Source organism: Oreochromis niloticus, linkage group LG7 (assembly GCF_001858045.2).
Source record: "Oreochromis niloticus isolate F11D_XX linkage group LG7, O_niloticus_UMD_NMBU, whole genome shotgun sequence".
Taxonomy (NCBI): Eukaryota; Metazoa; Chordata; class Actinopteri; order Cichliformes; family Cichlidae; genus Oreochromis; species Oreochromis niloticus.
In genome coordinates, this window is record NC_031972.2 from 23,234,078 (window position 1) to 23,294,992 (window position 60,915).

The 60,915-nt window shown below is 40.4% G+C and overlaps 2 protein-coding genes and 1 long non-coding RNA gene across 8 annotated transcripts; 2 read left to right on the top strand and 1 right to left on the bottom strand.

Annotated features, from left to right (window-relative positions):
* Nucleotides 1–8,671: 8,671 nt before the first annotated feature.
* LOC100699287 (sodium/glucose cotransporter 1) lies at nucleotides 8,672–48,629 on the top strand. Of its 2 annotated transcripts, XR_002062748.1 has the most exons (16): nucleotides 8,672–8,880; nucleotides 11,497–11,568; nucleotides 13,789–13,893; nucleotides 14,067–14,126; nucleotides 14,237–14,341; nucleotides 14,437–14,542; nucleotides 15,006–15,086; nucleotides 15,179–15,387; nucleotides 22,627–22,762; nucleotides 24,624–24,731; nucleotides 24,814–24,964; nucleotides 25,041–25,209; nucleotides 26,000–26,215; nucleotides 27,167–27,272; nucleotides 27,382–28,870; nucleotides 48,015–48,629. XR_002062748.1 is itself a non-coding variant. In XM_019361134.2 (15 exons), exons 1-15 carry the CDS (start codon nucleotides 8,734–8,736, stop codon nucleotides 27,588–27,590), a joined length of 1,980 nt encoding a protein of 659 aa, XP_019216679.1. In that variant the 5' UTR covers nucleotides 8,672–8,733; the 3' UTR covers nucleotides 27,591–28,952. The 2 variants fall into 2 exon arrangements, 1 of the variants encoding a protein (XP_019216679.1); XM_019361134.2 differs by lacking the exon at nucleotides 48,015–48,629 and having other exon boundaries at nucleotides 27,382–28,952.
* Nucleotides 29,104–58,435, top strand: LOC100699559 (sodium/glucose cotransporter 1). 4 transcript variants are annotated; one of them, XM_019361130.2, is made up of 15 exons: nucleotides 29,104–29,145; nucleotides 49,841–49,912; nucleotides 50,187–50,291; nucleotides 50,464–50,523; nucleotides 50,667–50,771; nucleotides 50,862–50,967; nucleotides 51,400–51,480; nucleotides 51,559–51,767; nucleotides 53,349–53,484; nucleotides 53,625–53,732; nucleotides 53,822–53,972; nucleotides 54,056–54,224; nucleotides 54,889–55,104; nucleotides 56,418–56,523; nucleotides 56,620–56,831. In XM_019361130.2, exons 2-15 carry the CDS (start codon nucleotides 49,844–49,846, stop codon nucleotides 56,829–56,831), a joined length of 1,833 nt encoding a protein of 610 aa, XP_019216675.1. In that variant the 5' UTR covers nucleotides 29,104–29,145; nucleotides 49,841–49,843. The 4 variants fall into 4 exon arrangements, with proteins under 4 accessions (XP_019216675.1, XP_019216678.1, XP_019216677.1 ...); XM_019361133.2 differs by lacking the exons at nucleotides 29,104–29,145; nucleotides 49,841–49,912; nucleotides 50,187–50,291; ... (10 more) ...; nucleotides 56,418–56,523; nucleotides 56,620–56,831 and adding exons at nucleotides 37,173–37,375; nucleotides 37,735–37,806; nucleotides 39,973–40,077; ... (10 more) ...; nucleotides 46,256–46,361; nucleotides 46,471–48,015; XM_019361132.2 differs by lacking the exons at nucleotides 29,104–29,145; nucleotides 49,841–49,912; nucleotides 50,187–50,291; ... (9 more) ...; nucleotides 54,889–55,104; nucleotides 56,418–56,523 and adding exons at nucleotides 37,175–37,375; nucleotides 37,735–37,806; nucleotides 39,973–40,077; ... (9 more) ...; nucleotides 45,668–45,883; nucleotides 46,256–46,361 and having other exon boundaries at nucleotides 56,620–58,435.
* Nucleotides 29,156–33,160, bottom strand: LOC109202810 (uncharacterized). Of its 2 annotated transcripts, none has more exons than XR_002062750.2 (4): nucleotides 33,145–33,160; nucleotides 32,404–32,465; nucleotides 29,782–29,895; nucleotides 29,156–29,698 (listed from the first exon to the last, which is right to left on the bottom strand). It is a non-coding gene; the product is annotated as an uncharacterized LOC109202810 (long non-coding RNA). The 2 variants fall into 2 exon arrangements; XR_002062749.2 differs by lacking the exon at nucleotides 33,145–33,160 and adding an exon at nucleotides 32,686–32,739.
* Nucleotides 58,436–60,915: the final 2,480 nt, after the last annotated feature.

Consider the following 60,915-nt stretch of genomic DNA (forward strand, 5'->3'; position numbering starts at 1 on the left):
TATAACATTGCATTTACATTCGGTGTAAATATTATTAATATCTAAAGTATTATATGCGTGGTATGATGAAAGCAGTTGGTGATTGTTCAAATTACAGAAAAAAAAAAACCAACTGGCTTGTTAAGCTCAGTTTTATGTAAGGCCAACGGCTAGCCTCAAATTTGTTTTTTAGTTCTTTAAATTATATTTTTGGGCTAGCAATCATGCCATTATCTTTGCTCTCATTTGCATGAATAATCAGAGGTTAAAATGGGCTGCAAAGATCCAGAATGGCACTCCAGGAGGTTCAGTTCATGAACATCTAATAGGAAGGTTAACGCATATCACTCTTCAATTAGTTTCGTTTTTGCATGCTGCAGTCTGGTGTTGCTTCTCATGATGACAAAGAAATGTTTGTTTAACATAACAGGAAATTGTCATGCTCTGTGCTGACCACTGGGTTGTGCAGTGTTCCATCTGTACCATGTAATTTTTGCTGGTAGTCTTTAAGTTACCACAGGTGCCTGTTTCCTGTCATTCTGTATTTCTAGTGGTTGTACAAATGTATCTAACACAGTGCCCCTTCGACCATGATACATGTCGGCTCGCAGGCTTGTGCCATTCAAATAGTGTGTTATAGAAGTCGGTGGTGCCGTCGTGACGTTGTATGTGAAAGGGCCTCATCTTGTTGAATTCAGTTGGGCAAATCCAAAAATAGCTGCGAAGATTAGACCAGGTCAGCTGATCATAGCCTGTATGTAAAGAAAAATATAACAAGTAATTATGTGACCAGTTTCTAATTAAATATTTTCCTCACACTGCACTGGTACACCCGATCTTAGGTTGGGTTCCCCCACCTCCCAATTCCCACTTTAACTACTGACCCCTTTTTAACTTAAAAAAAAAAAATTATCAGATCATAAATATGAGTAAAAATCATTGAGCAATGTATGTGTTTTAACAAAAATGAAACATTTTTAGTTTGACAAATTTCCTTAATATAGTCATTCTAAAATTGTGGGGTGAACCCAATAAAATATGGAATAATATTAATCTTGAGTTTGCTTGTTTGTTTTTTCAGGGAAAATAAACAAATTATAGTTTGGTGCTATTTTGCAGATATTTATTCCACTAAAATTCAGCTTTGATCCTTTGTTGTTGTTAATGATTGATAAAAAAAAAAAAAAACTGTGGCGTGTGGGGGAGAACCTTTTCCAGTTTCTCAAGTTTGAGAAGCAATGCTCTAATGGTTTCTCCTTTGCTCGCTCCTGGTGGAGCTGGCAGTAAAAGAATACTATAACCTTGGACATAGATCTCACCCTAATGATGACAGATAAAGCGCTAGGTAGAAATTTACTGGTTGGAAGGAGTCCAGAAGCACTCAAACAAGTAAGTGTGGGAGGTATGTTAGTGCAAGAAATCCTGTGCAGGCTACACCGTGTGCCTTCAGAGGTGGCAAGCAGAAGGGTCCAAAAAGAGTAAAGTATTTGCCACAGCATGACTTTTAGGTACAACTAATACAGTTGTTGCCCCATCCAAGCTTTTTGGGCCAATTCAAAGCTTCAACTTAAACTGTTTATATATTTGGTTGGTTATCGTTCAGTTCCTTAGGAATTAGTTAATTTCTGTTATAATTAGAGAGGATTAAAATTAGCACATTTAAAGTTTCTGAAGATGCCAACAACCACTGCTAATTTGCCTGTGTATATAAAAAGAAAAGCTACATTAAATCCTCACAGGTTCTTTAAGGAAATGTGTCTTGTAGCTCTGCTGAGTAAACATTTGCTTTTTATATGGCTATATTTATTGCTTTAAAAACAATAAAACCTCAGCTGAACAAATGGCAACTACAATAATGACTTTATTGTGCTGATGTCATGAAAGATTTTGCTGAGTTTGATTAATCATGCAACCGTGTAATGCAGGAGGCCACACCTACATCGCTATCAATTACAACACCATTTGAAAAAGTTTCAAGCATCAAAGGTGAGAACAGAGCCTTGAACACTAATCTATGGTTTGTCGATCCGACGGCAGCTCCTCGTCTGTGTGAGCTTAGAGCCATCTGGTTTAGAAAGTTGTTACTGTAGAGACACCTATTGGCTGCTAACAGTACTAGCTTCTTTATTTAACTCACTATAGTTGTTTTTATGCAGCTTTACAATATACATTCTTCCATTTACTTTCTGATAGAGAATGAACTAATTTCATTTTTTTTAAAAAAAGGAAAATAATATTTTAAAAAAGTAAAAGCTGTGATTTATTGATGATGAGGTATTTGGGGGTTAAGGCCCAGCACAGCAGAATGGAATCCCAGCAGTAATAAGGATCAGGGCAGGACCCCCTAGAGTCTAGACACTGGTGATGGAGATGAAGATGAAGGCTTGAACTGGGTTGCACAAAGGCGACTGCAAGGAAGAATGACAGATGAGCAGTGAGATTTAAAGTATGGAGTGAAGGCTGATTGGCCTGAAGAAGGCCAGCTGAAAGCTGATTGGTCTATACCTGTGTTGTCACATTCAGCTTGAGTGTGGGAAAGGGGAAAGCTTAGATTAGCCAGAAGCATAAGCTTCATGTAGAACTGAGGTTAATTTAATCACCTCTAAACACTGACTTGATACTTACCTTGGTATGGCATATATGTAGGCATGTACAAATATCTAGGACTGCTTTTTTGCATTTGCTTAATATAAAATTAAAAACATCCTATATTAGAGTGATGCTAAAAGCTCTCCTCACCCCGAGCTAGTCCAGGCAGATGGCTGCCCCTTCCCGAGCCTGGTTCTGCCACAGGCTTCTTCCCGTTAAAAGCGTTTTTCTTTACCACTGTCATCAAATGCTTGCTTAGAGGGGTTGGCCATTTGCCAACAAATGATTGTTGGAGTTTTCTCTGTATTATTGTAAGGTCTTTACTTTATAATATAAATCTCAAATTTAATGGACTTGAATTGCTTCAGGCTCTTGTTGTGGTCGTAATTCTGTGAAGGATCTTTCTGCCCATCTACATTAAAGCTGGAGTAAACAGAACACCAACGCTGCACATTGACCTGAAAGGTCCTCAAATCTATTAATTTCCACTACCCAAATGACATTAATGACTACTGTGTTTGTCTACACTTTGAGTAACAAGAAAAATCTCATGCTTTGCGGATGTATTTAAATCGTGCCTGAGTACTTGAAGAAGAGGATTGGAGGACAGTGCATTTACGTTCATCTCTCTTTTCTGTCCCTCCAAAAGCAGCAGAAAATATTTATATTATACCTGTTTTGGTTGGTCCTAAATGAAATCCTACCCCTTTTTTTTTTTCCTCACAATTTGGGCAGATATTTTCTCTGGTGCAACTTTTATCCAACAGGCCCTTGGGCTGCACTATATACTGTCAGAGGTTCATCCACAGGAAAAATTTCCTTCCTTTTTTATGGAACTTGCAGATATTTTCCTAGAAAACTACAGTGTCATAGTACAATAACAAGTGTTATCATACTTGATAAGACTTTTTGCCCAGTCATGCTACGATAATACTTGTTAATGTACCATGACTGGGCATAAAGTCTTCTTAAGGCCATGTGTCTACACATGGAGATTTAGACACACACACACACACACACACACACACACACGTGCTGAGTTGTTGTAGTTAATTGCCCATGGACTATGATAACCATGAACTGGCCTTCTGTTGCTTTTCAGTAACAACACCTCCACATTTACAGAATGACTAGTTACATAATTACTATATATGTGTTTGCAATGAATAACATTATATATTTTATCCGAGGTTTATAGATTAAATACAGGATGTGTGTTAGTTACACATACTGGTAAAAGCTTTTGGGACCATTTATCCAAAAGTATTTAATCAAATACAACACTGTATAACATTTATATGTTTGTTATGTATCTATTAATATATGCATTCATTAGCTATTCAGGAACTGTATCTATCTAATTCCTGCTTGTCCTTTTTATTCTTTTTATTTTCAGGTGGCCTTTTAGGGCCTCATAATTGGGAATGTATTGACTTGAGCAGGAAGATTACTGAGTTTATTTATGGGACAGGTAGCTGTCCTGCCCCAAGTAATATAAAGTGAGTACACCCCCAAATTTGTGTAAATATTTTGTTTTATCATTTCACGGGACAACATTGAAGATATGAAACTTTGATACAATGTAAAGTAGTCAGTGTCAGGGGCTGGGTCTGTGACCCAGCGTTTTCAGCTTGTTTTAATTTCATAAGTTATTTCTGGAGATAATAATCCTATTAACTCAAAACTATTTGTTTGCTTAGTTTAGCATGTTTCACCTAGGTTGTCTGTGTGTTTCATTTAGTCAAGCCTGTGTTGTCTTCTCTATGTGTATGTTTCCTGTTTTATTTTGAAAGTCTTGTGTTTCTTTGTTCAATGTGTTTAATTTTACCCTTCCCCTGTAATGTCGTTATTTACATTTGTGTCAGCTGTTTCCCCATGAGTTTCCACTTCCCCTGATCACCTCCTGTGTGTATTTAAGTCCTCTTACTTCTTTTGTTCGGTGTCAGGTTGTCTGTTTTCCCACCTTCCACTTCAGGTTTTCATCATTCTGCTCAGGTCGTGTTCATGTTCCTCACATTTTCTCCCACGCTCCTGGGTGGAATCATGTTCCTGTCTGATTTTCGTTGTTACCTCAGTCTCGTCACAGTTTTCACGATTATTTAGTTTTCCCATTTTAGGTTTTTAAGTTTAGTTGTCGCTCCTGTTTCACCTTTGCTTGAGTTTGTGTTCATGTTTACCAGCCATAATAAACGGCTCGCTTTTGTTTAAAACTTCAGTTCCTCTCTCTAATGTTTGCTTTTGGGTCAGTTTCACAAACTCACCGGTGTGTCCCGCTGTGACAGTCGGTGAGCAGCTTGTACAACAGTGTAAATTTGCTGTCCCCTCTAAATAACTCAACACACAGCCATTACTGCCTAAACCACTGTCAACAAAGTGAGTACACCCCTAAGTGAAAATGTCCAAATTGTGCCCAATTAGCCATCCCCCCCCCCGGTCTCATGTGACAAGTTAGTTTTACAAGGTCCCAGGTGTTAATCGGGAACAGGTGTGTTGAATTTGGTGTTATTGCTCTCACACGCTCTCATACTGGTCTCTGGAAGTCTAACGTGGCACATCATGGCAAAGGATCTGAAAAAAAAGAATTGTTACTCTACATAAAGATGGCCTAGGCTATAAGAAGATTGCCAACACCCTGAAACTGAGCTGCAGCACGGTGGTCCAGACCGTACAGCAGTTTAACAGGACAGGTTCCACTCAGAACAAACCTCGCCATGATCGACCAAAGAAGTTGAGTGCACGTGCTCAGTGTTGTATCCAGAAGTTGTCTTTTGAAAATAGATGTATGAAAGCTGCCAGCATTCCTGTAGAGGTTGAAGGTGTGGAGGGTTAGCCTGTCAGTGCTCAGACCGTACGCCACACACTGCATCACATGGCTGTCCTCCAAGAAAGAAGCCTCTTCTAAAGATAATGCACAAGAAAGCCTGCAAACAGTTTGCTGAAGACAAGCAGACTAAGGATTACCTGTGGTCTGATGAGACCAAGACAAACTTATTTGGTTCAGATGGTGTCAAATAACCAGGTGAGGAGTAGGGATGGGTACCGGTATCCGGTGCCATTATGGCACCAGTTCTGACATAAACGGTAATAACCAGACCGAAAAGCAGTGCACATTTCGGTGCTTTATTTCGGTGCTTTTTTTTCCTGAGATGTCATACACTTTGGATTCTAGCCAATCATTTTACCTTTCCAAGGATAGTAGGCGGGCCCAGCTACATACGTTCTTTTAGAGCAGAGCTACAGATTAAAAATGCCCAAGGCTAAGTGGTCAAAAGTTTGGCTGTACTTCACAGCAAAACATGCAAACAAGTCCTTTAAGCTGATACTGTGCAAAGGAGGTAACACCTCGAATCTGAGGAAACACCTGGCGACGCATAACGTTTTCTTAAAAGCCGAGAAATGCACAGCATTTGATAGCTTGCTGCGAGACCTCACACCGTGCACATCTACTGCGGGTGTGGTGCCTGTTATCGCACCCGGAGTTAGCAACATCCCCCAAAAACCCGAAGAGGAGAGTCCTGGCCCCTAGCCCTGCCAGTGTAGCAGACATGATGACGGATGATGATGGCAGCAGCAGCCGTTTTCCTCTGCGTGAGTAGCTTCATGTTGTTCGTGTGTAATTAACGTTGAGTACGCTAACCACATTATTACATTAATGCATGTAAGGTGAACTAGCAAACACCGTCGTAGTTACAAGCGGCTGTCTTCTTGTTTGATGGCAGATACTCCCTTCACCCTGGTCAAAAAGGCTAAGATGACCAAAGAAAAAGTGGAAAACAGCTGAACATGAGAGGTTTTTGGACAAAGTTTGTGTTCTCCATTCTTTAAGCACCAGTTCAAGCACTGTTTAAGCACCTGCACCGTTTCAAAAGTACCGGTTTGGCACCGGTACCGGATAAAACCTAAATGATACCCATCCCTAGTGAGCAGTACAAAGACAAGTGTGTCTTGCCTACAGTCAAGTATGGTGGTGGGATGTCATTGTTTCGGGCTGCATGAGTGCTGCTGCAACTGAGGAGCTACAGTTAATTGAGGGAACCATAAAGCAGAGCATGATCCCCCCTCTTCAGAAACTGGGCCACAGGACAGTATTCCAACATGAAAACAACCCTACACACACCTCCATAAAGACCAGTGCCTTGCTAAATAAACTGAGGGTAAAGGTACTTAACTGGCCAAGCATATCTCCAGACTTAAACCCTTTTCAGCATCTGTGGGGCATCCACAAATGGAAGGTGGAGGAGTGCAAGGTCTCTAACATCCACCAGCTCCCTGATGTCATCATGGAGGAGTGGAAGAGGATTGTAGCGGCAACCTGTGAAGCTCTAGTGAACTCCATGCCCAACAGAGTTAAGGCAGTGTTGGAAAATAATGGTTGCCACACAAAATATTGACACTTTGGGCACAGTTTGGACATTTCCACTTAGGGGTGTACTCTCTTTTGTTGCCAACGATTTAGACATTAATGGTTGTATGTTGAGGTGACAAATAAAGTATGCTGAAAAGAAGAAACCATGGTCAGGTCTGTTGTCTGCGTCTTTTACAGTGATGAATTAGAATGGAAGAGATGGAAGGTAATGTTTTCAGACATAATTTAATTGAAATTTTTGCTGAATAAGATTGTGTTTAAATGCTTTATCATTGCTTGTGTGTAAAAAGAATGATATAACTTTAAATGAAGCTTTATATTTATACACAGGGAATTGCTGGTCGGGCTCCCATGAACCCCTAGCTGACACAACAGGATGCTGGGCGAACTCACCAGAGCCTTCGACGACGTGGAAGGTACAGTCTCTGCAGAGTGTGTAGACTCTGAATAAATTGGCTTGGGTGCAGAACAGGCCATAGGGGAGGCCTCAGTCTTTGCAGGTGCCAAGAAGGGGCCACACGAGTCTTTATTAGTCCCGGAGGGAACAATCTCCTTTCTCTGAGGGCCTAAGTCACAGTTCGTGACGTGGGGTTGGTATCAACAACACTCCCAGTATCAGCAATAGCTGGACATAAAATGTAAGTTGTTGCTGGCTCGGAAACTTTAACCTTTAACTTGAACCCAGATTTGGCCATGCTACATGCAGTCCTGTTCCCATTGTTAAACACCTCTGGACACATAGCTACACTTCTTTTGGTTCTCGAGAGAGCTGGTGGCGAGAAGCTGTCATTACTCACCCCCGCTGTTTGATCCAGCAGCGCAGTGCAGAGGCCAGAAACATGGCTGAGGAAGCATAGTGCAAACAAATCCCACAGAGAAACACTCAGCCATGAGGGAGATCACAACGCAGGACAGAGGGAGACGCAGACATAAATGACCACAAGGGCAAATGAGGGAACAAACCATTGGAGGGAACACAACTGAACATGATCTAACTAATCAGACAGGTGGAAACACTGTCACAATAAAACAGGAAACACTGAGACGTCGACTGACACGAGCTTGACAACAGGACATGCAACAGACATGAAAACTTAAAACAGACTGGGGAGACTAGATGGAAAAAAAGGAGAGAAACACTGGAACAGGTAAGGGAGACAAAACAGAGACACCTCTAAGACTGCAAGGGAGAAAGAAACAGAGAGGGCGAGAAAACACAAGACAGCAAGAGGGACGAGAGAGGGCTGATGGGCTGGGGAAACATGGATAAACATGCCAGACAGGGGAGACATGGAATGAACACAAGGAGGGGGAACATGGCAACAGAAAAGGAAAACAAGACACAAGGACACACATAAACAAAAAACACACAGAAGACAAAGACACAAGGGCAACCTAAATAGACAAGAAACTAAAACACAGAATAAACTCAATAAACTCAACATTACTTAATAAACCTGAATGAAGACCAACCAACCAGAATACAAAATTGACACCAAAACACAAGAACTCAAAAACACTGGGTCAAATAACCCAGAACCATGACAGTTACACATTTTAACACATTTTTCAGGTCAACATTCTTGAATCAGTAACATTCATATGTCCACCTTCAGTCACCTGGACTATGTGTTAATCTCCACTCTTTGTTTTCCCTTCTTTTACATCTACACTATCTACGCCTCCTGCTTTCATCTCCCTCTCACATGCACACCAAAGGTTATAAAGGTAATCGCTTTCTGCAAACGCTTCAAACAGAGCCGACTCAAGCAACACTGCTGCTGTCTGTCTCAGCTAAAATGTCTCAAGATTATTCTTATTTTGGATTCTCTTATATAAACAGAAATGCAGAAAATGATGCAAGAAACACCACGGCTCTTAATAATGCTGCAGATATCTCTGTTATTGTGGTGTACTTCCTGGTCGTCTTGGCAGTTGGAGTTTGGGTAAGTTTTGCAATCACTTTTTAAAACCAATCTCTCTGCAATTCCTCAATAATTTTATAAACTGTTTACAGCTAAGAAGATTTAGTATAGTTTGTATGTTAATGTGTACCATTGTGTCTTACAACCCTGATTCCAAACATGTTAGGACATTGTGTAAAATGTAAATGAAAGCCAAATGCAATGTTTAGAAAATCTCATAAATTGGTATTTTATTTCTAGTAGAACATTAAAAAATATCAAATTAACCTGAAGAAATGTAACATTGTAAAAAAAAAAAAATGTATATCCTAATTATGAATTGATGGAGGGATTTTGTCCCTTTTTTGTCTAATAATATAGGATTCTAGCTGCTCAACAATACTGAGTGTTCCTCATATTTTTGCCTAAATGTTTTGAGTTGGTGAAAGGTCTGGATTAAGGCCAGGCAGTTCAGTCTTTTCTACTATGAAAATATTGTGTTGTGATAGGTGCAATGAACATTGTCTTGCTGGAATATACAATGCTGTCACCAGTGTTGGGACTAACGCGTTATTAAGTAACGCGTTACAGTAACTACGTTATTATTGTGGTAACGAGCACGGTAACTAGTTATTATGCCAAAACCAGGAACGCGTTACTCGTTACTGGGATTTAGATAGGCTCGTTACTCGTTACTTCGTGTGGTGGATATCGCGGAGCTTCCACAGATTCAATAACATTAGCAAGTGGTGGAGGCCAGCAGGTGGATGAAGGAAAAGGGAGGCAAGAGGAGAGACCCGAAGCGGCCGCCGGTCCGCGTGTCAGGTGAACTGAACTTCAGGTAAGAAGTTATGACCTGCAGTCTATCGGAGTCAGATATAAACCAAGTTTAGGTGGAGTTTATTTTCGGTATGCTGACATTTTCGTACTGCGTGCTAGCTAGCATGACGGAGTTTCTATACAGCTGGGTGGGTGCTATGTTACTGATGTTGAACTTTATTTTGTTCATACGGTTAATTATTAGAGTTGCCAACCGTCCCCTAAAAAACAGAATCGTCTGGTATTCAGAGAAAATATTACGCGTTTCGTACTGAGGTGAAAAGGAACACAGTTTGTCCCGGACTTCAGCTACAATGAAAAAGACACAAAGCTGAAGCTGCACAGCTGCCTCTTCTTCTCTCATTCTCTCCTCTCCCGTTTCTACTTCAATCACGAAACTGATCAATGATCAGCTGATCGGCTTTTCTCTCTTGTTTATTTATCGCCCACTTTGCGCCAGAAAGAGGAAACCAGCGGATGTCACGCTAAACAACAGCATCACGTTTAAGCTTGATCAGCTGTTGTTAGAATTTATTTAATATTAATTTCTAGTATCAGCTGATGTTTGTTGGAGCCACAGCTGTAAAGCTGCTGGTCATGATATCGGTTTGGTTATCTGGTGAGAGGGAAATATGCAGATGAAACCAGGAGATGTCCTTACTGAATCATCAGAGCTGAACAGGTGATGGAGAAACAGGTTTACCTTTTAGGTGACATGGATGAGTTGAAGGGAAGTTATGAACTGTTTCTGAGAGACAAATAACACCAGGATCCTTTTCTACGTAGCTGACAGCTGGTAACTGTGCAGGGGCGGGTCTAGCAAAGTGTTGCCAGGGGTCCATGTAGGGCATTAACAGGGAAAGGGGGGCACAAAGAAATACTTTTCTTTCTTATTCTCATTTAAAATGTCTCGCTTTTAAAAAAAATAATTATCCGAGTCTTACAACAAACAATTGATAGATTGATACATATATACCATCAGAACAGTGTACATCACTGTCACAACAGTGTTTATTTTCATTCAAAGGCTTTATGATTTTTCCTATAATGGCGGGCCGGTCTCTAGTCAAAATGCCCGGGACGATTTTTTTGTCCCAGTCCAGCTCTGTGTGCAGCTCATCTGCAGTCTGGTGTTACCTACATCTTCCTATTCAGAAGGCAGAATTTCCAAGTTCTGAGTACAATCGAAAGCACCACGACTGCAGTTTTTATGTTGGATGTAAAAAGCAGGCTAGAATCATGGCAGCGGTCAACGACGGTCCAGGCGTGGGATTTCTCTCGTGGAAATGTGCACATTATTTTTTCCTTTTTATTGGTAGGTGGCACAGTGCAGTTGTGGCAAGTAAGCAAGCTAGAAGACTGGGAACCTTGCTGGGTATCCAGTTACGGAAGCAACACATTAACAAGAGAATTCTGAGTAAAACCAAAGTTACTTTCCCTAGTAACTAGTTACTTTGAAAGTAACGAGTAACTTGAAGTAACTGAGTTACTTTTTTAGAGAAGTAACTAGTAATGTAACTAAGTTACTAATTTAGAGTAACTTACCCAACACTGGCTGTCACTGAATAAGATGTCATCTGGATGAGAGCATATGTTGCTCTAGAATCTGCACATACAACACCTTGCAGCATTGAAGGTTCCTTTACAGATGTGTAAGATGCAACTGCATAGGCAGTAAGACACCGTCATACCATCAGAGATGCAATCTTTCGAGTGCTGTTAACAAGCCATGTTTTTCTTCTCCTCTTTTGTCTGGATGTCTTTTTTCCTTCAACGTAGTCTGTTACTGTTTTGCACGTATTTAAGGATTTTCTAAAATGTGCCTTTGTCCTGTTACAGTCTATGGTCCACACTAACAGATCCACTGTAGGTGGCTTCTTCCTTGCAGGGAGGAGTATGGTGTGGTGGCCGGTGAGTATCTTTATATTTAGAATTAGATGCTTTTCAGTAATCTTCCTGCATTTAGAGCCATTAACAATTTTTATTGCTTCGTTCAAATGGGTGGAATACAATATGATGTAAGGTATCATAAAAGAAGCATTTTATGGCACGGTGGTGGTTATCATGGTCACGTCATAGCAAGAGCGTCCCCCAGGTTCAAATCCTAGCTGTGCCATTCTGTGTGAGTTTGCATGTTCTCCCTCTGCCTCCAGGTATCCAGCTTCCACCTGCAGTCTAAAGACATGCATTTTAGGTTAGCTGATCGTTTTACATGGACCATGGATGTGAGATAGATAATGTGCTGTATGAATGTGTGGTCAAATTATGACTACTAGTCTAAAGCATGTTGAATGCACAGGGTTTTTCCCAGGTGCGTGGTTTCATCTCATAAACCTAAAATGCATGTTAGGTTCATTAGTGATCGTGTTCTTATAGCTGGAATGTGTTAATAGGATTTTGTTTTGTATGATTTGGCACCCTGTTGTGGACACAGTTGGTACTTGGGAAGCTTGTTGTGCCCAGCCAGTAGTGATGGGAAGTTCGGCTCTTTCAGAGCCCTGGCTCTTGTGGCACGACTCCCAAAGAAGAGCTGGCTCTTTTGGCTCCCAAATGGCTCTTCATTTATTATCATCTGTAGCCTCACATTTTAGCCTTACTTGGTAAATATGAATGCTTTGTGTGTTGACAAACCCTTTTGCGTTTAGTGTTTTTATGAGAAACCTTACAATTGCCTGCTTTTGTGTATTTGTTCTGTTAAAAAAAAGCAGGCATTCTTCCTTTTATTTAATATTTTAATCAAACTTTTAATTTTAATTTAACACAAAAACAAAACACTGCAAACAAATCCACAGAACAGAAACAGAACCAAACGCAGTAGCCAAACAGTATGTCCTCAGTGCAGGTTGACATTCAGAAAAATCAAATGCCTCAGCTTGGATGGACTGATTCGGTTTCTCCTCTTAGTTATAAACTGCTTCTTCTTTAAACTGCAGCCAGATGCTGCTTTGTTTATGGGTGTCAGTCATATTTATGTGTTTTTGCGACGGACTCGTACTCTAATCCTCACCGCCGTCTACCATCTCACTCACTGACTGAGTGATATGTGGAGCAATCTTGAAATATCAATACTTCCATTACCAGCGTTTCATGTTGCAGGATCAATTCCCATATGAAAATATCAATATCTAATTTGATTACACTTTTCTCATTTTTAATTTTTTAAAATTTTTAATTGTAAATATGACATAGAGACAAAAGTAAACTTGGCAATTAGCAGGACAGTTGGCATTACCCTTTTAATAGGAAATACAATCGCCTTCTGTCTCTCATTCATGTGCGTGATAAGGCTCTGCAAGAGTGTGAGCCAATGAGAAACCCAAAACATTACACCACAAAACACTCAATCTTGACTTTGTTCACAGATCATAACTGCGTTTACGTTCAGCATATAAATTATGCTGTGTGCGATGTGTGTGGGAAGACAGTTAAATACTGTAGCAACACAACAAACCTTGTTAAAAAAAAAATAGTGGGGAGCTGGCTCTCACTCGATGGCTAGTTCGATACAAGTGCCCAGTAGAGGTGAAACCTTTGCCCATGAAGCCTGTTTTGAAGCCTGAGGAAGAGTGCTGGTATCTTCCATTGTTTGGAATATACCATCTGCAAAAGCCTGGACAAATAAATGTTGTTTTTGACTCAAGCGCCAAACACAAGGGGCTGTCATTGAATGATGTCCTTTTAAGTGGGCTAAACTTGAACAACACTTTGGTTAACGTGCTACTGTTTCGATAATAGCCCATAGCAATAACTGCAGATGTTGAACAGATGTTCTACTGCTTTACTGTAAGGGAAGATCACCAAAATTACTTACATTTGTGCATGACAGTGCATGTGTTTGGTAATAGCCCCTCGCCAGCTGTGGCGATGGATGGGCTAAGAAAAGTCTAGCTTTGAACAGAGATTAAGACTAGTAAAGTCCCATATAAATATGATTTATGAGGTTATATGAGGTTAACAAATCATCATTATTACTTCTGAGTAATCAAATGTGTAAATCATTTAGCATTTACGCAATATACTGAGTATGTGGGCTAGCATAAAAAGCATAACCAAGTGGAGTCTTGAATGAATTCTTAAGTCTCCTTAATTTACAAATGGACCTACTGACAGATTTAACTGTGCTCTCCACAGATCGGAGCATCGCTGTTTGCCAGCAATATTGGCAGTGTCCATTTCGTAGGAATTGCAGGTACTGGCGCAGCGTCAGGAATAGCCATTGGTGGATTTGAATGGAATGTGAGTAACTGTTCCTGAGCCACTCATCCATTATCAGTTGTTATATAGAAGAATTTCTCGACTCTGATTCTGTATCAGTTCATGTCAGCTTATAGTTTATTGATTTTTATCAGCGCTCCATCGTGCAGAGGAAAGAAGGATGAAAGTATTTCTTGCATATTTGTGTGTTTCAGTCTCTTTTTGTGATTGTTATGCTGGGATGGATCTTTGTGCCCATCTACATTAGAGCTGGGGTAAACAAATGGATTTTTGGCTTATAAAGCCCTCATATATTTATTTATTTACCCTTTCTAAATAACCAATGATTAATGAGTAAAATCTCATGTTTTGTGGATGTATTTAGATTATCACCATGCCTGAGTACTTGAAGAAGAGGTTTGGAGGACAGCGCATTCGCATTTATCTCTCTCTTCTTTCCCTTCTCTTGTATGTCTTCACCAAAATTTCAGTAAGTTCCTGAAAGAAAAGCAGAAACTATTACTATTGTAACTGTTTTGGATGGTACTAAATGAAATCCTACATTTTTTTTTCCTCCCCATTCAGGCCGATATTTTGTCTGGTGCAATTTTCATCCAGCAGGCACTTGGGTTGAATATCTACCTCGCTGTTATTGCACTTCTAGCGATTACGGCACTGTACACTGTCACAGGTTTGTACACAGAGAAAAAATCATTTCGTATTTTACTGAACTTACAAACAGACATTTTCCTCATAAACTAACCCAAAAAGTATTGTCTACAAAAAATTATACTATGACTGGGGGTAAAGTCTTCTCAAGGCGGAGATGTAGACACACACACACACACACACACACACACACACACACACACACACACAGAGACACACGCAATCGCTCTCTTTCTTCATTGTTGGTTTATCTTTGCTGAGTTGCTGTGGTTGATTGCCATGGACTATGATAAGCCTGAATTGGCCTTCTGTTGCTGTTTTGTAACAACACATCCACAATTACAAGTTTTATAAGAATGAGTAGTTACATAATGATGTGATGAGTTTATTGAAGAGGTATTTTTTATGTATATTAGTGCTGATAAAATCTCAAGTGATTAAGTGACGATTTTCACAGACTGATAACATCATATATTTTATCCCAGGTGGACTGGCAGCAGTGATCTACACAGACACTTTACAAACCTTTATCATGCTTATTGGATCATTCATTCTGATGGGCTTTGGTAATATGAAATATTTTACATACAAATCATTTGTTGGAAAGTTACAAAAATAAATAAAAATGCTGATCTAACTTGCACATGATTTTTCTCAGCTTTTAATGAAGTGAACGGATATGAAAACTTTGAGAAACTCTACATGCAAGCTGTCCCCTCAATCAAGGGTAACTTCAGTGCAAACTGCTATGAGCCCCGGCCAGACTCCTTCCATCTCTTCAGGGATCCACTTACAGCAGACATCCCATGGCCTGGTCTCGTGTTTGGACTCACTATTCAGGCTATCTGGTACTTTTGCACTGATCAGGTGAGTTAAGCAAATAAGCATTGGGCAGCTCAATTGCAGTTTTTAGAAACCAGTTTGTAGTCAAAAACCGAGACACATTCAACTGATTGCCTCGGTGTGTTCATATTGTAACGGACTGGGTTACAAGTTAGTTGACTTTTGTGTTATCAGTGTTTTGTGCTCAGAATTGCCAGTTACTTATGGCATAGTTGGACCACACCCACAGCATGGTGATTTACTGAGTGTCCTTGAATGTGCAGTAGTCTAGAGGCCAGTTGGCCTGTCAATCAGATCAGCTACCAATGAAAGAGAGTCTGGAGGAGAGCATGTGTGTGGTTGGCTGAGAGTGTTCGGGGGGCGGGGATTAGAGAATGGTGTGTGTGTGTGTGTGTGTGTGTGTGTGTGTGTGGCGGAAGAAAGGAGGAGAGAGGGGGATTGTTTTTGTTGCTGGAGAGCGCGCTTTTTTCCTGTTGTTTTGGCGTTGGCTACGGACCTCCGTAGCCCGTGTTACTATTCTGAATAAACACCAGTAACCGGAACGCCGATCATCTGTGTCTTCTGTCGGAGGGACTCTACACTGGTGTCAGAAGTGAAAGTGAAGCTTCGCCTCCGGAGTTATCTGCGCTCATGCTGCCCCAACTCACGGCATCGGCTGTGGACGCTGGAGATTTTTGCGGGACTTTGCGGAATGCTTCCGATGGATTACTCCAAGATCAAGCGTGAACCTACAGCAGAAGGTTCACGCAGCTGCCCGCTCAGAAAGGGCATGGCTGCAGCGCAGCCGACTCCTCCCCAGACCTGACTGGTAGTCCGGCCGCCCCCAAGGACCCACTTACACTGACCTCAACTGCACCCCATGCTGCTTCATGCCCTCCCCTTCTCCCTAAGGAACCGCCGGACAAGGGTGGGAGAGTTTCAGCTGTGAGGAGGGTGTGGGAGTAGAACTGCGATGGACTGACTGCTACCGAGCAGGGCCTGCTCAGGCAGCTGCTGCTGGACTTCAAGGACTGCTTCTCCTTCTCAGAGGATGATATGGGCCGCACTGACCTCATTCAACATGGCATCGATACTGGAGATGCACAGCCCATTCGGATGAGGCCTAGACGCCTCCCCCTGGCCAGACAGGCTGCAGCGGAGAGGGCTCTGCGAGAGATGCAGCGTGCTGGACTCATTGAACCATCCACCAGCCCCTGGGCCTCCCCGGTTGTTATGGTTCCAAAGAAGGTGAAGGATGAATGGCGGTTCTGCGTAGATTTCTGGCCTTTGAATAAGGTGACAAAGAAGGACCCATATCCTTTACCACGTATAGATGAGACCCTTGACACTGTGGCGGGATCCTCATGGTTCTCCTCCCTAGACCTACGCAGTGGGTACTGGCAGGTACCCCTCGCACCAGATGCCAGACCAAAGACTGCATTTATTACCAGCGGAGGCTTGTGGCAATTTAAAGTTCTTCCTTTCGGCCTCTGCAATGCCCCTGCCACATTTGAGAGACTCATGGATAAGGTGCTCACTGGAATTCCCCACGGAGAATGCGTGGTGTACCTGGACGACATCTTGGGCCATGGTGCTTCTTTCCATGCTGCCCTTGGGGCCCTCAGACGGGTCCTGGAAAGGGGATTGGCAGCAGGGTTAAAACTCAACCCAAGGAAATGCTGCTTAATGCGACGTGAGGTTGCATTCCTGGGCCACTGACTGGGGGCCCGGGGGGTTGGCACCATGGATGATAAGATCCAAGCTGTGAAGGACTGGCCCACCCCAAGATCTGTGCAGGAGTTAAAGAGCTTCCTGGGCTTGGCGTCGTACTACAGACGGTTTGTAAGGGGTTTCTCCTGCATAGTCGCGCCACTGTTCCACCTGCTCCAAAAGGGTGTGACCTTCCAGTGGACAGCAGGCTGCCAGGTAGCTTTCACCTCACTGCAGGAAGCCCTAGTTGGGGCCCCAGTGCTCTCTCCGCCTGACCCCACTCTGCCCTTTGTCCTTGACACAGATGCCAGCAGTGTCGGATCTGGTGCAGTGCTAGCCCAGGTGACACCCAGCGGGGAGAAAGTGGTGGCATACCATAGTCGGGCCTTCAACAAAGCTGAACGCCGCTATTGTGTCACAAGGCGGGAGCTGCTCGCAGTGGTATGTGCCATACGCCACTTTAAGTACTACCTTGGGGGCCTCCACTTTACGGTCAGAACGGACCATGCTGCCTTGCAGTGGCTCATGTCTTTTAAGGAGCCAGAGGGGCAGCTAGCATGCTGGATTGAGGAGCTGCAGGCTTATGATTTCGAGGTTGTGCACAGACCTGGGGCCCAGCACAGGAACGCAGATGCGCTTTCCCGCAGACCCTGTGCCCAGGACGGATGCCACTACTGTGAGAGGAAGGAAGCTCAAGAGGAGGACCAATTGGTGTCCGATGTAAAGTGTGCTGTGACGGGGGTGGAGGAACGGCCATCCTGTCAGAGGCTGGTTGCTGTGGATGCAACGGAGTGGAGACATCAACAGGAGGAGGATGCTGACATCAAGCCAGTGCTTGGGTGGATTGAGGAACAGCGACAACCCCAATGGGAGGAAATTGCCATGTTGTCACGGGCCACAAAGGGACTCTGGTCCACGTTTAATGCCTTGCGGCGGCACGATGGAGTGCTGCAAAGAGGCTGGAAGGAACCGGCTACGGGCGAGATGAGGTGGCAGTTGGTTGTCCCGCGGGCCCTGCAGGAGATGGTGCTTCGCGCAGTGCATGGGGCCCCAGGGTCTGGCCACTTTGGTGTCACCAAAACACTCCGCCGCCTCCGGCAGGGGTTCTTTTGGGCTTGACATAGACGGGACGTAGAGGACTTTTGCCGCCGCTGTGACAGCTGTACAGCACGGAAGGGACCCACAGCCAAATCCCATGCCCAACTGCAACAGTTTCCAGCAGGGTACCCTATGGAGAGGGTCGGAATGGACATCCTGGGTCCTTTTCCCTGCACAGAAAGGGGAAACCACTATATCCTCACAGCTATGGATTATTTCACAAAGTGGCCAGAGGCATACAGTTTACCTGACCAAGAGGCCGAGACAATTGTGGATGATCTGGTGGAGGGGATGTTCAGCAGATTTGGGGTGCCTGAAGTAATCCACACGGACCAGGGCAGGAACTTTGAGTCTCGTGTGTTCGCGGCCATGTGCGAGAAACTAGGCTCCCATAAGACCCGTACAACACCCCTCCACCCACAGAGTGATGGACTCGTTGAGAGATTTAACCGTACACTGGCAGAGCAACTGGCGCTAGTGACGGCTAAACACCAACGTGACTGGGACAGTCATGTTCTCCTGGTCCTCATGGCATATCGTTCGGTGGTCCAAGACTCCACTTCGTGCTCCCCTGCCCTCTTGATGTTGGCCAGGGCGATCAGGACTCCAGCAGAGATGATGAAGGGCCGATCCCCCGATGCTGATGGGGACCAACCAGGTCCTGACTATGCGAGGAAGCTCCAGGATCGCATGGAGTCTGCTCATGACTTTGCTAGGAGGAAACTGATAAGTGTGGGGGCGCGGCAGAAGAGGAACTACGACGTCCATTATAGAGGCCAACATTTTAACGTGGGGGAACTGGTCTGGGTGTACAACCCCCAGAGAAAAAAGGGCAGATGCCCTAAGCTGAGCAGTGACTGGTTCGGACCCTGTAAGGTTCTGGAACGTCTGGGGGAAGTGGTGTATAGGGTACAACTGCCCCCAAGGGGACGGAGGGCCGCCCTGCACCGGGACAGACTGGCCCCCTATCGGGGTGCGGCCACTGCACTGACACAGCAGGGTGGGCCGCAGACAGACCTGGACTCCACCCCTGCAGACACTGCCACCACCATTGTGACAGCCCCTACTGTGAGCCCTGTGAGCCCTAGGCCCACAGCCACTTCGGACGTGGCCCCCCCCCACCGCCATCAGTGCGCCTTCGCCCAAGGAGGCACCATAGACCACCAGGCCATCTGAGAGACTTTATCCGCCATCGTGGGCGAGGGACTTTGAGAGGTCGGGGTAGTGTAACGGACTGGGTTACAAGTTAGTTGACTTTTGTGTTATCAGTGTTTTGTGTTCAGAATTGCCAGTTACTTATGGCATAGTTGGACCACACCCGCAGCATGGTGATTTACTGAGTGTCCTTGAATGTGCAGTAGTCTAGAGGCCGGTTGGCCTGTCAATCAGATCAGCTACCAATGAAAGAGAGTCTGGAGGAGAGCATGTGTGTGGTTGGCTGAGAGTGTTCAGGGGGCGGGGGTTAGAGAATGGTGTGTATGTGTGTGTGGTGGAAGAAAGGAGGAGAGAGGGGGATTGTTTTTGTTGCTGGAGAGCGCGCTTTTTTCCTGTTGTTTTGGCGTTGGCTACGGCTCTCAGTAGCCCGTGTTACTATTCTGAATAAACACCAGTAACCGGAACGCCGATCGTCTGTGTCTTCTGTCGGAGGGACGCTACAATATATTCATGCTAGACTGAATTTAAATAAGGAAAGATCATTTGGAAGAAATTCAGCTAAGTTATCTAGCTTAGAGGAAGTGGTGAAAATGCAGATGGAATCTTGGATCGAGCTATTAGTAAACTGGGTGAAGCAGAGAGGAGGAAGAACTGGGTTGCATGAATAGGAATTTCAAAGGCAGAATGACAGACAAGCACTGAGATTTAAAAGTATGCAGAGAGGAGAGTAAGTAGCAAGGAGAGGGCAGGGAAAAATGATTGGACTAGAGCAAGGATGTCAGAAGTGGAAGTGAAAGTGATGTAAAGAATAGACCGAATGCCCGGGAAAGAAGGTAGATGAGTGATTACAGATCTTCCTTACTAATCTTATGTGTAAAGTCATTTCAATAACAAAAGATTATTTGAAAGAACTGAACATAATTTACAAAGATACAGAATTCAGTTAAGTTATTTGGCAATTAGGCTATTGATCAATAGTCTTTGACTAGTGGGCTTTGATCAGTGGTTGTTGATCAATGGTCATGACAATTTGCATATTAATGATCAAGGAACTGACCTCACAGCCCATTTTTCATTCAGTGGGCTAGTTTCTGTCATTGTGCAAATGTACTGTGTATAAGGTTGGGGAAACATGCAGAGAGCTGAGACTGAAGAAGTCACTTGGATGAGTAATGAAACCCTTCTCTCACTAAAAAAGCTACGTCCAAATGAACAGAAACAACCTTTTGGTGGCAAAAGCTCTAGTGTGGTCGCAAAACAAAAACCTAGAAACTTGGCTTGATACAAAGTACACTACAAGGCTGAGAATCCTGCGTGGCAGCCTGAAGAACATTACAGAACATTTCATAAGAAGTGACTGGTTGTGTGGTGTTTGCGGAGCGCACTAGAGTGAGAGAGAGAGAAAAGGTCCAAGGTCCAAGTGGGTGGCAGAGGAGTGACCTGAGTTTTCTAGGCCCCTGTGTGGGATGGTGATGGCAGGAGGGCAGGCAGGTAGTGCTGTTGGTGGTACTCCCTGGAGTGTGGCTGAGAATCCTGAGAGGTTTTGTGTCCAGAATCCAAAAAGGTGAACCTTAGTGGTGGTGTCATGGTGTAGCGGGCTGGCAGAGCTAGGAGAGAAGATGACAAGGTAAGCATACAAGGAACTTTAAGCTTGAGTTAGAGTTACAGAGTGTTACCAACTTAGTGTGTTGATGAACTGGCGGTGAGGTGACAGTGAAGCTGGCCATTAATACCCTTCTTTAAATCGAGGAGGCAGGGAACCACACAGACCACACCCAGCTGCTCACATAGACCATGACAGGGAGTGAGTTTCCACGCCAGATCCTGGGATTTCAACCCTCATGCTCTTCCTCTCCAATTCTTGAACAATTTCCTCTCATTGGTTACCTCCTAATTCCAGAGTAGGCATTTCCTCCTTCATTCAGGACATCAACAGTTTCCAATCCAGTCTTTTTATCACAATAAATCCACATCAAACAGATTAAAATGGATCCTCCCTCCAGTGTCATTTGATTATTTTAAAAGCAACCTTCCAGGCTAAAACTATTTTCCTTTAAAACTTCTCTCACCGGAGTCTCCTATTTCAACTGGCTTCCCTGCTGCAACTGTGCCCTACAGATGTCGAGTGGAAAGCCAGTCTTGCATTTGTTATTAATGTTTATGAATGAATGAACGTAATAGAAAACTACAAGGCTATGATCCCAGTGAACATTTTGATGGGAGGAAATATGCAGTAGGTTTTCAGCCAAATCTAGACCAGCATTCTTACTCAGATGCCATCAGTGAAGGAAACCATAGCATCAAGCGATCACCTCCACTGGTAATCTTCCTTGTTAGGAGCCCTTGAGTTTTAAAGGTGATCTGAAGACTTAAAATCAGTTGCAGTGCAGATAATGCATCCAGTGATGTTCAGCTTGAACTCCCTGAACTGCATTCTGATTCATTTACAGATTTCATCTCACAAGCTGATGAGGTAGGCCCTCGTTGATGCAAGTTCCCAGCAGAAACATGCTTACTGTATGATTCAGGGGGAAAGGTCTTGTACCTGGTGAGCAGCTGTGGGCCTTCAACCCGGAGAGAAAGATAAGCCATTCTCTTAAACTGATGAGCCAGTGAGTTGGACTCTTCAATGTGCATGTCACTGTCAGATGTGGTTTACAGGGTGTGGCTGGTCAAATAGAATAGGGTGTTTGTGCTCCATCGTGATTGTCTTGCACTCAGGGCCCCAGCACCAACCCTAGACTCTCAACCCAACTTGAGAGACCACTGAGAAATCTTCTAATCTGACTCAACGACGGTGTCACCTCCCCCAACATGTCAAAGATTTTGACACGGACATGTGAGCTGTTGGGAACAGCTAACCTCCTAGGTGAGGGCTGTGTGGAGTGTGGGAGTGTCTAAATGTAATTTCCCATCATGCCTCTGGAACACTGTGTTTCATATTGAATTTAAGAAAGTTATGTTTACTGTTATTGTTATGTAGCTGTTATAGTTTGTTCCATGCTGCAGGTCTGTTTAGATTTATACATGTTCTTTATGATGGAAAAGAGATGTAAATGTTATAAGTTATGCACAGTGATAGTAACCTCCTGGAAGCACAGTGTTAGTATGCAGAATAAAAGAGCACAGCCTTTGGAGTTGTAGGGTTTACAGCAGTATTTGAAGATTCAGTGCCTCCTTGTGAGTTCCTTGCTTTCTGATTTCTCAGCTCGCTGCAATATTGTACAATTACAATACTTCACATTGCATCTGGGTATATGAGTAAATGTATTTTGTTGCTTACCACCACTGCATTGTTCTACCATTATTTCCTAATTGTAGGTGATTGTGCAGCGCTGCCTCTCTGCCAAGAGTCTCTCTGACGTGAAAGGAGGTTGTATCCTATGTGGTTACCTGAAGATACTGCCCATGTTCCTCATGGTTTTCCCCGGGATGATTAGCAGGATCCTGTACCCAGGTGAGTTTGGTGTGTGGTTCTAAGAGCCTGTTACATGTAACTTATGTAGCAAGCTTACTGGCAATGTTCCCTCTAAGCTGCGCACGTGCGCAATTGCGCACTGCTGGCACGGTCTCTGCGCACAGAAAATCTGCGTTGCGCACAAAAAAAAATCGAACCTGAATTGAAATTAAAATTAAAACTTTAACAATTCTGTTTTGCAGTGTTAGTCAGTAAGTGACTGGCTGCTCCCGTATGTGATTAGAACGATGCCACCTTATCCTATAGTCCAGCCAATAATGCGATTCACATTCGTATATACGCAGTCAATCAACGTTGTTGACAGGTTATGACAGCGTCCTTATGTGCCGACACCGGTGTTTTAGCTAGCAAAGCGGCGTGGCTGATGTGCAGTGAAGCCACATTAATGACAACGTGTACAACCATTGGAGATGTGAGCAGGACAGACGGAACAATTGACGGAAAAAGTGTGGACTTTATACCAGTTTTTAAATTGTGTTGTTAGGCCACGTAAAACCAGAGTTATGATAAAAATATCTGCAATGTTTGGTTTTCTTCCTGAATACTATCGTTGTTTATATTTACTGCAGGAAGAAACGGTAAAAACGGCGTTTTATAAGGAAAACGCTCGAAACAAAACCAAAAAACCCCCAGCCTTTCCTATTGGTCGAAAAAACTACCGTGTCGACCAATCAAAAAATGATATGGCAACATGGCATCTAGTTGTTAAGACTCGGGGGGAAGTTTTAGGAGTGACGGCGGTGTTCTGAGATGTGAGAGATTTGCAACGTTTAGCGCAAATCTTGTGTAGTTAGTGTGTAGTGTAGTCTATGAGGGGCCGTACAAGCCAAAATTCATATGTATGTGAGAGTGAAAATATATGTGTGTGAGAGTGAAAATATATGTGTGTGAGAGTGAAAATATATGTGTGTGAGAGTGAAAATATATGTATGTGAGAGTGAAAATATATGTGTGTGAAAGAAGAATGTATGTGTGTGAGAGTGAAAGAATGAATTTTGGCTTGTACGGCCCCTCATAGTAGTCAATAGTTTTGTTGTGTGTGTCAGAACAATGAGGCGAGTACTGAATGTTACAGGTGTTACAGCAGTGATACATCTCCTGTTGTCAGGCCTGCAGGTATCAGGCTGTTGTTCTCCTTTATCTCATAGTGGACAGAAATTATTTTTTGGAGTGGCACAAATAATTTGTGTGGCATCAGATTTGATGCAGAACAGCTGATTGTTCTGTAAATAGTTTGAAATGTTTATTTAAAAACGCCTTGGCTGCATTAAAAAAAATAAATAGCTACAAAAAACTTTGTTGTTTGCCAAACTGAGTTACTTTTTTGAAGTAGTAACTATATAATTAATTGCCCAGCATTGGTCATTATATACTGTATTTGGCAGACAGAGAGTTGCAGGACTCTCCCAGACCACAGACTCAGACTCATAATACAAGTCAGAGCTTTATGAAAAAAAAGAAAGAAAGAAAGAAATTTGTGTTTTCAAAATTGGAGTTAAAGTTATTTTTACTTCCAATAGTGTTAACATACTACACAGGTCATGAACAAGATTTTTTAAATTTTCATTGTAAGTGGGCTGAAGCAGTTAATTAAAAGTAGTCTAACATAAATGTAAATGTTGTAATTTGATTATTTTAATAAACCATGTAACTTGGATGGATTCGATGCCGGCGTGACCACAGTGCACACGTCTGATGTCGCTCACAGTGGTCCAAGGGATCGCTCAGGGAGTTTGTGTGTTCGCTCAGACACATGAAAAATTAGAGGGAACATTGCTTACTGGTATATTTAAAGTTGTGATAAACAGACATACTGTGGATTTTCTTGCCTTTAATCTAGATGTGGTAGCATGTGTGGATCCAGACGAATGTGAAAAACACTGTGGGACCAGGGTGGGCTGCAGCAACATCGCGTATCCAAAACTGGTCGTGGAACTCATGCCTAAAGGTTGGTGACCTTTGTTTTATTAACTGTTAATAATTGCAGATTTTTTTATATTTCTACTTTTTAATCTGTTACTCTATTTCAGGCTTGCGAGGTCTTATGCTGTCTGTGATGCTGGCCTCTTTGATGAGCTCCCTTACCTCTATCTTCAACAGTGCCAGTACTCTCTTCACCATGGACATCTACACTAAGATCCGCCGCTCTGCTAGTGAGAAGGAACTCATGATTGCTGGAAGGTAAAAACACATTTTTGCCATTGATTGCAATGACAAAAATTATTGCATTGCATGACTGATTGCATTTTTTATACAGAGTGTTTATCTTGGCCCTGATTGGTGTGAGCATAGCATGGATTCCTATGGTGCAGGGATCCCAAAGTGGTCAACTCTTTGTCTACACTGAATCCATCACCAGTTACCTTGCCCCACCTGTTGCAGCTGTCTTCTTGCTTGCCATTTTTTTCAAACGTGTCAATGAGACTGTGAGTTGCCTCCTTCAGTGTTTGGTTGCCTTTTTCATGAAATAAGAAAGAAATCTGTTCTTCAGTGTGGTTTTGTGCACTGACAGAATCCTTCACATACCTCTGGGATTTAGTCAGGAAAATGTTATCAAGAGCAAAGCTTTTGTCATTTGACATTTTGAGAAAAAAATGGTTTTTTTGCTGAGTGTTAGGGATAAATGATTAAACCAATCTGTAAGTCGGTAGAGAAAAATAAGCCAAGTAGTTCATAGCTCAGCTTAGTAGATGGACTGGAAATAAAATAGAGCTGTCAGAGTGCTTCTTGGCAAAGGTAGTTATTTCCACCCACAACCACTGAAAAAGTTCAATTATTAATACGTTGTTTAATCATTCCAGACATCCCAGTAGGTCCTGGCCAAAAAATAGTATTACACTTGGGCAAAAGTGGTAAATATTGCTTCATGAACTGTCCAACTACTTTTTGTAGACACTATTTTTATATTTTGGATGCGTACATATTAAACACAGGATGCATGTTAGCTAATAAGAGTTACAAATGCTGGTATGTTAATATACTGTAAGAATCATGATTCCAGCTTCATGTTTAATATGCAGCCAAATGTAGCGCAGATTCAATCTCACTTTTAGCAAGAAGCATTTATCCAAAACTATTTCTTCAAATACAATATACATGTTGCTATCTATCACTATATTACTATATTGTATTTTTTTGCCTTTTTTAAAACCTTTAAATTTTTTAAAAGTATTTCAATATAAAGTCATATTTGTCCTTTTTTCTTTCTTTCCACAGGGTGCATTTTATGGCCTCTTGATAGGGCTGTGTATGGGCTTGAGCAGGATGATTACGGAGTTTATTTATGGGACAGGTAGCTGTGCTGTCCCCAGTAACTGTCCCACTATCATATGTGGAGTTCACTACCTTTACTTTGGGCTCATTCTGTTTGTCATCTCCGGCATCGTCATGGTGGCAGTGTCTCTCATGACCAAACCTATTGACGACAAACATGTAAGTTTTTAATTTACCAAAGGTGAGCATTCACTGAAAGACACCAAACTACCAATGCACCTGTAAATTGTTGTATAGAGTATGAGATTTCATGGTCATTGATCACACATCAGTGACACAGAGAATCTTTTACAGAGTGAAACTTTTTGTCACTCCTGTCATGATGATGAGGAACACACTGCTTGGTGCGAACTCCCTACCCAGTGCTTATATTAATCAGCTTCAATTAATATAAGCAATTTAGTATTCTAGACAAGTGTTGTTTGCAGCATTTCTCAGGTCCAATTAGAATAGTGAGGAAAAACTGTCAGCATTTTTGAAAATACCTCATCATTGCAAACAAGGAGGGGCTCAGAGCTGATCCCTGATTTAATCCCACCCCACCTTGCATCCATCTGTTACTTCTACCGCACGCCACACTGTAGTTTCACTACATACTTCTCTGCCACTCATGACTTCCTCATGCAGTACAACAGTTCCTCTCTTGACACCCTACCATATACTTTCTCCACATCTACAACACCTCCTGAGCTCTCATGATCCTGTCTGACACTCTTCACTTTTACAACAGTATACACATACTATTAGTTTGAATCCATCTCCAGCTGTCCTGGCCTTGCTTCTGTTCTATCTGCTCTTTTGCACACACAATACATCTGCCTTCTTTCTCGCCATTATATCAGCCAGCTCTCTCCCTTTACCAGCCGTAGTCCCTACATTTACAGTTGCCTCTACACTCCTGCTTTTTTCTTCTGTCTTGCTGCCTCCTAACACACCTTCCCTCTGTCCTCATCTTCCAGCTTCCACCAGACTGATCTAGTATGGAAATTTAACCTGCTTTAACCTTGACATTTGCCTTGTTAAACTGTGTTTAATCAGTTATTAATAAACAAAATAAAATGATACATTTTCTGATAACATTTTTCACCACATTTTGTGCTGTGTGACTAGCTGTATCGACTGTGCTGGAGCCTGAGGAACTGTACAGAGGAGAGGGTCGATCTTGAGATGGATGATTGGACTGATAACCAAGACTCCAACAGTGTGGACTCAGACGGTAATGAGCTGACATACGCAGCAGAGTAAAATATAACACAGTAAATATGCATTCATACATATAAACAAATACATGCAAACTTTCGTTTCTCTTGTTTCTGCTTTTGCAGATGATGAGCCTGGCTTCTTGAAGAAAGCGGTGATGTGCTTCTGCGGCCTGGAAACCAAAAAAGCTCCCAAACTGACTAAAGAAGAGGAGGAAGAGCTGCAGAAGAAGCTGACAGACACCTCAGAGGTGCCTCTGTGGAGGAACGTAGTCAATGCCAACGCCGTCATCCTTCTGTGTGTAGCTGTGTTCTGTCATGCCTATTTTGCCTAAGAGTCAGCTGATTCCAACTGCTCTCCGACTCTCTAATTTATACAAATTAATACAAATTTAATTTTTAGCCCTAAAACCCTGTTTAAACCTTATATTTTTAGAGCACTGTGTTTTTCTTTATCGCTTCCTGGTATTTAAAAGTTTAAGTGAACCAGTAGACAGTACTGTAATATATTAATACGTATTAGACTTAAAAAATGTTGAAGAAGTGCATAAATATGTACACATTTGTATGCTATTTATTGTTCTAAAATGTCTGAAGATCATTTGAGCTAAGTATGAATTTTCTTCTATATCTTAATGGTAAGTTTGAAATATTTTGTGAATGAAGCTGCAGGTTAGCCTTCACTTGTAAAGAACAATCCAGCACTGTGATCTGTGATCACCTTTGGGCTCTTGTTTGTGTAGGTATTCTGAACCATTATTACATTTAGCTTTCATTACAGTGGTCACCAGGACATAAAACCCTTGTGTATAAAATCACTATTCAGATCAGACAAAAATACTACAAACGTTTATCCTCAAATAATGTATCATGACGTTTCTTCTACCACCATCTTTTCTGTTGCAGAACTCTCTCAGAGTTACACTCTGGTGCCATATCTTTTTCTTATATTGTCTCTGGCAATATAAAAAGGATCATGTAAAACCAATAAAACCTTAACTGAGCCAAAAGTAACTACAATAATTTATTTTACAATAACTTTATTATGCCAACATCACAAAAAAAGGTTGCTGAGTTTGGTGAGTCATGAGATCAAATGTAGGGTGTTGCTTTTTGGGAACCACACCTACAGGATATGTTTACTGGTCTCTACACAACCAAACTTACTGCAAGCTAAGAGAAGAGAATGACAGCTATCAACCACACCATCACGTTAAGAAGGATCCATCAACCATCACCATTTTATTTTAACACAATCTGTTCTTCACCTGTCAGAGCTCAGTGACATCTGGCTCATAAAGCTGTTACTGTAGGGACACCTACTGGCTGCTGATAGTAGTTGCGTCTTTAGTCACCTCATAATATTTTTTGCTTATGCTGCATCTATTTATTCCTGCTCTGTCCACTCTGATGCTGTAATATTGTGAATTTCACAACTGCTGGAATAACACAGACTATCTTATCCAAATGATATTAACATGCAAAGGTTCACAACATCAACTGTATCCATCCATTAACTTTAAAATACATACATAAAAATCATACATATCACCCTCTTCTGATGTCTTTCCTTTGTTGTTTTGGTGTTGTTGTTTGGTTTGGCTGAATATTGCAGGTAACATTTTTAATTCTGACATTGACATAACCCACTGCAATACAAATACTACCTGTTAGTTTTTTGTGTAACCTTGTAGGTTTATAATTAACAATATTATTTGCTAAACAGTTACATATATGTCCATCCCAGCCAAAATGTCACATCATTATTCATATTATGGATTTTCCTACATAAATAGAAATGCAGAAGACAACACCGTGGTCCTTAATAATGCAGCAGCCATTTCCGTTATCGTGGTGTACTTTCTGGTTGTCCTGGGGGTCGGAGTATTGGTAAGTTTTACAATCCTTCACCTGATCATTCTTTAAATCTCCTGTCTCTGTAGCTCTCTAACAGTTTTATAGCTTTAAGTTGTTTTGAGTTATGAAATTTTCTGTCAATAGTAATAATAAATTGCCAAAGAAAAAAAATAGCATTTCTTTTTATGTTAATTTAAAAGGGCAACTTACTTTACATAGCAAAGGTGTCATTTTTTACTAATCATCATTTTGCACAATTGTAGATTCTTTCTCAAGGATCTGGCACACAATAGCTTTACACAGCAGATTGCAGACACACGTCTCACATTTCAGATTTCACATGTGAACAAGAGTTTTATTTACAATGGTGTTGTGATAATATTTACAGGTGCAAAAGCCAGGAATGAGGCTAGGGTGAATGACCATGAACTATGAAGTCTCAGACAAAGTGAATTCAGTGCTATGAATGTGAACGGGAAAAATACTGAGCTAGAGCTATGAGATTACTGCGAAATTTGAACATGAACTGTGATAGGCAAAGCTCAGCAAGGGGAACAGGGGTACAGGAGCCGATGGTGGAGAGGCACTGAAACAGAGGGAGAGCTGAGTCAGAGTTGGTTTGGGAAATGACTTAGACAGATCCACAGTTGAAGCATGAAACAGCCTTACTTGTTCTCAGGTGGAGTTTAACAGGCGGGGGAGGCGAGGAGACGAGGCCTGGGTGAGTCCAGAGGAGTAATGATCCGAGATTCCAAACAGGCAGGGGGGGAAAAGCAGATGAGACTGGAGAAGACAAACTGAGAGTTTTACCAACTGTAGACACGTGAGGAGAGACCAGCGTCCAGGTGAGTGAGGTGATTGCGAGGGTGACAGAGTTTTCCAAGGAGCCATACACTAACGTAGGTTAGCAGACAATCTGGCAAAGGCTGTTTGTGAACGCTGGTCTTAAATACAGCCGGCTTGGTTAGTCTTAGGTGGTGATCCTGGAGTGATGAAGACTCCGCCCAGAGGAGGAGAGCAGTGGAGGAGTGAAAAATTACTGTGACTCACCCAGACCATGACAACCTTAGGCAGTATCATTATAAAAGTGTAGCGTACATTTTCATTGATATGCAGATGACAACCAGCTTTATCTATCCATGAAGCCAGATGGCACAGGGCAAGGCATAACATGCATAAGCACCATTTGAGTAAGAAACTGCGGAAAGCGTCTGTTTAGCAAGAGAATGAGTCTGAGACAAGGCTGGAGGGCCACCGGAGGCTCTCCGAGGTCAGATTAGAGCTAAGATAGAGAAGGGGGATATTTGTTAGGCTCGGAGCTGATATATAATAGGAGAGAGACAGAGATTGCGAAGTTAAGCCTGAAAGGGCAGAGGGCAAAAAGGAGAGCCTGCATTAAGACTTAAGGTCACTGGAGGGCATTCAGCAGAAGAAAGGTGAGGGAAGATAAGAAGGACAAGACTTGCGGGGACAGGAGAGAAGCCTGCATTAAGGCTCAGGGCCACTGATGGCCAACAGAACAGTGGGTCTGTGAAAGGCTGAAAGTTGCAGATATAGAAAAGGATATGTCATTTAAAATACTGAGGACGTATGACAACCCTTCCAAGACCATATTTAATGGCAGAAGGTAATACAGGTTGCACTGGAGAGTGAGGAAGAATAATCTTTTTTTGTTTCTTCTTCTAAAGATGGTGAGAAGGATCCAAACTTCTTGAAGAAAGCAGTGATGTGCTTCTGCGGCACATCAACTGACTAAAGAAGAGGAGGAAGAGCTGAAGAAGAAGCTGACAGACACCTCAGAGGTGCCTCTGTGGAGGAACGTAGTCAATACCAACGCCATCACCCTTCTGTGTCAGCTAATTCAAACAGCTCTCCACTCTTGCACTTATAAATCTCTGTACGCCGTATCATTACTACTGTATCAGTGTTGCAATTATTATATTTGAAAAGCACTGACCTTTTTTTTAACTCTTCCAGGTATTCGAAAGCTTAAGTGAAGTAAACCGTGCTGTAACACAGGGGCGATTCTAGGATCAGAGCTTTGGGGGTGCTGAGCACCCAGAGAGCTGCCCAGCCAGGCAAGATAAACTTTACACGTCACGATGAGACTTCTTCCCTGTCTCTGTCAGTCCCTGCATCCTTAAATGTCTCCAGTTGTCCCGAGTTCTCTCTGACTGTCTCCTTGGTGCATTTAAACCCCTGTTCCTCCCTGTCCTCGTCGTCTGTTGTCTTCGTCTCCGTTATCAGTCATCATAATTTACCATCTCTGTGCAAGTCTGCAAATTTCTTTCTTAAATCATAAGATTCTTAAATTCAACAAGTCTCTCTGTGCCTGGGTCCTCGTCACAAAACATGACATCACTGTTTTGTACATTTTAACACAATTTAATCCCACATTTGAGAAAGAAAGGCAAAACACTTTTTTTGAAAAGTCTGTAACAAAACCATCAAATCTGATCAAGGTTATTTAAATGCTGCAAAAGAAGAATGGATTGGGATAAAAAAAAATACATATCCTAACCTTAATTACTGGGGGAAAATGATGAATGATGCTCATAGTGAGTAAGAAGTAAACTGAGTGCATTTGGACAGAGATTCACTTTTAATGTGTATGTATAATATAATACAGATACATAAAAATACTCCCAAAACAGAATAAATTATTACAAATAAAAATCTTTACTGCAGATACTAATTTTACTAATTTAATAATACTAATTTTGTGTTGTAAGATTTATGAGTTTCATGCTTTCATAGTGGTACTTGGGAGAGCTTGACATTTTTCTCAGGTGGTACACACTGTAAAAAGTTTGAGAAACACTGATAAGTGTATGTGTGCTTTTGGAAAACATTTAAAGCTGCTGTACAGAATCTTTGAAACAAGCTTAAAACACTTTTAGAATATAAACAGAGCACTCTGCTTCTCTTTACAGCTCCTCACTCCACCAGGGCTGTTTGGCACTTTCTGATACTGTACTGCGACAGTCATACAGACAACTGGACAGTCCAAAAGTTGGCCCACCTATTACTGGCTGAGGTTTTAGTAGAGTTGTGGCTGAACCACATAAAAATATATCATTAATTTTAATCTCCCCAATCAATGATAATGTTGGAATGTTGTTAAAGAGGGTCAAAAATGTTTCAACCCAGTTTGTTTTGCAGCTTCTGTATAGCAGCTTTAATATAGGGAGGACACAACTTCCTGATTGTGTGAGTAAAATCAGGTTTTTTCTCTTTGTCAGTTTAATAGTTTCTGTTTTGCCTGTCACTGTTCCCTGTCTGTTTTCTTACCTGCTTCTTCCTGACCATGTACTTTCTCCTGACGTTCCCTCTTTCCTCTCTCCCTCTTTGGACTGACAATCATACACAAATAGATTGGATTCAATTAGATGAAAAATTACATTAATATGAAAAAATACTATTAAGATCACTAACAAAAAGTCCTCTCTCAGTGTACTTTCAACCAAAAGGCAAATAACCAAACCACATGAACATCTAATAAAAGATATAAATATTGAAACACTGATCCAACATTATCCTTTATTGATGGATCATTTGTTTTTACACTTTTACCTGAATGTTGCTCCTTTTTTTGAAAAAAACTTCCTTATATCCCTTATGAACCTGGCTGTCTCTCTGTACACAAACACATACACACACACACACACACACACACACAACCGTAGTTTTAAGGTTAATGGGCATCCAGTCAGTTAGCTAGTTAGTATCCATTTCAAACAGGACAGTGGTAACAACAGTAGGCTACGGACAATTTTTAGTTTTAGATTTTAAATATGCTATATAAATTTCAATGGGAGCAACAGGACGGTCAAATGTCGCTGATTTTACTACAGAGTAGGACGGATTGTAGGGCAGCAAACATTGTCGGAAAACATGTTTTCAACACTGCAGGTTACCTGGTGTAATGTTTTTCAGCTAAAAAGAAACATGGCCTGACTGCTACCTAACTATATAAAGAGTAACTGAAGGTTAAATGCAGCTAATATGTCCTGTTTTAAGCCAGGCACTTACACCTCCGCTCCGCTGCGTCTGCTGCCGCTCTGGCAGCAACAGAGCTAGAGCCAGAGTAAGGGAGAGCCGAGCTGGAACAAACCATTTTGGGAGGGGGGGTGTTATCTATACTTTTGTTGTTAAAATGTTATGTTTCAACCAAGTACTGTATGGTTTTTATATTTTTAGCAGTGTGTCACACAGACAGCAAATATTGTCCAAAAAAAGTAAGAAATCTTTGGGGGTGCTTTGATTCATTTTGGGGGTGCTGAAGCACCCCCAAAAATGGGCTAAAATCGCCCCTGCTGTAACATAATAACACATATTAGACCTCAAACATGTTGAAGTAATATATAAATATTTACACATTTATATGCTATCTATATTAACGGTAACTTTACAACAGATCTTAAATGGAGCTGCAGGTTTGTCTTCTATGATTTTATTTTTCATGAATTATAATGGACGAAATGGATTTAACGTTTTCAGACATAATTTAATTGAAAGTTTTGTGTTTAAATGCTTCATTATTGCTCGTGTTACATAAGTTTGTTACATAACTTTAAATGGAGCTTTATATTTAGCCACTCTAAAGAAGGTCTCTCCACTCCACAGCAATCTGTGCATGTTTAGAATTACTATTCATCATAAAAATGGTTCAAAAGTTTATCCCGAAATAAACTTTCATAAAGTTTCGTTTACAGTTAATGCAAAGTAATTGCAAACAAAGACTAAGGAAACAAACATTTTTAACACGATCTGTTCTTCATCTGTGTGAGCTTAGTGCCATGTGGCTCGTAAACTGTTACTTTAGAGACACCTGTTGGTTGCTGATAGTACTTGCTCCTTTTTACAGAGGTTCACTATATGGATCATATCCCCAAGTTGACTTTGTGATGGAGATCAGTGCTAAACTACAAAGTAAGAGATATTTATAAGCATAAGTCTCCCTCTTTTTTAGGGCTTTATTTTTATTTCCAAATTTATATTATTTTTTATTTAATGGAAAAAGATGAACATCTGTCTTTGATGTTTTGAGAGAGATCGATAGATCTATCAATCAATCTATGAAAACACTTTTGGAATTGGATAAACAGAAGAAAACAAATAGATGAATGGTTACACATTTACACTTAAATAAGAAACTTTTTTTTTTTTTGCTGCTACAGCTGTATGTTAGCCTGCTGTTATCAGAGAATGATAAGATGAAGGATTTGTATGCTTTACTTGACTGTTTTATTGCACTTATCAGAAGGTAAAACACCTGCAGTGTTGTGAACAAAGACCCTTCCTGATTTTCTTATTTTAATATTTATCAGACTCTCATATTTCAGATCATTAAACACATTTTTTTGTATTCAAATACAAATAAATATAAAAATGTAATTTTTAACTGATTAACCACATTTATTAAACACCCAAGTTCAATATCACAAGCCACAACCAGGCCTCATTACACCTGCTACACCTGCTGAATCAAGAAATCGCTGAAACAGAACCCATCTGACAAAATGAAGCAGTGTAAAAGATCTCAAACATCACGCCAGGACCTAAAGAAACTGAAAAACAGATCAGAAACACAGTAACTGACATCTATCAGTTTGGAAAGGTTCACAAAGCCATTTCCAAGGCTCTGGGTGTCACTGTCAATTGGCAGGCTGGACTCAAAGGCAGGACTCTGAAAACAGGGTAAATGAAGTTGCATGTAGCAGATATAATATTTACAAAACCTTCTGGCAGGGAATAATCCACAGTCTATTCACCAGATCTAGCCCTAACTATAAACTTTATCAAAAAGAAAAGTTTCAAGTCTAATTTTGAAAGTAGGGAGGGTATCTGTCTCCTAAATCCAAACATGAGAGCTGATTACACAAAAGCCTCCTGAGCTGTCCCACCCTCTCTATCCACACTGGCCTCCAGCCAAGCCACCAGGCTGTTACTGTAGAGACACGGCAGACATTGCCGGCCTATGGCCAATCCTCCTGAGGTGGTCCATCACCGCCGAAGTTGACCCGCAGTCAAGTTCCATCTCTGACGCTGTCCAGGCCCCAGAACATTTCCACAGCCTTGCACCTCACCAGTGTTTGACTTTGCAGTGCTCTGGTTCTTGTTTTTGTTCACTTGTTTTTGCACATCCTCATCAGTGAAAGATTGGCCACTAGACTGTAAGTGTAAATAGACTGCAGAGTCTACGAGGTAGCTCTTCTGTGTTCGTAACTCTCTTCAACACAAGTTGTTTTGTTTCCCTGATGTATAATTTACAACATTTGTAAATTGGCATCTAACAGTGTACACTAGGGATGTGAATCGAGAAAGAAACAGTTGCATTACGCTCCTAACACAATTTTGGTTCTTTGCAAGCATCTGCTGTTTTTTACAGGATATGTAAAACACTGATGAGCAGTCAGGCTGCTGCCTCCATTTCTACCTGTTCATGTTTCCACAGTAGAATCACCACCACAGCTACAGTGTCACACCACACTACCAAGTGTGTGGTGTGACACTGTAGCCTCAGCGTTATGTATTTTTAAATGATAATTATGAGACAATGTGTTTCAGTTATTTTACAAAGTAACATGAAAGTAATGTAGCGAGTAGTGTAATGAAGTACTTCTCAACACCGATCATAGCAAAGAGGGGAAATACCTCCAACAATGTGTTATCCCACATTATCTGAATGATATCGACATTCAAATAAATAAGACATTAGTTCAATAAGCAAATATCATATGGAGCAACTGAACATGATTTATGAGGATACAGAATTCAATTAATAAGCCATTTGATTTGACAGTTGGACTCCAATGACCCAACACCGCAGAACAGAACAACTGGTTTATATCCATGGACTAGAGGAGCCAGCATTGAGTTTGATGGTGTGAGAAAGAGGAAGTGATGTAAAGAATGCAACTGCAACTGAACACACAAGAATACAAACAAATGAGGGATAACAGATCTTTCCTAATTGAGCTTCAGCTTAAGTTTTATTTGTTGCAACGGTGACACTGAGCTTTTGAGAACTAAAAACTCTTTCTAAAATGTTTTTAAAGGTGGCCTGGATTATATCTATGCATAAACAATATAAGAGATAATTTAGCATATGCTCGCTTGAGAGGCTGAGAGGCTGAGGACTTTATGGCCACGATGTTCTGCCATTTACAGCTGAAGACTGACTATTTTTCGCAGCAGAAAAATGTCCAGCATGTAACAGCAGCACATTTATTGGTATCAGGTGATTTGTGCATGCACATGTAATGATCTCTAAGCAAGTGCAAACAGTCTTTCAACTATATTTAGACACTTGTCAGGAAGCTTTCTTAAAGCCAAATTAATGAGATTTGTGAAGCTGAACTCTAACTCTGTTCAGGTTTTCATATCTGCACTTGTAAAATAATTTCACATGGGTTCAGATTTGTGTGTGAATTGGAGCATGTATTTATGAGTGCTCGGTAATTACACATAATTCATTGAACAGATTTATTAATCTTAGTTTATGCTTGTGGATCATATCATAACTAACTTCTGAAACTAATTTAACTCCATAATCCTTGATGTGCAAATTATGAGTGTGACAAGTTATCAGTGAATGTGTTTAATAGCAATGCTTATTTTACTGATGGGCATAGGTGTCAAAATCCAAACAGATTTTTACAGTTTAACAGAGCTTTTATGTACACACTTGCAGCAACATAAATTCAGTTGGACTGAATTAAATTTAAGCTATAAGTCATTGCAATGCAAAGATTACCTGTAAGTTTTTGTTTTTAACAAACCCGGGTGTATGTACTTGAGGTATTCCCTTGTAGGGTTAATAATTAACAATATTATTTGGTAAACAGTTACACATTTTAACACATTTTTCAGGTCAACATTCTTGAATCAGTAACGTTCATATGCGCATCCACCTTCAGCCAACTGGAGTATGTGTTAATGTCTTAGACAAACCCACTCTTTGTTTTCCCTTCTTCTTCATCTACACTATCTACGCCTCCTGCTTTCATCTCCCTCTCACATGCACACCAAAGGTTATAAAGGTAATCGCTTTCTGCAAACGCTTCAAACAGAGCCGACTCAAGCAACACTGCTGCTGTCTGTCTCAGCCAAAATGTCTCAAGATTATTCTTATTTTGGATTCTCTTATATAAACAGAAATGCAGAAAATGATGCAAAAAACACCACGGCTCTTAATAATGCTGCAGATATCTCTGTTATTGTGGTGTACTTCCTGGTCGTCTTGGCAGTTGGAGTTTGGGTAAGTTTTGCAATCACTTTTTAAAACCAATCTCTCTGCAATTCCTCAATATGAATTGTTTACAGCTAAGAAGATTTAGTATAGTTTGTATGTTAAAGTGTCCTAATGTGTCCTAAAAGCCCGACTCCAAAAAAGTCAGGACACTGTGTAAAATGTAAATGAAAACAGAATCCAATGTTTAGAAAATCTCATAAATTCATATATTATTTCTAGTGGACCATAAAAAAATATACCATTGTAAAAAAAATATCCTAATTATGTGGATTAGGCCAACATGACTAAAACGTCCTTCAGCGTCGTCTGTTACTGTTTTGCACATATTTAAGGATTTTCTAAAATGTGCCTTTGTCCTGTTACAGTCTATGGTCCACACTAACAGATCCACTGTAGGTGGCTTCTTCCTTGCAGGGAGGAGTATGGTGTGGTGGCCGGTGAGTATCTTTATATTTAGAATTAGATGCTTTACAGTATTCTTCCTGCATTTAGAGCCATTAACAATTTTTTATTGCTTTGTTCCAATGGGTAGAATAAAATGTGATGTAAGGTATCATAAAAGAAGCATTTTATGGCACGGTGGTGGAATGATTATCATGGTCACGTCACAGCGAGAACGTCCCCCAGGTTCAAATCCTAACATGCAATTTAGGATAGCTGATCATACTACATGGACCACGGATGTGAGATAGATAATGTGCTGTATTAATGTGTGGTTAAAATATGACTACTAGTCTAAAGCATGTTGAAAGCACAGGGTTTTTCCCAGGTGCCTGGTTTCATCTCCTAAAAAATGCATGTTAGGTTCATTAGTGATTCTATACTGACCGTGGATGTGGGGTCGATAAACATGCTGTATGATTAGGTTTGGTTACTAGTCTAGTTTTGAATGGAGATTAAGAACAGTAAAGTCCCATATAAATATGATTTATGGAGTTATTTGAGGTTAACAAATTATCTTAATTACTTCTAAGTAATCAAATGTGTAAATCATTTAATATTTACACAATATACTGAGAATATGGGCAAAGATAAAAAGTATGGGTGGCAGTCGATTAAAAAATTAATCTAATTAATTAGAGGCTTTGCAATTAATTAATCTTGATTAATCACATTTAATCACACAAGAAAATTTTCCCCAAAGTGCAAATGTTTTTTAATTTTAAAGGGTTTTAGTGGACGACAGAATAAATATTAGACATTGACATGAATATTGTCAACTCAAGCTCTTTTAATTTATGGGGAAAAGGATTTAAACTGTATTTAAATGCAAAACAGAAAAAATAATAATATCCCTGGCCAAAACTGGACACACTTAAAAGTAATGTTATTTTAAGTACTTTAAGTACTTAAAGTACTTAAGTTATTTTAAATAATAATAGTTGCCTACTGGTGGGGGTCAGAAGGCCCGGTGGTGCCAGTGCCCAGCAGCCTCGCCTCTGTCAGTGCGCCCCAGGGCAGCTGTGGCTACAATGTAGCTTGCCATCACCAGTGTGTGAATGTGTGTGTGAATGGGTGGATGACTGAATGTAGTGTAAAGCGCTTTGGGGTCCTTAGGGACTAAGTAAAGCGCTATACAAATACAGGCCATTTACCATTTTTAATAATAATAATTTCAACATAAAATGCAGTTTTAATTCTTAAAAAAATAAGGCAGAAACGTAAAAGGTTATTTGACCAGCTTCACCTTTAAACTCTGAGTAACCTTAACCAACATTTTGTACATTAGGCTAAAACAGTGTGGTCATCGAACATTTTAGTGCAAAAAATAACAAACTCACTGGACACAATACCTCCATGCTTATTTATTGTCCACCTCTTTCAGACAGTTACTTAGAAAGAACTAGCCTGTTTACTTTTTCAGAGCTCAAAGCAGTTCTCTTTTTTGTTACAATGTGACCTGCAAGTGAGAACAGTCTCTCACATGGGACAGAAGCGGCAGGACTAATCAAATACTGGCAGGCCAGGACTGGGTTGATCCCCGCTCGACTGGACCACCACTGCAGCGGATAGTCTGTCTCGCTGATGGTGATTTTCTGCTCTGTACAAACTCAGGGCCCCGTTACACAGGGCTTCCTCATCTGAATCTGGAGCACAATTTCTAACCCCCTATCTTCTACCACTGATAGTGGTCTACAGTCCAGAGCAATACATTTTGCGAGAGAATTTGTATGTTTGTCCGATTTTGACTTACTAATTTTGGTCCTGAAACCAGTCATTTCATCAAGTTTGGGCTGCCGACACCTTTTGTTGGTACTCGAACTGCTAGCGCTAACAGCTCCCACGGCTTCTGTGCTCGCTGCAACATGTTTTGCATTTAGATGGTAGGTTAAAGTGCTTTGGTGGTATGCAAACTCCCTTTTGCGCTTTCTTCTGATTCTTCCATTTTTGTAACTGTGTGCATCAGTGTGATCGGTATACAAGGATATCGTGCATTGGCAAAAGTTCCCCTTTGATTCCACTTTGAAATTAATTCATCGCAATTCACAAGTTAAATTCCCACACCTAATAAAAAGCATAACCAAGTGGAGTCTTGAATGAATTCTTAAGTCTCCTTAATTTACAAATGGACCTACTGACAGATTTAACTGTGCTCTCCACAGATCGGAGCATCGCTGTTTGCCAGCAATATTGGCAGTGTCCATTTCGTAGGAATTGCTGGTACTGGAGCAGCTGCAGGAATAGCCATTGGTGGATTTGAATGGAATGTGAGTAACTGTTCCTGAGCCACTCATCCATTATCACTTGTTATATAGAAGAATTTCTCACCTCTGATTCTGTATCAGTTCATGTCAGCTTATAGTTTATTGATTTTTATGAGGCTCCATCGTGCAGAGGAAAGAAGGATGAAAGTAAACAGGATTCCTGATTATTGCATAATGTGTGTTTCAGGCTCTTTTTGCCATTGTTATCCTGGGATGGATCTTTGTGCCCATCTACATTAGAGCTGGGGTAAACAAAAGCCCTCATATATTTATTTATTTACCCTTTCTAAATATGCAATGAGTAATGAGTAAAATCTCATGTTTTGTGGATGTATTTAGATCGTCACCATGCCCGAGTACTTGAAGAAGAGGTTCGGAGGACAGCGCATTTGCATTTATCTCTCTCTTCTTTCCCTTGTCTTGTATGTCTTCACCAAAATTTCAGTAAGTTCCTGAAAGAAAATCAGAGAATATTTCTATTGTACCTGTTTTGGATGGTCCTAAATGAAATCCTACATTTTTTTTCTCCCCATTCAGGCAGACATTTTCTCGGGTGCAATTTTCATCCAGCAGGCCTTTGGGTTGAATATCTACCTCGCTGTTATTGCACTTCTAGCGATTACGGCACTGTATACTGTCACAGGTTTGTACACAGAGAAAAAATCATTTCGTATTTTACTGAACTTACAAACAGACATTTCCTCATAAACTACCCAAGATGTAATATCTACAGTTATATTATGACTGGGGGTAAAGTCTTCTCAAGGCCGTACATGGAGATGTAGACACAGGCCACACACACACACACACACACACACACACACACACACACACACACAATCGCTCTCTTTCTTCATTGTTGGTTTATCTTTGCTGAGTTGCTGTGGTTGATTGCCATGGACTATGATAAGCCTGAATTGGCCTTCTGTTACTGTTTTGTAACAACGTATCCACAATTACAAGTTTTATAAGAATGAGTAGTTACGCAATGATGTGATGAGTTTATTGAAGAGGTATTTTTTATGTATATTAATGCTGATAAAATCTCAAGTGATTAAGTGACGATTTTCACAGACTGATAACATCATATATTTTATCCCAGGTGGACTGGCAGCAGTGATCTACACAGACACTTTACAAACCTTTATCATGCTTATTGGATCATTCATTCTGATGGGCTTTGGTAATATGAAATATTTTACATACAAATCATTTATTGGAAAGTTACAAAAATAAATAAAAATGCTGATCTAACTTGCACATGATTTTTCTCAGCTTTTAATGAAGTGAAGGGATATGAAAACTTTGAGAAACTCTACATGCAAGCTGTCCCCTCAATCACGGGTAACGTCAGTGCAAACTGCTATGAGCCCCGACCAGACTCCTTCCATCTCTTCAGGGATCCAGTTACAGGAGACCTCCCATGGCCTGGTCTCGTATTTGGACTCACTATTCAGTGCATCTGGTACTTTTGCACTGATCAGGTGAGTTAAGCAAATAAGCATTGGGCAGCTCAACTGCAGTTTTCAGCAACCAGTTTGTAGTCAAAAACCGAGACACATTCAACTGATTGCCTCGGTGTGTTCATATATTCATACTAAATTCTACTATTTCTATACGAACAAATCAATTGAAAGAAATTCATGTTCAAGGTGTTGAAAATGCAGATAGAGTCTTGGATCGAGCTATGAGTAAATAGGGTGAAGCAGAGATGAGGAAGAACTGGGTTGCATGAATAGGAATCATAAAGGCAGAATGACAGACAAGCACTGAGATTTAAAAGTATGCAGAGAGGAGAGTAAGTAGCAAGGAGAGGGCAGTGAAAAATGACTGGACAAGAGCAAGGATGTCAGGACTGAGTCTAATGTGGGAAGTGGATGTAAAGAATAGACCGAATAGAAAAGCAGGTAGATGAGTGATTATAGATCTTCCCTATTAATCTTATGTGTAAAGTTATTTTAATAACAAAAGATTATTTGAAAGAACTGATCCATGATTTATTAAGACACAGAATTCAATTAAGTTGTTTGGCAATTAGACTCAGATGACCCATCATACCAGATTACAAATCCTGAGATGATTTAAATTAAAACAAGAGTTCACAAAAGAAAAACATAAGAGCCTGGGAAGATCAGTGCTGTATAATATAAAGCACATTCAAATTAGCAGCTACATGAACAAAGGAACAGACTATAGTCAACTGATGAAAAGGTCCAGATAGCAAACAGGAAAGAGGGAAGCAGGATAGAAAATGAGCCTGCGATAAAAGCTCAAGGGCCATCAGAGGCCAGTAGAGAGTGATATGAACCTGCGATAAGACTTGTGGGTTGACAGAGGTGAGTAGGAAGAAAAAGGCCTGTAATAAGGCTGGAAAGCTGTTGGGGGCCAGGCCAGAGCCTGCATTAAGGCTGCAATGTGACAGAGGTCAGGAAAGGAGGAGAGAGAGAGAATTTTGGCTCAAGGCCTGTCAGAGGCAGAAGAGAGTGTGAGCCTGCGCTAAGGCTTAAGGGCCATCACAGGCCAGGATGGAAAGCAGAGAGTCTCCAAAAGGCTGGGAGTTCAGAAAAGAAGAGAGAGCCTACAATATTGCTCAAGGGCCAATGGAGGCCAGGAGAGAGAGCACAGAACCTGCAAAAGGCTGAGAATTGGCAATGGTCAGGAGATACAAGAGTCTGCAATAATACTGGAAAACCATTTGAGGCAAGGAGAGCAGAAAGAGAGCCTACAATAGAGATTGTAGGCTAATAAAGCCCAGAGAACAAAGTACTTGTAAACAGTAATAGATATTTGAATAAAGGTGGAAAAAGGCTAAAACTCACTTTACGTCTTCTTACCACGAATTTAACATTTGAGTGACTTGAACATGAGGAGCAGAAACCACAGATAAAGAAGACATGGATGAAGAGAAAAAAACACATGGATATGTCATGATGCTGGAATTTAAGAAGAATAGGCCGCTGCTGATCATAACAAGACAAGGCACAAAGCCTTGTGAAGCTGCTGAAGCACCACCTGCCTAGCCTAGAGGTAGCAACCTTAGTCAGAGTGGAAAGAGTGGTGCAGCTGATCATTGGGTGGTTTTGCTCCATGATGAGCACTCCTTGTCTTGCACTCAGGGCCCCATCATCAACCCTAGACTCTCAACCCAACTTGAGAGACCACTGAGGAATCTTCTAATCTGACTCAACGACGGTGTCACCTCCCCCAACATGTCAAAGATTTTGACACAGACATGTGGGTTGTTGGGAACAGCTAACCTCCTAGGTGAGGGCTGTGTGGAGTGTGGGAGTGTCTAAATGTAATTTCCCATCATGCCTCTGGAACACTGTGTTTCATATTGAATTTAAGAAAATTATGTTTACTGTTATTGTTATGTAGCTGTTATAGTTTGTTCCATGCTGCAGGTCTGTGTAGATTTATACATGTTCTTTATGATGGACAAGAGATGTAAATGTTATAAGTTATGCACAGTGATAGTAACCTCCTGGAAGCACAGTGTTAGTATGCAGAATAAAAGAGCACAGCCTTTGGAGTTGTAGGGTTTACAGCAGTATTTGAAGATTCAGTGCCTCCTTGTGAGTTTCTTGCTTTCTGATTTCTCAGCTCGCTGCAATATTGTACAATTACAATACTTCACAGTGAATCTGGGTATATGAGTAAATGTTGCTTACCACCCATCATTGTTCTACCATTATTTCCTAATTGTAGGTGATTGTGCAGCGCTGCCTCTCTGCCAAGAGTCTCTCTCACGTGAAAGGAGGTTGTATCCTATGTGGTTACCTGAAGATACTGCCCATGTTCCTCATGGTTTTCCCCGGGATGATTAGCAGGATCCTGTACACAGGTGAGTGTGGTGTGTGGTTTTAAGAGTCTGTTACATGTAACCTATGTAGCAAGCTTACTGGTATATTAAAAGTTGTGATAAACAGACATACTGCGGATTTTCTTGCCTTTAATCTAGATGTGGTAGCATGTGTGGATCCAGATGAATGTGAAAAACACTGTGGGACCAAGGTGGGCTGCAGCAACATCGCGTATCCGAAACTGGTCGTGGAACTCATGCCTAAAGGTTGGTGACCTTTGTTTTATTAACTGTTAATAATTGCAGATTTTTTTATATTTCTGCTTTTTAATCTGTTACTCTATTTCAGGCTTGCGAGGTCTTATGCTGTCTGTGATGCTGGCCTCTTTGATGAGCTCCCTTACCTCTATCTTCAACAGTGCCAGTACTCTCTTCACCATGGACATTTACACTAGGATCCGGCGCTTTGCTAGTGAGAAGGAACTCATGATTGCTGGCAGGTAAAACACGTTTTTGTTGTTGTGTCTGATACAATGATTGTCTAAATTGTTGAATACTGATTGCATTTTTTTCAACTATGTACAGAGTGTTTATCTTGGCCCTGATTGGTGTGAGCATAGCATGGATTCCTGTGGTGCAGGCTGCCCAAAGTGGTCAGCTCTTTGTCTACACTCAATCCATCACCAGTTACCTTGCCCCACCTGTTGCAGCTGTCTTCTTGCTTGCCATTTTTTGCAAACGTGTCAATGAGACTGTGAGTTGCCCCCTTGATTCAATGTTTGCTTGCCCTTTTCATGAAATAAAAAAGAAATCTGTTCTTCAGTGTGGTTTTGTGCACTGACAGAATCCTTCACATAATCTGGGATTTAGTCAGGAAAATGTTATCAAGAGCAAAGCTTTTGTCATTTGACATTTTGAGAAAAACAGTTTACGTTTTTGCTGAGTGTTAGGGATAAATGATTAAACCAATCTGTAAGTCTGTAGAGAAAAATAAGCCAAGTAGTTCATAGCTCGGCTTAGTAGATGGACTGGGAATAAAATAGAGCTGTCAGAGTGCTTCTTGGCAAAAGTAGTTATTTCCACCCACAACCACTGAAAAAGTTCAATTATTAATACGTTGTTTAACTATTACAAAATTTCCACATCATGATTGAAATGTAAAACCAACATTTCATTAAAATGCAACATTGCTGTAAGCACTAGGCCACCAAAAAACTTTTCATCCCCATGGTAACTTGGCAGAAACTTACTACTTAAAACTCAGCAAGTCAGAAGAATTGTGAGCCCCTGCTTTCGAAGTCTGTATTCATAATTAAATTGCAAAATTTCATTGTCTTATAGTTATCTCTGGTTTCCATACAAATAGTCACTTTCTATGTGTGGAGAATCAGCTTGCCATAAGTAACATCCCAGTAGGTCCTGGTCAAAAAATAGTATTACACTTGGGCAAAAGTGGTAAATATTGCTTCATGAACTGTCCAACTACTTTTTGTAGACACTATTTTTATATTTTGGATGCGTACATATTAAACACAGGATGCATGTTAGCTAATAAGAGTTACAAATGCTGGTATGTTAATATACTGTAAGAATCATGATTCCAGCTTCATGTTTAATATGCAGCTAAATGTAGCGCAGATTCAATCTCACTTTTAGCAAGAAGCATTTATCCAAAACTATTTCTTCAAATACAATATACATGTTGCTATCTATCACTATATTACTATATTGTATTTATTTACCTTTTTTCAATTTATAGTCATGTTTTTCTTTTTTTCTTTCTTTCCACAGGGTGCATTTTATGGCCTCTTAATAGGGCTGTGTATCGGCTTGAGCAGGATGATTACTGAGTTCATTTATGGGACAGGTAGCTGTGCTGTCCCCAGTAACTGTCCCACTATCATATGTGGAGTTCACTACCTTTACTTTGGGCTCATTCTGTTTGTCATCTCCGGCATCGTCATGCTGGCAGTGTCTCTCATGACCAAACCTATTGACGACAAACATGTAAGTTTTTAATTTACCAAAGGTGAGCATTCACTGAAAGACACCAAACTACCAATGCACCTGTAAATAGTTGTATAGAGTATGAGATTTCATGGTCATTGATCACACATCAGTGACACAGAGAGCCGTAGTCCCTACATTTACAGTTGCCTCTACACTCCTGCTTTTTTCTTCTGTCTTGCTGCCTCCTAACACACCTTCCCTCTGTCCTCATCTTCCAGCTTCCACCAGACTGATCTAGTATGGAAATTTAACCTGCTTTAACCTTGATATCTGCCTTGTTAAACTGTGTTTAATCAGTTATTAATAAACAAAATAAAATGATACATTTTCTGATAACATTTTTCACCACATTTTGTGCTGTGTGACTAGCTGTATCGACTGTGCTGGAGCCTGAGGAACTGTACAGAGGAGAGGGTCGATCTTGAGATGGATGATTGGACTGATAACCAAGACTCCAACAGTGTGGACTCAGACGGTAATGAGCTGACATACGCAGCAGAGTAAAATATAACACAGTAAATATGCATTCATACATATAAACAAATACATGCAAACTTTCTTTTCTCTTGTTTCTGCTTTTGCAGATGATGAGCCTGGCTTCTTGAAGAAAGCGGTGATGTGCTTCTGCGGCCTGGAAACCAAAAAAGCTCCCAAACTGACTAAAGAAGAGGAGGAAGAGCTGCAGAAGAAGCTGACAGACACCTCAGAGGTGCCTCTGTGGAGAAATGTAGTCAATGTCAACGCCTTCATCCTTCTGTGTGTAGCTGTGTTCTGTCATGCCTATTTTGGCTAAGAGTCAGCTGATTCCAACTGCTCTCCGACTCTCTAATTTATACAAATTGAACAGACTGCTCAGTAGGCCTCAGCCCTAAAACCCTGTTTAAACCTTATATTTTTAGAGCACTGTGTTTTTCTTTATCGTTTCCTGGTATTTAAAAGTTTAAGTGAACCAGTAGACAGTACTGTAATATATTAATACGTATTAGACTTAAAAAATGTTGAAGAGGTGCATAAATATGTACACATTTGTATGCTATTTATTGTTCTAAAATGTCTGAAGATCATTTGGGCTAAGTATGAATTTTCTTCTATATCTTAATGGTAAGTTTGAAATATTTTGTGAATGAAGCTGCAGGTTAGCCTTCACTTGTAAAGAACAATCCAGCACTGTGATCTGTGATCACCTTTGGGCTCTTGTTTGTGTAGGTATTCTGAACCATTATTACATTTAGCTTTCATTACAGTGGTCACCAGGACATAAAACCCTTGTGTATAAAATCACTATTCAGATCAGACAAAAATACTACAAACGTTTATCCTCAAATAATGTATCATGACGTTTCTTCTACCACCATCTTTTCTGTTGCAGAACTCTCTCAGAGTTACACTCTGGTGCCATATCTTTTTCTTATATCTTCTCTGGCCTTCAGGCAATATAAAAAAGACAATATAAAACCAATAAAACCTTAACTGACCAAATAGTAACTACAATAATAACTTTATTATGCCGATGCCATAAAAAAATTTTGCTGAGTTTGGTGAATCATACGTTCATGGAATGCAGGGTGTTGCTTTTTGGGAACCACACCTACGCCACACAGGGATACCTGTGTCTTCGCAACCAAATAATTACTACAAGCTAAGAGCAACCTTTGAGCATTACAGGTGAGAACAGAGCCTTGAACACTATCTTGTGGTTTGTTTATCAGGTTTCATGCAAAGTAACTGGAAACACAGCGTAAGGAAAGAAACATTTTATTTTAACACAATCTGTTCTTCACCTGTCAGAGCTCAGTGACATCTGGCTCATAAAGCTGTTACTGTAGGGACACCTACTGGCAGCTGATAGTAGTTGCGTCTTTAGTCACCTCATAATATTTTTTGCTTATGCTGCATCTATTTATTCCTGCTCTGTCCACTCTGATGCTGTAATATTGTGAATTTCACAACTGCTGGAATAACAAAGACTATCTTATCCAAATGATATTAACATGCAAAGGTTCACAACATCAACTGTATCCATCCATTAACTATAACATACATACATAAAAATCATACATATCACCCTCTTCTGATGTCTTTCCTTTGTTGTTTTGGTGTTGTTGTTTGGTTTGGCTGAATATTGCAGGTAACATTTTTAATTCTGACATTGGTTCTCATGTATTTTTCAGCCTGTCACAGACCTCCTCAAAAAGCAGTGAGACTAATAAATAACCTAGAAAGGGGGGGGGGGGACATGTTTTATTATTATTATTTCCTGTGAATATTAGCTGTCATAGACTTGCAGTAAGTGAGAAAAAATATTTCCTTGTTTCCTTGACATGAGTGAGACAAGTTATCAGTGACGGTATTTGACGGCTATTCTTGTTTTACTTATCAACGAAGCTGTCAAAATCAGTTTATCAGTGACACAGCAAATGGTTAAAGTTTAACAGAGCTGTCATGTACACACTTGCAGCATCCTAAACTGGATTCTACTTTATTAAATTTGGGCTATAACCCACTGCAATACAAATACTACCTGTTAGTTTTTTGTGTTTGGGCAACCCCAGTATCTTCACTTCAGGTATTTCCTTGTAGGTTTATAATTAACAATATTATTTGCTAAACGGTTACATATTTTAACACATTCATTTTTAAACCAACATTTGTGAAACTGTAAGATTTACATGTGCATTCACTTTCAACTAGCATGTGTTTTAATGATTTAGATGATTAAATCATGATCAATGATTAAATCCACTCTTTATTACCCTCTTTTACATCTATGCCTCCTTCTTTGACACACTATCTCTCCAACACACACACCCAGACACACAGACACAACCACACACACACACACACACACACACACACCAAAGGTTATAAAGGTAATCGCTTTGTGTAAATGCTTCAGACAAGCAGGGACAGCTCGAGTAACACTGCTGTTCTCCATCCCAGCCAAAATGTCACAAGATTATTCGTATTATGGATTTTCCTACATAAATAGAAATGCACAAAACAACACAGGCAACACCGTGGCCCTTAGAAATGCGGCAGACATCTCCGTTATCGTGGTGTACTTTCTGGTTGTCCTGGGGGTTGGAGTATTGGTAAGTTTTGCAATCCTTCGCCTGATCATTCTTTAAATCCCCTGTCTCTGTAGCTCCCTAACAGTTTTATAGCTTTAAGTTTTTTTGATCTATGAAATTTTCTGTTAATCGTAGTAATGAATTACATTGCCAAAGAAAAAAATAGCATTTCGTTTTGTGTTAATTTGAGAGGCAACTTACTAAGTAACAAAGGTGTCATTTTTTACTAATCATCATTTTGCACAGTTATAGATTCTTTCTCAGCAACCTCGTACAATAGCTTTCCACAGCAGATCGCAGACACATATTTCGCATTTCATAATATTTATTTATCTTTTACTGTGATATCTTTAAATTGTGTGAAATCACCCACAATTTTAAAAATAAGAATTATACCATACGAACAAAATTACTGAGCCACGTAACCATCACACCTACAGGAGCTGCTAGGCCATGGAAATACATCCTATGAAGTGCCCAGTTTGCTCTGATGTTAGTGCCACAGGAGGGTTATGCCTCAGGACTCAAACTGTAACCCAAGCTCTGTAACTTTACATGGTCTGCTAATTTGTAGCTGAGTTGTTGCTAAATGTAATATCTAGGAGGGAAAAAACTTAAGTGCCTAGTTGCAACACTGGCATTCTATTACACTGCAGTTCTATTATTTTAAAATGACTCATTCTTCCACAAATATTTTTAAAGCACATTGTATGGCTAGGTGCTTGATTTTATACACCTGTGGCAATGGAACTGAAAACTTAAGAGTTGTGGCCTGATACTTTTGTCCATATATACTGTATGTGATGCTTATGAACAGATTGTCAGAGTAGTGTGTTGCTATTTTGCACAGATTTATTGACCATCAAAAATTGTTCTATTACAGGCTATGATCCGCACCAACCGATCCACTGTAGGTGGCTTCTTCCTTGCAGGGAGGAGTATGGTTTGGTGGCCGGTGAGTATCTTTCCTTGGCAGGCTCCTTTACTTTATAATCCATGCAAAGTAATTAGTTTTTAGTGTTTTGTTCTAATAGATGGAATATAATGTGATTAAGGGTGTCATAATAGAAGAATTTTATGAATTGTCATATTTTTATTAGAGCAATCAAGTGTGTAAAACCATTTAGTACTTATTTAATGTGCTGAGTATATGACCTTTGAAAAAACCCCATAATGGATTCTGATTGTTAAAACAAAGCTACTAACAGACTGAACTGTGCTCTCCACAGATCGGAGCATCGCTGTTTGCCAGCAATATTGGCAGCGGCCACTTTGTAGGAATCGCTGGTACTGCTGCAGCTTCGGGAATAGCCATTGGTGGATTCGAATGGAATGTGAGTAACTGTTTTTGAGCCGGTTATATCACTTCTCATGTATTTCTTGTGCCTGATACTTTATCAGTTATCTTTCTCAGGTCAACTGATAGATTTTTATGAGAGCTCCACCCTAAGGACGATGAAATGAAACAGGATATCTGATTATTTCTTCTATATTTGTGTTTTTCAGGCTCTTGTTGTGGTCGTCATTCTGGGATGGCTCTTTGTGCCCATTTACATTAAAGCTGGGGTAAACAGAACATTAATGCTACACACTGGCCTTAAAGTTCCTTATATGTATTAATTCCCCTATCCAAATGGGCATTCATAACCACTGTGTTTATCTACAGTGTGAGTAATGAGTAAAATCTCATGTTTTGTGGATGTATTTAGATCGTCACCATGCCTGAGTACTTGAAGAAGAGGTTTGGAGGACAGCGAATTCGCATTTATCTCTCTGTTCTCTCCCTCTTCTTGTATGTCTTCACCAAAATCTCAGTGAGTCCCTCCAAGAGCTGCAGAACACACTGTTCCATTTGTGGATGATCTTGAATAAAATCCTGCATTTTTTTACCTTTCCCCATATAGGCAGACATGTTCTCGGGTGCAATTTTCATCCAGCAGGCACTTGGGTTGAATATCTACCTCGCTGTTATTGCACTTCTAGCGATTACGGCACTGTACACTGTCACAGGTTTGTACACAGGAAAAATACACTTCCTTTTCTACGGAACTTATACATTGACATTTTCCTCATAAACTACAGCAAGAAGTGCTATCTACAAAAATGATATAATGACTGGGGGTAAAGTCTTCCCAAGCCCATATGGGGTGATGTAGACACACGCCACATACACACAATCTCTTTCTTTCCTCATTGCTGGTTTATCTTTGCTGAGTTGCTGTGGTTAATTGCCCATGGACTATGATAAGCCTGAATTGGCCTTCTGTTGCTGTTTTGTAACAACAGATCCACGATTACAAGTTTTACAGAATGAGTAGTTATATAATGACATGATGAGGTGATTTTTGTTCTTTCAAACAAGTGTAGTCTGTTAGTTGTGATAAAATGTCAAGATTTTAGGTGAAAATGCTTACAGATTGATAACATCATATTTTTTCCCAGGCGGACTGGCAGCAGTGATCTACACAGACACTTTACAGACCATCATCATGGTTATTGGATCATTCATTCTCATGGGCTTTGGTAATATGATGCTTTTCATACAAATTATCTGTTTGAAATTTTAAAAAACAAGTCTAATTTTCATATGATTTTCCTTAGCTTTCCATGAGGTGGGCGGCTATGTAAACTTTGAGAAACTTTACATGCAAGCTGTCCCCTTAATCACGGGTAACGTCAGCGCAAAGTGCTATGAGCCTCGGCCGGACTCCTTCCATATCTTCAGAAATGCAGTTACAGGAGACCTCCCATGGCCTGGTCTTGTGTTTGGACTCACCATTCAGGCTACCTGGTACTGGTGTACTGATCAGGTGAGTAAAGCAATGAGCAGGATCATTGGGCACCTCAATAGTTTTTAGCAATCATTCACAACAAATCTGTGGTCATAAACACTGACTCAGCCAACTGATTTCCTCACATGCATGTACATGCACATTCATGCCCGTTCATACAGATTTTTTTAAAACAATATTCAAAAAGCAGTCTGCAGTGAGAGGATAGCCATGCTTTTAGTTTAGACACTGGACACTAACATTGGATCTCAGTGAGAGCCTGACACCAATACATGTGACATAGAGCGCACACAAACGAAACATTATGGTATATCCATTTTCCGTTACAGAAGAAGATGATTTGCTTCTTTGGTTTACTCAGCAAACATTTTGAGTTCAACCACAAAGACTGAAAGTGGTTTGAAATCCATGACAACCACTTACCCACCCAATCTATCATTCAGCCAAGTCCCCCTTATGCTCAGAATCAATTGGCCAGACTGTTGATTTAAGCTTGATTTATAGTACTGTATTACTACAGCCTGACGTTCAGCTTTCTAGAAATGTTCATACACGTTGCGCCAATGCAGACATCAACAAGGTCTGCATGGTAGTAATATGCCATGTAAATAGAGTATATCGATTAGCATAAGGATAATACATCTGCTAAACCAAAGAGACTGCAATTGTATCTAGTTTGCTCATAATCCTAACACGAACACCATATGTTGGGTTTTTAATTTTCATAGCTCTGACAATTCAAGTAAAAGCAATCACTGTTCCAAATGTAGTCAGTTTATTTTCACACCAGCTCATAAGTACAAATGTAAAAATGCATTTTTTTTATGTCTGGATTTATAAGTGATTACACTACTGTTGTTTTATACATAAGAGGATTAGCCAGACAACAGGACCCTGGAATATATGCTCTTTGAGGTGAGCGTTTTAAAGCAACCACGAGAGTCTGACATATTTTTTGGCGGGCCAATATTAGCTATTGGCTGTTCCAACAGTTTCAGCATTTATAAGGCTGATGAATTAAATTTCAAAAAGATGATCACAATGCACTCTGTAACATCCCTGCTGGCAATACAAAGTAAACAAGTAAATAGCAATACATAACAGATGCTAGAGAAATTGGTTTATGTTTCGTGTCTCTGAAGGTGTATCCTGTGTGGATACAAATAAATTAAATGCGCCCATAAAAACCACTGTTTTCATGATAGTTGATGATTTCGAGATTATTACTTTTTATTTAACACCATGCACACAAAGCCTGCTCCAATGTCACTGGACAAGAGGGCTCAAGAAAGCAGATAAAAGCTTCTAGTACCCAAAGTATTTTCCTTGACTACATATTCTACATATTTTTTTCTAAAAACATGTCTCGTTGAAGCTATTGCTCTTGAATGTTTAACATATCATATGATTTATGAAATCTTGGTTTGAATGTACTGTTCTACAAGTATAATATTTTCCATTGAATCTCAGTGAACTAGAAATAACAACTACCACCAAATTTAAAAGTACAGTAAATGTGCGTAAAATGATGATACCTGAGTAAATGTATTTAGTTGCTTATGACCACTGAACTGTATTCCCATTGTTTCCTAATTGTAGGTGATTGTGCAGCGCTGCCTCTCTGCCAAGAGTCTCTCTCATGTTAAAGCAGGTTGTATCCTATGTGGTTACCTGAAGCTGCTGCCCATGTTTCTAATGGTTTTCCCCGGGATGATTAGCAGGATCCTGTACACAGGTGAGTGTGGTGTGTGGTTTTAAGAGTCTGTTACATGTAACTTATGTAGCAAGCTTATTGGTTAACATTATATTTGTATAATGCACAAAATTGTTCAGTGCTGACCTCACGCACTGTGGATTTTCTTGCCTTTAATCTAGATGTGGTAGCATGTGTGGATCCAGCTGAATGTGAACAATACTGTGGGACCAAGGTGGGCTGCAGCAACATCGCGTATCCGAAACTGGTCGTTGAACTCATGCCTAATGGTTGGTGACCTTTGTCTTATGAACTGTTATAAATAACTACAGGCTTCTTTGCTCATCTTTCCTTTTCTTGATCTGTTACTCTATTTCAGGCTTGCGAGGTCTTATGCTGTCTGTGATGCTGGCCTCTTTGATGAGCTCCCTTACCTCTATCTTCAACAGTGCCAGTACTCTCTTCACCATGGACATCTACACTAAGATCCGTCGCTCTGCTAGGGAGAAGGAACTCATGATTGCTGGCAGGTAAAACACGTTTTTGTCATTGTGTCTGATACAATGATTGTCTAAATTGCTGAATACTGATTGCATTTGTTTCAAATGTCTAGAGTGTTTATCTTGGCCCTGATTGGTGTGAGCATAGCATGGATTCCAGTGGTGCAGGCTGCCCAGAGTGGTCAGCTCTTTGACTACATCCAGTCCATCACCAGCTTCCTAACTCCACCTGTTGCAGCTGTCTTCTTGCTTGCCATCTTCTGCAAACGTGTCAATGAGACTGTGAGTTGCCTCCTTTGATTCAATATTCTTTTTTTTTCTTTAAATCAGATTTTCAGTGTGGTTTCGTACACTGACATTAACTTTCTCATACCTCTGAGATTTATTGAAGAATAACATTTGTTTCTATTCTTGCTTTGGGTTAAATGAAATGATTGGTACAAGTCTCATGTCTGTACAGGAAATAGGCTGGAGCCAAGAGCTGGTTAGCTTATGTTAGCTTAGTATATGGACTGGAAATAAAGGAAAGCCTTTAGAGTGCTTTTTGTCAGAGCCGCTCTACACACAAGCCAGTTATCCTTGTGTATCATTTCTGAAATTTCCTGCTTAAAATCCTGAAAGTCAGAAAGCTTGTGATGCTCTGCATTCATAACGTCTGGTGTGTGCAGACCTTAAGAATACCAGCATTTTGGGGAGAATCAGTTTTAGGTCAGTAATTTTCTACCTGGTCCTACGTTAGTCTAAAAGTGCCGCAAATGCTAGTAGGAGCATGTCATGGTGGTAGCTTCCTAATTTTTGTGCAGCAAAGAGTGGTGTTGACATGATCAAATGTACAGCAAGAAGGATCTAGCCAAAATTATTTCTTTAAATACAATATTTTGGTAATATCACTCACTTTGCTTGATTTCTTTAGACTGATCTTTGTCCTTTTTCTTTCTTTCTCCAGGGGGCCTTTTTTGGACTGGTAATTGGACTGGTTATTGGCTTGACCAGGATGATTGCTGAGTTTGTTTATGGGACAGGTAGCTGTGCTTCCCCCAGTAACTGTCCCACTATCATATGTGGAGTTCACTACCTTTACTTTGGGATCATCCTGTTTGTCATCTCCTGCGTCATCATTCTGGCAGTGTCTCTCATGACCAAACCCATCGACGACAAATATGTAAGTAATAAATTATTATTATCATTATTATTGTTGTTGTTGTTAGTATTATTATTATTATTATGTAAATTAGGGCAGAGCATTTACTCCAACATAACTATGGTGTTTTGGATGATTGTCGCCAAAGCTCACCTGCCCACAACACTTGAGGCAGCCATAGATCAGCCAATAAGCAGACTTGAGTTGATCTCACTTGGTTTGTAGTGACACATTTTGGTTTGCTTGGAGTTCACTATTATGATAGTACAAATACATCTGTGAGAGTAAAAATTAAACTCTCATTTTCATACACACACAGACACATGTCATAGCAACTAAAAACACCAGCAAAATCAGTAACTATTCTCAATGTGCTGTAACGAACACCAAGAAGCTTGTCTACCTTGTACTACAGTGAGAGGGCAAGCTTATTGTCTAATTCTGCACTGCACTTACATGTTACAATGCGTCAACAAACATTGTACAGAACATTTATGTTCTGTAAATCTTTCGTGTCAGTGCGTTTACTCACTCAAAATGATTACAGAACTTTGCATTAACCCCTTAAAGGGAGCAGCTGAAAGAATAAGACACAATATTAAATTGAGAACCCCAATGATCAGATGAGTGAGGACTTGGCAATGGTGTGGAGGAAGAACTCCCTTTTAATCGGACAGCAGAACCAAGATCAGGAAGTGGCAGTCAACAGCTCAAGAGGAAAGAAAAGGCATAAAAGAAGAACGTACAACCAGGATAAAATGCAAACTACAAGAAAGCGCTGACAAATGTTAATGCCATAGAACAGCAACATAAGAACAACTGAGGAGTAAAAAGAGGAGTGCAGCTCCACAGGCAGTTAGCCATTTAAACGGCAGCATCTACACGTGAAAAACTGCTCAAGTCCTGCTTAAGTCCTTACTGGTGGTCTTCACATCTCCTCATGCTGCCACAACTAACTGGAGAGGACAAAGTATTGTTGTTGACATCATTTAGGCATTAGGCACAAATTGTATATTTGGCTGATGGTAAGAAGATATGTGCAAATTCCCATTTTGTACATTATTATATTAATATTTATTGACTATATTATTATTTCAATGCAAACAAACTAAACATGTGATCTATGCAGCATCATTGATGTTTCTACAGCAAAAAAACATACTGCAGTCTGAATAGTAATTTCATAATAACAAAGTGAGTCATCACCAGTCCCTACAACCACATAGCCATCTAGTCAAGTGTTTGCATGAGTCAACATTTAGTAAGGTATTAAGAAGCACCCCATAAATTGACAAATAATCTATTTCTGACCATGTGTTGTGTCGTTTGACTAGCTGTACCGACTGTGCTGGAGCCTGAGAAACCGCACGGAGGAGAGGGTTGACCTTGAGATGGATGATTGGGCTGATAACCAAGATTCCAGCAGTGAGGACTCAGACGGTAATGAGCTCACATACCCAGCATACATACAGAGTAATTATGCATTCATGCACAGACACATGCAAACTTTCATTTTCTTTGTTTTTTCTTTTGCAGAGGATGATGAGCCTGGCTTCTTTAAGAAGGCGGTGATGTGCTTCTGCGGCCTGGAAACCAAGAAAGCCCCCAAGCTGACTAAAGAAGAGGAGGAAGAGCTGCAGAAGAAGCTGACAGACACCTCAGAGGTGCCTCTCTGGAGGAACGTGGTCAATGCCAACGCCATCATCCTTCTGTGTGTGTGCGTGTTCTGTCATGGCTATTTTGGCTAAGAGTCAGCTGATTTCAACTGCTCGCCGACTCTCTAATTTATACAAATATAACAAACCACTCAGTAGCCCTCAACACTCTAAAACACAATCATGCACCTGTAAACTATATTATAATGTTTAGCCTTTGATGTAAAATATATTTTTGTAAAGCACTGTGCTTTTCATTAACTCGTCCTGGTAGATCACACTGTAATATATGAACACATATTGCACTTACTGTAAAACATGTTAAAGTTGTGTATATTCATATTTGCATGCTACCCATTGTACCTATGAGTTTTCTTCCTCGTCTTAACGGAAACTTTCAAACAGCTCACAACAGGAGCTGCAGGTTTGCATTCACCTGTAGAGACCACTCTCACACAGTAAGCGTTATGTAAATGTGTGGTTTCATTTGCAACACACATTAACCATAACACGATAAAATGAGCTGCAGCACACGCTTGTAATCTATTTAATTAATGATTAATCTGCAAGTTCAAAGCCAATTTCCAACTAAAGGAATTGTAAAAACGTCATGAGTGTCTTTTGTACTTTCGAGTTTACACATGAGTGGGGCAAAGGGGAACAGAGCATGTCTGTTTTAAAATTCAGGATGCTGTCTTTTGTCAGTGAAGAAGGGAGACAAAATAATATGCAATACACCAACAAGCGGTCTATTATATAAAACCAACAAAGTACAGCATGGGAGACACTTTAAAATTCCTCGAATTACAGTGTGTGCCACCTCATTCCACTTAAGCTCTGTTTCCTGATTATGTGTGCTCAAAGTCCATTAGTGCTGTCACTTCTTGAATCCACACACCTTACTCTGTGTTGTTTTAGGTGTTAATGAATAAAAGCATCTCAGGGATGAAGGGCTGAGAATCACTCAATAGTAATGGCTGACTAACTCTACTGCCCTCTAGTGGTTTATTCTTGTTTCTGTTAAAGAAAATGTAAAATATTTGTTTTCTCATTGTTGTCATTTGCCTAAATTTTTCTGCTCTAACTGAGGATGAATTCCATTCGTATTGCTCAGTAAACAAATGTTAAATTTCAAACAAACATGTAGTACTACTTTTGAATTTACCAGAAGGCCTGTGAGTCATTCACATTAACTCTATCTTATCAGTAACTCTGTGGTTAATGTGCACTGATTGCAGATCACCAGCATATGAACGGCTGAATCATTTATGATTGCTTGGACTTTCAGGCTTTGTTCCCTTAACTTGTATATCTTTTACCTCCAGCTTACTCTTCACCAGGTGTATATTACTTTATAGCTCCCTGCAACTAATCTCTGGCAGATTCAAACAGTAACTAAGCCTAAAAAAAAACCTAAAACAAACCAACAACCTGAGGCAAAATATATGCTTATCTCACTCCCTCTGGGGAGAAGAGGTTTTGTTGTTTTTTTTTTTCATTTTATTGCTAGTGTGCAAACACTGTCTGTCGATCAGCTTTATTGCCTGTCTGTGACGAGGAACTGGAAGTGTTTGACATTGTTTCAAAGCTGCAAACAAAAGAGTGTATTGAGATATGCAGCATTGTATGACACTGTGCCTCTGTTTAAGGAAGAGAAGAAAAAGCTTAAATGAAATAAATTATCTTCAGTGTATCAACCTAATGTCCATTTAAAATAAGGGGGAAAGGGCTTGTGATAACAAATGCTTAATAGCACTGTGAGCCCTTGAGGACTGAATGTGCAGCACAAGACTTATACAAGTTGTGTGATTAAGTAACTATGCAGCGACTTTGATGAGACATGAGCCTAAAGGTCTCTGACAGTGCCACCTTTATGCAATCAAAGGCACTGGTTATGACTCTCTATAAATCAGTACCTAACTGATACTGAGGACGACAAAATGTCTCCCAATAAGCTTCAAAAAGCTGATTTTGTCTGGTTATGGAATCTTTACAGATTTATAACAGGAAGCTATATCTGTGACCAACACTCAAATGATACTGAGTGAAAACGGCACATATTTGTTGTTTTGTAAAAGTGCCAATCAGCGTTTGACACAGGAGGAAGAACACAGGAGAAGACAAAGGTGGCTTAGACACGGGCGCCATCTAGTGGCAGAAGACTCTCACTACACTGGATGAGCACGCCACACAGGTACACGATATTCTGCTCATTATAAACTACTGCAGGTTTAGGCTACACTCAGTTGGGGTTTAACATGACATATGCGGTGTTAAACCTCCAGTGTAATACTGTAATTAGCGTGGCACTGGCTGTATTCGCACCCCCCACCCACTTTACTGTAAACTGACACCAGCGGAAGTGCTTTCTAATGAGTTTGATGCGTGTGCTGGATGATATCCTACTTTCTAAATGAAACTACAAAATAATCAGGACAAACAATCTTCATCTTTCATGCTTATATAAAATTATTTCAATTCTGAGTTACCAAACAAATCAGAGCTATTGTACCAGGAACAACATCATTTCACGTCCACCTCTTCTTATGTATTTGAAAAACAAGTATTATTAAATTTAACTGTGAATTTCAATGGTCAAAACCTGCATGTACAGAACCAACAATCATCAGTTTAAAAATGCTTCAAAAGTTTTTTCCCAAAATCGAATTTGCTAAAGTTTCTTCCACCTCCATCTGTGCCTTTGCAGAATTTTCTCCTAGCTTTTAACTCTGTGTTCACCGAGTGTCTTCTGGGTTTTAACAGCCTATCTACAGATTTTAATTTGAAGGACTACCACAGGATGTGCTGTTGGTGCCACCACCAGACTGTGATTGATTTTCACTCACTGGTTTTTATTTACTTATTACTTTAGGTGTAAAACATTTGAGAGGCGTTATTACTTCTTGTCACTTCAGTCCTTCAAAAATCCAACCGAATCAGTTTCATCTCACACAATGAAATTAAAGAGGGAGGAGAATTTAGCATCTAGCTAATTCTACAAAAGAGGTGGGGGGAGCACAAAGGGAGTAACATTTTTAAAGTGGCACATAATTTTGAATACAACTACAAATTCATTTAAAGTTTTTTGAACAGATGATGGACCTATGCATCATATGTTCCTAAAGTTATGTTTTTTCATAGTGTGAAACATCCTGCAAAACATTACTTAACTTACTCATTACATTAACGTTACTTAAAAATACCAGACAGTTTCTTTCAGGTTACACTGGATGGTGTGCAGTGCTGTTTATAGCTAAACACTATATTGGACAGATGTAGATGAGCTGTGGTGTTCATGGTCTGTGTGAGGCTACATTAAGTTTAGCAGACATAATTTTATTAAGGTGATGATACTGATTAAATTCATCCACTGAATATCATCTTCATACAAGCTTTATAGGCAATACTCAGTACAGAAACTGTACTTGCACTCACAATGCAAATTATTGTGACTTATTTCTAAATAATTCTGTTCCCCATGTTGCCCCTACCCGCTAAATCTTACTTCAACTTGTGATTTTACTCATTTTTCTCTGTAGGTGCCAAGGCTAAGTCACTCTTTTACAATGCAGGTAACAGCAAATACAGCTAGATTTATTTTATTCCCTTTACTTTTCTCTGCTTTCTCTGAGATGAAATAAAGTTTATATTCTCTCCAATTAATATGGTTTTTAGCTTGATATTAGTATGATACTCTTAAAAAAAAGCTTTAAGTCTTTATATGGGCCACCTCTGATTATACATAACACCAGCAGGTACTTGGCGGCCACCTGGCAACAGCTAAAATTACCTGTTTTCTGCCGTTTTGCACCTGCGACACCTTATGAAAGCATCCTGTCATTTTAATTTCAAGACAGCAACACTTCATTTATAACCAGAAAAGCCGAATTACAGGCCCTGTGTTATTGTTAACCTCATCATGTTGCATAGCAACCACCTAGCCATGGTCTCAAATGACCTACTTTTTTGTATTTGTGCACCTATGCCTTGTAACAATCATCATTTTCAGCTCATAAACAAACCAAACATTACTGTTTGGGCGATCGTGGCTCAAGAGTTGGGAGTTCACCTTGTAATTGGAAGGTTGCCGGTTCGAGCCCTGGCTTGGACAGTCTCGGTCGTTGTGTCCTTGGGCAAGACACTTCACCCGTTGCCTACTGGTGGTGGTCAGAGGGAC

Bases quoted from the DNA above. Each gene is read 5' to 3' on its own strand.
- LOC100699287 (XM_019361134.2), top strand. From the start codon at position 8,734: ATGTCTCAAGATTATTCTTATTTTGGATTCTCTTATATAAACAGAAAT. The intron at 8,881-11,496 runs GTAAGTTTTGCA...GTCCTGTTACAG, and splicing joins TCTTGGCAGTTGGAGTTTGG to TCTATGGTCCACACTAACAG. The intron at 26,216-27,166 runs GTAAGTTTTTAA...CTGTGTGACTAG, and splicing joins AACCTATTGACGACAAACAT to CTGTATCGACTGTGCTGGAG.
- LOC100699559 (XM_019361132.2), top strand. From the start codon at position 37,229: ATGTCTCAAGATTATTCTTATTTTGGATTCTCTTATATAAACAGAAAT. The intron at 40,322-40,413 runs GTAAACAAAAGC...GGATGTATTTAG, and splicing joins CCATCTACATTAGAGCTGGG to ATCGTCACCATGCCCGAGTA. The intron at 43,919-44,035 runs GTGAGTGTGGTG...CCTTTAATCTAG, and splicing joins TAGCAGGATCCTGTACACAG to ATGTGGTAGCATGTGTGGAT.